This window comes from Xenia sp. Carnegie-2017, unplaced genomic scaffold, assembly GCF_021976095.1.
Source record: "Xenia sp. Carnegie-2017 unplaced genomic scaffold, XeniaSp_v1 HiC_scaffold_22, whole genome shotgun sequence".
Taxonomy (NCBI): domain Eukaryota; kingdom Metazoa; phylum Cnidaria; class Anthozoa; order Malacalcyonacea; family Xeniidae; genus Xenia; species Xenia sp. Carnegie-2017.
The window spans coordinates 8,429,081-8,501,169 of record NW_025813485.1 but is presented as its reverse complement, the minus strand read 5'-3'; the positions used below and the strand labels follow the sequence as shown (position 1 = coordinate 8,501,169).

At 32.1% G+C, this 72,089-nt stretch overlaps 4 protein-coding genes and 2 long non-coding RNA genes across 6 annotated transcripts in view; 5 read left to right on the top strand and 1 right to left on the bottom strand.

Moving 5' to 3' along the window:
• The first annotated feature begins 24,945 nt into the window (after nt 1–24,945).
• LOC124447312 lies at nt 24,946–31,079 on the top strand. Its single transcript, XM_046998209.1, has 6 exons — nt 24,946–25,181; nt 26,168–26,398; nt 27,472–27,792; nt 28,895–29,128; nt 29,726–30,052; nt 30,838–31,079. Exons 1-6 carry the CDS (start codon nt 24,983–24,985, stop codon nt 31,077–31,079), a joined length of 1,554 nt encoding a protein of 517 aa, XP_046854165.1. The 5' UTR covers nt 24,946–24,982.
• A 13,517-nt stretch (nt 31,080–44,596) lies between these two features.
• LOC124445535 lies at nt 44,597–46,587 on the bottom strand. The gene is made up of 4 exons (XM_046996262.1): nt 46,416–46,587; nt 45,874–46,106; nt 45,321–45,554; nt 44,597–45,049 (listed from the first exon to the last, which is right to left on the bottom strand). The coding sequence occupies exons 2-4, from the start codon at nt 46,100–46,102 to the stop codon at nt 44,724–44,726; spliced, it is 789 nt and encodes a 262-aa protein (XP_046852218.1). The 5' UTR covers nt 46,103–46,106; nt 46,416–46,587; the 3' UTR covers nt 44,597–44,723.
• A 1,024-nt stretch (nt 46,588–47,611) lies between these two features.
• Nucleotides 47,612–54,530, top strand: LOC124445542. Its single transcript, XR_006948188.1, has 3 exons — nt 47,612–48,056; nt 48,132–48,172; nt 53,101–54,530. It is a non-coding gene; the product is annotated as an uncharacterized LOC124445542 (long non-coding RNA).
• A 9,885-nt stretch (nt 54,531–64,415) lies between these two features.
• On the top strand, nt 64,416–70,613 carry LOC124445538. The gene is made up of 6 exons (XM_046996264.1): nt 64,416–64,574; nt 65,551–65,874; nt 66,830–67,060; nt 68,079–68,399; nt 69,502–69,735; nt 70,331–70,613. The coding sequence occupies exons 2-5, from the start codon at nt 65,658–65,660 to the stop codon at nt 69,630–69,632; spliced, it is 900 nt and encodes a 299-aa protein (XP_046852220.1). The 5' UTR covers nt 64,416–64,574; nt 65,551–65,657; the 3' UTR covers nt 69,633–69,735; nt 70,331–70,613.
• LOC124447311 lies at nt 70,194–71,564 on the top strand (the record flags this gene model as incomplete). The annotated part of the gene is made up of 3 exons (XM_046998208.1): nt 70,194–70,200; nt 70,331–70,657; nt 71,437–71,564. Coding segments are annotated over exons 1-3 (462 nt in total), but the record flags the coding sequence as incomplete, so codon positions are not given.
• A 5-nt stretch (nt 71,565–71,569) lies between these two features.
• LOC124445543 overlaps nt 71,570–72,089 on the top strand; it is a 2,494-nt gene continuing 1,974 nt past the window's right edge. The window contains exon 1 of the long non-coding RNA XR_006948189.1: nt 71,570–71,668. This is a non-coding gene — a long non-coding RNA (uncharacterized LOC124445543). The remainder of the gene's footprint in view (nt 71,669–72,089) is intronic.

The following is a 72,089-nucleotide window of genomic DNA, read 5'->3' as shown; positions in this document are numbered from 1 at the left end:
TCATTAATTTGAAGAAGTCTTTTTCAAAAGAATTTCTTGCATTAGTTCTTTTTTGAGTATTAAAGTCTATGTATTTTTTCAACCATGGAGATTGATTAAATTTCAATACTCGGTGGACTTTAGTTAACTTTAACCCAAGATCTAGGTATAATTGAAGATTTCTATAATGCAGTACATACTTGTATTTATTTTGTAATGTAGGTATTAATTTTGAAACTAAACCTGTTGATATATTGTAATTAGAAGCAATTGTCTTACAATATTTTGACAGCATGTGGCTGGTTACCTTAACTTTTTCTGAGGCCACAGGATAATCATTATGGAAATTATGTAATTCTTCAGGGTATTCTAAATCAACTTCTAAAATTAAACCTTTTTTGCTATCTGCTTGATATTCAGCAAGGTTTATGTTGTTAATCTGTTTCTCAGTTAACCATTTGAAACCACCAGTAGGCAAGTTTTGTGACATAGCCCATCCATATAAATTGTTTGCGTCAAGATACATTATATATTTTGAGGGTTTATTCTTATCAAATGTTTCCATATACTTGTTATTTGCTTTACCATATCGATTAGAAATATAAGAAACACCCCCTCTCATACCCTTTTCAATGAATTGAAACATGTTAATATCAGTCATTAGTTCTAATTTAATATCTGTCATCTTCAACATTGCATCCCAAGACAACCCAGGAGATGTGAAATAGTGGCATGGATCGAGTTTATAGTATTCTAAGCATGTTTTTCGAAAGTTTTCAAATACATCAGTTAATAACAAAACATCTGATTTCAGATACAGGTCGTGATACTCACCCATGTTTTTGAGATTGAATGTATTCCATACTTTTTGTGCATGCTTATAAGAATCATCTGATATATTCTCATCAGTAAGAATACTATAAAAGTCTTTTTTTGAAGGCAACCCCTCATTAAACTTTTCAAAGCTATCCATATAATCATATGGGTATATACCTTTTTTAGTCATTAAATTAAGTTTTTCACCTTTAAACTGCTTAGAGGTGTATTTAAACGATTCTTTAGGTAGGTTACTAACAAGCTTTTCTAAACTAGAGCTCATAAATTGAAAACTATCAATGAAGGTGAGATGGTTACCTAACATGAAAGCCATATACTTTTCCATGTTATTTGGTATAGCATTTATATTCATATGTGTTTCTTCACCTTTTTTGTTTTTATATGTATGGTTTTTAACAATAGATCCTATTTCTTGCATAATGAAATGTGAATCATACCCTCGAAGATTATGAAAAATTACTGGGATCTTTAATTTATCAGGGGCTATTCTAAGTTTTAAATTACAATCTTGATGTGCTGAGCCTCTATATTTTCCAGTGATATGGCAATGGTCTCGAACCTGAATGTCTTTGTTAGTATATTTTTTGTTACAGATATGACATTCATCAGCTTTTTTAAATTCTTCTTCATCATCAGAAGTCATTTTTAATGGTTTATTAAAGTAGGTTTTCATAATATTTTTACAATATTTAACTTCTTTTAACATAGCTTCCATAAATTTGTAAACAGCCTTTTCACCTCTATATTTGAATTTGTTTAGTAAATTGATCATCATAGCAACAAACAACTTTATACCCATAACCACAGTCAGTATGTTTTGATAGGCTTCTGTATATGAGTTACCATTATCTTGTTGGCAACCAGATATCTTTTCTGTAATAGCTTCAAAATCAGCGTATATAACAAATGGAACAGCTTGTTGTTTATGATAGTTGTTGAATTTCAGTATGTTATTATTTTTATCAGGCATTTTACTGATTGTGTACCATTTATTAATATACAGTTTTCTATATGGTTATTTAATATTTTTTCAGAACTAAAACATTGAAGGCAGCGCATACAAAAGTGTTTCCTTTCCTTATGCTTTGTATGATTATACATAAATGCATTAAAAATTTTTATTAGAATATAATGTTTGTTTTCATTATCAGTTATCAATAGTAGTTCAATATGGTCTTTAAACTCTTCTTTTGAAATGAATAATGGATATGGTTGTTTATCTTCATAACCGAAAACGTTAATGTTAATTCTGTTTTGCTTTTCGATTTTATTATAATGTTTAACAGTCACTGGAAATTCAATCCCAGAGTAGTCTAACTTGTTAATATATTCCTTATCAGATTTTTTAATTCTCTGTGGGGTCTTATTTTGTGGGTTAATATGTCTAATATGACACCATCTAAAGCATTCATTATCTCTATTTTTGATATTAATTAATCCTTTTTTACTATTTTTAAGTTCTTGTGGTAAATTAATATATGAAGACCCTTGTAATGGTTTATATTTAACAACATTAAGATAATGATTATCTATAGAGCGAATAACCCATCCAGAACCTTCTTGTGTAAATTTACCAATCTTTTTTAATATATTTTGTTTTGAAATTTGTAGTGATTCAGTAATATTTTCATTATTTGTAATTGTTAAAGCTGAGCTGTTAAAATAAGCAACTTTTGTTGAAACATCAACATCACCATTATATTTTATTTTAAATTTTTCAAATGTTACCTCAAGCGTTTCAACAAATTTTAATCCTTTCATTGTTGTTAATAATTCTTTAATATAATATGTAAGATACTTTCTAGTGTTCTGTAATTGTTTTAATGGATCTTCTTTGTTAATAATGCTTATTTCATATGACTTTGTAAAACCTTTAAGAGCATTGTGTATTTCTCTTATTTTAACTCTTGGTGTTGGTACTGGTTTTTTATTTTTATCTGATAGCATCTTCGTTTTATTCTCATATTCTTTAATCATCTCCTTCACATTCTTTCTTGGTTTTGGGACTGGTGTTAATACTTTGATTAATTCGTTTTTTCTAAGTTTATAATAACCTTCAACCTTTTTTTCTTTAGCAATAACTTTTAACTGAGATACATTCATTTGTTTGATATTGGATTGTGATAGTACTTTTTGTACTGGTTTGGAAATTGAAGTATTATTAACTTCAACCTTAGGCTTTTGATTTAATATTATATTAATTAAATCGTCTTTAGTTAACTTTTGAAGTTTATCTTTATTCATATTAGGCATACTATATAAAATACTCATGTCTTTAAGTACCTTATGTTTTGTTTTATCTTTATTCATATTAGGCATATTATATAATATAGGTTTGTCTTTAAGTACCTTTCGATTTAAATAATCTCTATTCATATATATATATATATATTTTATTTTATTTTTTAAACGCACTAATTTTAATTATAGAAATAAATCTATATTTAAAACTTTATAAAAATAATTAAATTAATCTATTTAACTTTTGAGTGTTTTTAAATATTTTGTAAATATTCTCTTAATTTAGCTTCAGTTTTTATTGTATTAGGTAACATACAGGGTCTTAGACCGACCTCCCATGGATTGAAACCCTTCTCGTGTACCCAGATTACTCTGTTTAATTTTTCTCTAATAATTGGGTCATTGAGAGCTTCTTTTGTTGTTGTATTATAATAATAGTGAAGTTCTTGTTTATGATCATTAGTTTTAAATATTAATAACCTTAAATGTTTATGATTTTCAACTAATTTTAATTGGCGTTTATTTGCTTTTGTAATTAGTGTATGTATAAATGTTGGGAGATCTTTACATTTTTCATAACCCGGTTGATCAGGATTATAATGTAATAATTTTGTTGGTAAAGAATCTATGTATATAAAAAAACTAAATTTAGAATATAAATCTTTATCAACCATTTGAAAATCCCAGCCAGCGCCGAAATACACTAGACTAAGAATTTCATTATTATTTTTTATATTTTCTATCATATATATTATGTATATATATTTCTTTAAGTATATTTAAACGCACCATAAAATTTTATAAAAACTATATTATTTTTAATTTTTTTGAATTTCTTAAATGTTTTCTAGTTCTAAGATGTAAAGTTTTATATGCTAAACTATATGTTTTATTACATGAATCACAATGCCATGGTTTTGACAACATATATGAAGTTCTATGTTGTTTAATTTGTTCTTTAGTATAAATTCTTGGTCTTCCTCGTATTGGTTTATCTGAACACATATATACTAATACTATATATTATATTTAAGTAATATAGTAATAATACCAGAAGCTGTGATATTATATAAAGTATATTCATAGAAACGAAATGATATAACATAACTATTCTCTGTACTAGTAATTGTATATTTAAAATGACATTTATCCCAGTAATAATATTTATTTAATAAATTATGAGTGATTTGAACAAATGTTGGGATATAATTATAACCACTACTATCTATTAAACTTGGTTTAAAACTATTACATAAAATGGGTTCTGTTTCTATATGTATAGAACAGAATATATGTAAAATTTTTATAATATTTTCTATATTACATTTATCTTTAGAAAAAGATAACCAGTCACAAGTATTTAATTCGTATATTTTTTCTCTTGTAATATTATAATTATTATCATCTTTATATTCAAGTTCATATTTTAATGATTTAATATACATGTTTTTATCTTTCATAATTTCATCTAATAAATCTAAATTAATTTCATGTCCTTTAAATTTATATACATCTGTGTTTTTTATAACTTTCACCATTCTATATAATTACTATATATATTATTTTTTTAAGGTGCGTTTATATTATCCTTTGTTTTATACAATGTTTTTTCAAAATCCTTCAAAACAACTTCTATATTAGAACTAGTTTTTTTACAACATAGAATAAAATTTCTAATCTTTTTTAATAGATCTTTAAGATTCATATATAATCATAAATGTTTTATTTCTTTAACTGGACCCAGTTGTTATAATAAGTACAGTTGATATTTTTATCCCACTCAAGGATTTTATATACTTTACCAAATAATCTATCATCAAAAACTCTTCTTGTCTTACTATTTTTCATATCTCTAACATGGTGTTTTAATGGTATACTTCTCCTACTAGCTAAACGTATTACATAATAGTTATACATACTAACATTTTTTTTATTAATTAATTTATGTTTAATCATAGTACTAACGATCTTTATAAAATCATTTGTCAATTTCTCAACATATTCAAAAGTTACACACAATCTAATTTTATTATAAAACCATTTTTTCCTTGAATGAACTGATCGTTGACACTTCCAAATCTCTGGTATCCATTCATTAACGACCTGATATGAGTGGACAGAACCACAGTGTATACAAACATTCATTTTATTGTTATCTGAAATAATTTCTTGATTTTCACAACATAAGTATGTCTTAGCAGATCTATTAATATAACTATCACATATCTTTTTATCACAAAAGCAACAATTTACGTAACCAAAAAACTCTTCTAACTCTTTATGAATCAATTTATTACAATACAAATACTAATACTATATATTTTATTTTTTAAGTAATTTTATATAATAAATATCCGGATATAATACCAAACCCAACCATTGTAATAGATTGATAATTTTTCATATTCTTAGATGGTTTGTAAAAGTCATTTAATTGTGGTTCTCTATGAAATTTTAATCCGTTGTAATGTATCGTTTTTACTTTTCTAAGCGCATCTAAAGCTTTGTTTGTAAGTTCTATATCATCATCAGCATATTGAAGTTCTTGTCTTAGCTGTTGAATTTTATCATGCTGCTTGACTTCATTTTCATAGAACTCCTCTTTAGCCTTAGATAGGTCCTCTAGAGCCTTATTGTGACGTTTAATTTCCTCTTCATAACCTTTTTTATCAAGTTTATGAAATAGCCATCCTGCTAGACTAAATCCTAGGCCATTAACAACAGCTCCAAAAGCTGTTCCAACCCCACTAGTAATAACACTTGTCATATATATTTATACAGATTTAAATGGATTTTCAGGAACCCATTTTTTATCCTGAGCATATTTAACTAGCATTGTTGATGTTGTAATAGCAATAGCTAGTTTTGTAAAATCTTTAATATTATCAGTATCTGTTAATTTTTGACCTAGTAGTTTTTTAGACGCCATAGAAAGACCTACAGCAGTTGTTGTCACAAGCACTGCATCAAAAGCTTCATTCATAAATTGTTTCTTAGTCATAGTATTACTCATATATAATACGAAATATTTTATTCAAATGAGTCTAAATTATATTGTTTATTTTTTTGTATTAAAACATGTTTTTCGCCAGTTGTTTCTTCTTTCGCTTTATCGATTGTTAATTTTTCCTGCCTCTTATCATTTTTCCTTGCATAATAGAGACTAGCAATAGCAGTTAATACTCCAATAGTTCCAAATAAAAATCCGTAATTAATATTCCAGCTATTATCTTCAATTTTCTTTTTATGTTCTAATTCAATCCTATCTCGCATCTTTTTTTCTTTAGAAGCTTTAGATATAGCAGCCAATCGTTTCCCAGCTTCGACTCTAATAGGGTCTTTCTCTTTCTTAACTGTAGTTATCTTTAGGTTTTCTTCAGACATGTTATATAATACTGTAGATTTTGTTCACAGGTAACTCACAGATAACTCACAGATAATCTTATAGATGACTCAGATCTTTATATTTTTTGTTATATTTACTCACCATATCATCTATAGGAGGGCAATTGCCTATTATAATATCATCGATAACTTTTATGTCTGATATAAATATCACTTCATCATAAGGTAATCCTCTTAAATATGATCTTATATCCATAAGTATTCTTTCATATGATCGATACGAAAATTGACACATTTCTAAGTTATTATTAATCTTACTCTTAACCATATAACCTTGAACTAAAGCACCTAGACCACTCAAGGTGGCTATAACTATCGGGTTTACGGTTATACTACCAGCAATAGCACCAGTTGAGACTAGAAAAATACTTCCCATGTTTAATGATAGTCTAATTTTCTTTAATTTATTATACTTCCATTTATAACAGGTATACATTTTGTGATAGTACAAATACAACTTTTCAGCTTTTCAAATTCCTCTTGACTCAACTCACTCGAAATATGATTAAAATCTAGAACTTTTTCATATTATATTATAAAACATATTTAACTAATATGAATGATGATAGCGTTGATATACCGAGTAAAGCAATCATATCTGTTTGATGGGGATTATTTACTATCATTTTGTATGTTTATGTACTACTGGTTTTTATGCACTTCATCTAGAGTATCTAGGTGTTGTGATGGTGCATTATCTTGATGTACTTTTTTAGGTTCTTCCTTTTTAACTCCATAATAATTTATTTTAGAATTAATACCGAATTTCATATTTTTATTAGCTAGTGTTAAAATATTATTATACCCATCAATCTTTTTATTCAATATGATCATACGGCTGGGTATTAAAATCATACCAGGGCTTATTGCCATATTTAAAACAACATTCGTGTCTTTTATAGCCTTTCTCATGTTAGATATCAATACAGTCGTATCATTCTGTACTATAGTATCATTTAGTAATTTCCTAAAAACTTTTTGAGTTTGAAGGCTCTTAGCACCATGATTAACAATTGACCATCTTGTATTTGCTTGAGATCCGAGAATTGTATAAACAAAGCTTTCAATGCTCTCTTGCAAAAGAACTTTTCCGACTGATGTAATACCTTCAGAATGATATGCAATGAAGCTACGATAATCAGTAGTCGAATATTGAAAATTAACATAATACCCATCATTGTTTTTATCAAATTTTAAAATACCTTTATAAGGGATATGCTTTTTCAATTCCGTAAAGTCATATTTGTCTAATAACGATGGATGCTTCATAAATTTTCGGATCTGATAATATAAATGGTATTTAACAAGGCTTTGTATAATTCTACTTTTATCAAAATTTAAATGATTAAGCGCAATACCATAAAAACTAGCAACATAAGCCCCACAAATCATAGCGTAGTACGCTTCTTTTTATAATTTAAATGATTTTTAATATTGTATCTTATACCAGTCGGCTGTTCTTTTTTACTTTTAATTTCACTTGTCCACGTAGCTGTTATAGGTGGTAAACTACTCATAAAATAATCATTCTCTGTGACATACAATCTGAAGTTACAGATATCAACATTTACCGGCCTTTGAAATGTAGGTTTTACAATAAACTTTGAGGACCATCGATGTAACATATGATCGAAATAGTCCTCAGAATGACCTTCATCCCCATTAGCAGCTGCTATGAGATTTGAAAACAAAGGCGTTTTAGTTGTTTCCAAATATATTTTTGGCCATGATGTATATGATACATGTTTTAAATCATCATCACCTAATTTTATAGCATTTTCTTCTATTTGCTTGTTTGACATATAATATAAGCTATGTTATATATGAAAAAGTTCACTGTTTTTATAGACGGAGATCGTAAAAAAATTGACTTACAAGAAAGTATAGTAACATCTAACTATTCATATTTATATATTAAAAAAGCTTATGTGTATTGGGAATATAAAAATATAAAATTAAATAATACTTTAGCTTTTACAATAGGCGCAACAAAATATAATATAGATGCTGGTTACTGGACTTTTAAAATGCTTAAAACGTTTCTTGAGTCTGTTAACGTAAAGCTTGAGATGGTAGAAAACAACGGAACTTGTAAAATAACTAATAATAATGACGAGGTATTAGTATTATCTGATACTCTTATTAAAATGTTAGGTTTTAATGATACCATAAAACTATTAAAAAGGTATCGTACAAAATGGTGTTTCTAGAGTGGATATAAACAGAGGATTAAAGTGTATGCAAATTTCTTCTAATATTGTAAATTCAAGTTATAATTATAACCTTGAAGGAAAAAAATTAATATAGCTTAAACTTTACCAGTAATAACAATTCAGTCGTTATTTGGCACTGTATACGAATACAATGATATTGAATCTAAAGTTACAATTATAAAAGGAGCCTTTAACGAGCTAATATTTAATATATTAGATCAAGATGGTAACCCTGTGAATGTAGGTAGTATTCTACTTGAATGTTATCTTGAGTAAGTTAAATGGATGAAGACATTAAAATTGAGCAAAGTTTAAGAGATATTTATTATGATCCGAAACAGGGTATCAATCAGCAGAACGGCTTTATCAGAAAGCATTAGAAGAAGGTATAGATGTTAGTAGAAAACAAGTTAAAGAATGGTTAATATCTCAAGATACATACACTAGATATAAACCTATTATTAGGAGACATAAATTCAGACAAACAAGGGTAAACTATCTTGGTGAACAAATACAAATGGATTTAGTTGATATGGGTTCTTATAAGTATAAAAACAATGGTTATTATTGGATATTAACAGCTATTGAAATATTAAGTAGATATGCATTTGCTATCCCTGTTTATAGGAAAGACACAAATAATATGACAAAAGCTGTTGCAAAACTATTAAGTCAATTTAAAGATAGATTTAATGATTACCCGAAACTAGCTCAATTTGATGATGGTAAAGAATTTTATAATGTAGGTGTCAAATCATTATTAGAGAAACATGGAATTAAGTACTTCTCTACTAAAAATGATAAAAGGCTGCGATTGTCGAACGATTCAACAGAACGCTTAAAACATCTATGTGGAAATATTTTTACAGTAAAGGAACATATAAATGGATTGATATATTGGATGATTTAGTATATAATTATAACAATACAAAACACAGTACAATCTTGATGAAGCCTAAAGATGTTAATAAAAATAATGAAGATGAAGTATGGAATACATTATACGGTCATGAAGTTGCTTATTTACCATTACCTAAGATTAAAATTGGTGATATGGTTAGAATATCAAAGTATAAATCTATATTTACGAAAGGTTATGAAGCAAATTTTACAGAAGAGCTTTTAAAGTGACTAAAGTTATTAGAGGAGATCCGAATTTATATGAGATAGAAGATTTAGAAGGAGAGCCTATAATTGGTAAATTTTATGAAGAGGAACTATCAGTTGTGAATAAGAAAGATGATGTTTATAGAGTTGAAAAGATATTAAAACGTAAGAAGGTTAAAGGTAAAAAGATGGTTTTAGTTAAATGGTTAGGTTATGATAATAAACATAACAGTTGGATTCCTGAAAGTGAAATACAAAATATAGAGTAATCTATATAATGGCAGAAGGAGGTTTTGATTATATTGAATTAGAAGATAAGAAGCAAGAAGATAATAACGATGATTGGCAAAATTTTCAATTTATTGATGATAACAATAATAATGAAGATGATAACGATTATAATGAATATTATGAAACATCATTTACTGATGATAATTTTGGTGTAACAATAAGAAAAAAGACAAATAAAACTAATAATCTTCCTGATGTTCCTACTTCCACTCCTGTTTATACAGATATTATTAGGCCTGACAATGAAGTTTCTTTTGCTGTTGAAAAGTTCATTACAAAAAATTATAAAAAAGAGTTTAGATTTAATCACTTAAAAGGTATGGCAGCTTATGAAGGTATAAATTTTAGATTAAATTTAGGTAAAACTGATTCAACAAATAATATTACATACAAACCATTAAATAAAAAAAATGAGCGAAGTGATAGTATAATTGTTTTAAAACGTAATAGTAATGGTATATTACAATACAATAAAGCAGAAAGTGCTAAAGAAGCTGTTAAACAATTTAAAAACGAAATTAAAAGAATTATTAATTTGCAAAATGAATTTATAAAAACTGAAGAGAGTATGCCTATGGTTGATTTAAATAATCAATATACAGAAAATTTCAATCAAATAACTAATGAAGAACTTAGAGAACATATAGGTGTGATGGTTACTTCTGAAACTATTGATAAAAGAACACGCCCGCAATTCATAAAAGCACAAATAAATCACTTTGTTGAAGAGCTAAACAAAACTCAAGTTAGAATAGATGAAATAGAAAATGAAAATGAAAATGGTATTAACAACAATATTGATGAATTAACTAATTTGCACGAAAGAGCCGAGGAATTAGAAATTATAATTAGAGAAGAAGAAGAACAATTAGAGAAAGAGGATGTACGAGAGGAACAGGAAGAAGACATTACTAGATTACAGCGGTTTAAACAATGGGTAAAAAAAAATATCCCAGAAATATCAGCTTTAGCTATATCTGTAGCTAGTATAATTACAACCATTGTTATTGCTGCAAGAAAAATAATCCTACAAGGGGCTCAAGCTACTAGTAAATTTTCTAAGGCTTTAGCAAATGTAGGTAAAAAATTATGGCCATTGTTAGGACCATTATTTAATATTATCGCTCAGACTATATCCTGGGGGGCTAAAGGTCTAGCATGGCTAGCTTCTAATCTATGGATTTTAGCTATTGCTGCTGCTTTGTTAATATATGATCAGTATAAACAAAGAAGAAAATAAAATATGTTTTAATATATATGAATAGATTATTACAAGAAGAGCTTTTACCTGGTTATAAAAAGACTGCTATGACAAAAATTAAAGGTAACCGTACTTTTTATAGTATAACCTTTAATCCTAATAGTCTTAAAGCGACTGAACAAGTTTATATTAATATTCCGAAATTGAAAGCAAATAGTTGCTTAGTGCCTTGTTCACTTAATCTATCGTTTGATCTTAAAATCAGTAATACAAAAAGTCACTTTATAAATAATCTCAGTCAGATTTTACAACATAGACTACAAATTAAAGTGGCTGGGGAAACCCTTTACGATTGTAGTGAACATAATGTTATAAGTGTATACAAAGACTTGTGGTTACCTAAAAGTGATCGACAAGGCCTTATTGAATATGGCATATGTAGTCAAAATCTAAGAAAACTTATTTCTAAGGATGATAGTGGTGCAACAAGTGGAAGTACAGAAAAAGTAGCAGACAAATTAATGTATGATATTTATGGTACAAGGCAGAAAATTAATATTGATAATATTATTCAAGACCATGGGTTGTATTGCCCTTACTATATGAATAATAACCCTCAATACATAATAACATTACCACCAAGTGATCAAGTCCTTATCCCCCAAAGCGGTCAAAATATAGGTAATTACGAATTAGAAAATATTCAGCTGGAATATGAAACTATTGAAAATCAAGAAATTGCAGATGAGGTTACAAATTTATATTCTCAAGGGAGGAGTCTATTTTATGAACATATAACCCTTTTAAAAAAGGAAAAATGGGATAAGTCAAGTACATTACAGAATATAAACGTAAATGTCCCTCGTAAAAGTATGAAAGGCATTGTACTACTATTCAAAGAAAATGCAGTTAGTGATAGCGAAAAATTTGAATTTCCATTAATTGATGAAGTTAAAGTGACAATAGAAGGCACCCCAAATTGCCTTTTCAACCAGGGCATGAATAAAACACTATTTTATGAAGAAGCAAGAAAATTTTTTGATAGAACTATTCCGATAGATTGCTTCATGACAATTGAAAAATTTTATAAGGATAAATTTGCATTAGTTATCGATCTACGCACCTTTCAAGAAAAAAATATTGCTGGTAACGGTAAAAAATCATTAATACTCAAAACGGCATTCTGCTCAAACATATACAAAGATTTAAACTGTTACATCTATGTTATTAGTGATGCTCTTGTTCAATTTGTTAATAATGATTTACAAAGTATTCAATACTAGAATAACCAGTAATATATAAATGAACACACCCTTTAATATGATTATTTTAGGCATGACTGCTTGCGGTAAAACCTTCTTTCTTTTAAGAATGTTAGAAAAAACTTTAATAGACATTTTGATTATATTATTTTATTATGTCCGACTTTATCGTATAATAAAACCTATCAAGAATGGAAATATATAAATGATTCTGATTTAATTAAGGTAGAATGTGACCAAGATCAGGTAGATATTGTTTTAAAATATGTTAGTGATGTATATAAAGGCACCAATAGTCTTATTATACTTGATGACTGTGCAAGTTGCTTAGATGTTAAAAATAGGACATCGAATTAATAAAATTAGGGTTTAGTGCTCGTCATTATGGGCTTTCTACTATTGTGATTACACAGCAATTGACTAGTATTTCTAAACCTTATCGTGAAAATATAAGTTATTTAGTTACATTTTATAATACAAACCGCAATGATATGAAAACCATATTTGATGATTATCTTTATGGTGTTGAAAAAGATGATATAGAAGAAATAACCAAAAAATTGAAAAATAATAAGTATGCACATTTAGAAATTCAACTTGTATACCCATACCAATGGAAAATTGTTATTCCGCAATAAATAATGTGTTAATATATATATATGCCAAAGCGTAAAGAACCTGAAACAATTGATGATATAATTAATGAGATTGATTCCGCAAATGATACTATCAAAGATGCAGTATGTGATGATAATATACAAGATAAACTGCACGAAAATTTTAATAAAAGAGATCAACTACTTAAACTAGCTGAAGATGGTGATTTAGACAAGTCAGTTGCTTACATTAAAAAAGCTAGTCAAAAAATTATTGATAAATTATACATTGAATATGAGAAAAAACGATTACAAAAAGCTAATGAGTTTTTAACTGATTTAGTTATATCAAAATTTTCAGATATATTAAAAGGGTTTGATGCTATTGAAGATCCCAAAGAATTAACAAAACAGCTTAAATCAGACGACCTTTTAAAACGAGATGTTTATAGTTTAGTAGAAAAAATATCACCCCTATTACCTTTTCTAGGTTTTTTATCTGGTGGTATAACAACCGTTAAACATGTTTACGAACATAAAAATAATAAACCGGATATAAAATCTGAGGAATAATATAAATGAGCTTATTTTATGGGCATGATAAAACAGATATTAATGTAAATATACAAGGACCTGTAGATAAAACACATCTATCAGATAACTACTATACTAAAACTCAAGCTGATGGTAAGTATGCTTTGATTTCTAATTTACTAAAATATTATACTAAAACACAAGCTGATAATAAATATGTTTTTGTTTCAAGATTAGCCAACTATTATACAAAGAATGAAACAAATGGTAAGTATGCTTTAAGTTCTAATTTAAATAAATATTACACAAAGAGTGAAACAGATGGTAAGTATGCTTTAAATTCTAATTTAACTAACTATTATACTAAAACACAAGCTGATGGTAAATTTAATGACTATTATACTAAAACACAAGCTGATGGTAAGTATGCTTTAAATTCTAATTTAACTAACTATTATACTAAAACACAAGCTGATGGTAAGTATGCTTTAAATTCTAATTTAACTAACTATTATACTAAAACACAAGCTGATGGTAAATTTAATGACTATTATACAAAGAATGAGATTGATAGCAGAGTAAATGGTAAAGTAGTACACCATAGCAATCAATTAAATTATAAAAATTTTAATAGCCGACAAGATACTATCAGAATTTATTTTAATAATGTTAAATTTATTGAATTTACACTTTTATTAATAAATCCGTCTGATAACTCTAAAACAATTGAATTAGATATGATGGCAGATAAGATTAAAAAAAAATTTATCATTAAACTAACAAATGATAATGAAAAAAAGATAGTTAATGCATTACTAGATTTATATCACGTATACTGTGTTGATGATGATTTAAACTATATTTATATTATTATTGAACCAACAAAATCTTCAGTTTCACTAAGTTATGACGAATGGAAAAGAAAATGGCTGGCAGCATTTAATGGATTAACCAAAATTCAAGTTTATTCACAACATCAATCTATATTATCTATGTCATTTAATGGTTTTTCACAAAATTTTAGGGCTACTATAGAAGATAATATTCTATCAACTAAAAAATTTGTAAATGATGAAATCGAAAAATTAAAAAAATTTATTAAAAATAACTATCAAGCTAAAACTTAAGATGAAGAATAATCCTCATGTTTGACTACATATCACATAACTGTTTGTAATAAGTAATTAATACAAAAGCGATATACAAAAGATTCAAAATCCTGAAACAATTAGTAAAAACACTTTTAACAAAATTATATAAAACATTGTTAAACATGTACATGTGACACACGCTTGACAGATATATTGTTTCCATAGTTTTTTAAAGAGCATCTATGACATTGTTCGCTCAAAATTTCAGGCTTAGTTGCCCGAAATTCTTCGCCCCTAACAACGATTTAAAAAGATGCTTTATTAACACTTGATTATTAACACTTGATTATTAACACTTGATTATTAACACTTGATTATTAACACTTGATTATTAACACTTGATTATTAAAGACTGTTTATAAAATTTAAACGCACCTATATATTTCAAAAACATATAGATTCCATATTTTTAAACTATAGATTATAGCCTCGAGATTTTTACCCCCCTTTGAAACAATGACTTTTTTTTACGCAGCTTTTTTTACATGACCTTTTGCTGAGGGACGCCTTTTGAACCATGGTCTTATTTTGCGCTGTTATAAAGATAGTTTTTACCCAAGGTTAAAAGTAGTAATATACATGGGGGATAAGAGAACACTTTGTGTTCTCGTACCCCCATGTATATTACTACTCATACTCGAACGAATTTCAATTTTACTTCAGGTCAAAGTTCCCTGGATGACTTGAGCTTTAATGTCGAAACATAAAAGGGTAAGCTTCAAGGGTAAAAATTATATAAGTAAAAAATACAACTTTGATTTAAACAGCAAAAATTGATAAATCATGCATTCCACATAGTTATATAAGTATAATGAGTAATTTGCCTGAAAAGTATCAAAATTTTGATATTTCTGAATTTGTAATTATGAAAAGTTCGATCTTGCAAAGTACTTTACTCACCCTTGAACTATTTGTATATTGCTGTGTTGCAGCTTACAATTGTGAGCGAATACTGAAATTACCCATGCCTTCGTATAATCACCTAATATGTACAAAGTATAAAAACTCACAATTTCTTTGAACCTCAAGAGAACACAAGTTATTGGGGTTTTACTGTACACACGAGTATTTTTTGTAGTTCTTGCATAATGAAATGTCTTTGCAATTTCAATTCCATGATTTCAAATGTCATGTCACGCGACTTGTGTCGCTATACACGCCAAACCGCTGAATTTAAGCTGTTGTTTTTATGATGCCATATATGATTAAGATTTTTAATGTTAACTTACGTGTGGAAAAATAAAAGACTTCCAGCTCATTTGGTGTAAATCTGTATGACCCAGGTAACAGGTTTCGTGTTTTGGAGTTACCAGCAGAATAGCCAGATGAGAGCTTATATCCATAGCCGAAGTTTGTGTATGAGCTGGAACTGGATCCGGTGTTGTTAGCAATATAGATATCAAAACCGTATCCAAATGTGGGTCCATAGTATCTATTTGTGTACATTGCGTATGCATTATTGGATGTATTTGATTTAAAAGGTGCCAGACCATCCTTGTTTTTAAAGGAGAAAATGAAAGAGTTTGCTGCTCGCATGTAACGACTGTTTCCTATAAAAAGACAGACATACAAAATTACATTTAAGATGGAGCATTTACGATGGAGCATAGGAATTCCTAGCACAGATATAACAATGCCATTTGTCAATTCTATATCTTCAATGATCGAATCTTGTAATTTTTAGTTGGAACTTTATGCCTCTTCATCGGCAAATCTCATATCTCTTTAATGTAAAGATAATCTATTTGTGATTTTGTCAATATTTTATTTTTAAAATGTTTCTTCAAAAACTCGACCACAAGAAGCCTCAGTAGGAAAAGAAGGCTTTGGACATTGTAAAATTAATGACAGGTCATATATAGACTATTAGTACATTTATAAAAATATGTTTTAGGTATAAGCTCATTAATATATTTAAACAGGTTAAAAATTAAGCTAGCTGTTTCATCAATGGCTAATCTTTCGGAAGTTTGATTTTTACTAAAGATTTTCATGAAATTTGCTATAGTTGGATCCTGGGTTAAAAACTAATAGCTATTTCCTTTGGCAATGCTGAATGACGAAAGAATATCTTTTTATAGCTTTGAAGTAAGATTTAAGACATGTAGAATCGTAGCTAAATCCAAAAGAGAAATGCCAGTAATACCAGTAATCTCGTTTGTAAAAAAATATTAACTAATAACTGTATTTCGTAGCCAGTTTTTGTTGGCAAACGTTTTCTTGCATTTATTAAGAACTGTACCTCATATTTTTCTCTTTATCTTAGAAGACCTTATATATATGTTTTTAGTTCTATTGTTTAATAAAAAAGCCAATTTTCAACCATCCAGTTGTTTTGATATTAAGAGCATCATGCAGATGGGGGGACATTCTTGATACAAAAATATGTTCTCCCACGATTTCTTAATTAGCTACCTAATTTGAATTATTTTTAATTCTCAAATTAGTCTTATTTCTTGTTTTAAGAATAAATTCTTAGCTATATGCTTTTAATTGAAAAATACTCGTATAAAGAATTCATTGTATAAAATTTTTAACGAGAAAAAGTTGTTTAAGATATTCTCATGAAAAATTCATTCTTCTTTATAAAATTTTTAATGATGTTCGAAAGATTGTCTCAAGTTACCTCCCCAAGATTGCGATGCAAATCCCCCAAACACATAAGATCCGCTTTTAATAATGACCAGTGTTGGTCCCTTTGAGTCACAACGACTGTGAAATGTGCTCCCACTCCAACCATTTACGGATGCTTTGTAACAGCGCTCAGTCAATTTGCCGTGTAAATTCGACGGCAACCATTCTTCAAGCTTTTCTACCCATTTCTTATTCTTTATAATACTTGAGTCCTGCAGGATTGCTAGAGATGAAAATGAAATTCCATATGAAACTTTTGAATGCTTTGTTATTGCTTTAAGTTAACTCTTCAGATATAAATCATTAAGAAAAACAAATTTAGCAATAAAGACTGTCTCGAAATTTTGCTTTACTATAGGAAGTGGCGTAAGTTTGAATTAGGCTGCCAGTAACTTTCCATAATGGGCTAACTCTTTTCCCTCCCCCAAAGCTCTAACAACATAAAAAATTTCCCGACTAATCGTTCATATAACAATATTTATTTATATAAAGACTTTGAGTGAGATATATTCAGTGCTTCCACTTGCCCAAATATAATAAACACTCATTTCATTCGCTTTATTTTCATGATTAACTCCGCAAGGTACTTCCATGGAAGTTAGTTGCTTTGGTGCCCAGTGTTGCCACGCCTTGGGATTTCTCCCAAGATCTTGGGATTTTCTGCTCAAGCTTGGGATCTTGGGAGTTTTTTTCGAAATATTGTAAAATCTTAGGATATTTTGTTTAAATATTTTATAGGTAATATTATCTCGTATTATGAATTTATAAATAAGTGTGACACGTCTTTTAAAAAAAGATGTACCTGGTGTATTTGTCTTTGGTTGCATTTGTCACTCCTTTGCTCTCTGCGCACACTATGCAAGTTGTTGCCTACCTTCATGGTTGGAAGCATTTGTGAAAAATGTCTGCTGTTATTTTTCCTGTAGCAGTCGGCGACAACACCAGTTCCGTCTCATACAAGATATTGTTGAAGCGCCTCGTCATAAAGTTCTCAAGCTTTCACAGACGAGATGGCTCTCCCGAGGCCAAGTTGTTGCCAGAATTTTAGAGCAATGGGATGCATTAAAACTTTTCTTTCAATCTGAGTCTCCATGTGATCGTGTAGACGGGGCAGTCAAGATCTATGAAACCATGACGACGAATGGAACCAAGCATATTATGGCATTCCTAACTTACATATTGTCAAAAGTGGACAGATTAAATGCTGAATTTCAGGCTCAAGATTTCAAGCTGCACACACTGTACAGTTCTATATCGGATGAGTATAGAAGCATTTTGGCCATGTTTATCCACGACAAAGTCGTACGAGAAACACCGTTGGACGAGATTGATCCAAATGACGTAAGCTGTACAAGCATCTCGACGATATTCATCTTGGAGGAAGATGTACAGTCCTGTTCACCCAACAGTCTTTGGGTAGCCAAGAACAACGTTTCAGAAACGATTGCCGTAACTTTCTCGTTGAGTTATGTGACCAAATAAAGAAGAGGTTTTCTTTCAAAAGTGATGGAGTTCTAGCTTTGCTATCAGCAGTCAACCCTTCAGAGGCATTATCCAGCAGGCGGTCATTAAACTCGATAGCGGTATTAGCACACCATTTTTCGTCTTTAGTGTCTGAAGATCAATTGGATGAACTTGATGATCAGTGGAGGCAATTGTTATATGCCACAGACTCTCTTAAAGGCATGACTAATTCCCCAACACAGTTTTGGGATGAGATCAGAGCTATTAAAGATGGTAACGGCAATAAAAAGTTTGAACTTTTGGGAAATTTTATGTGCAACCTGCTTGTTTTGCCTCACTCATCTGCCTGTGTCGAGAGAATTTTTTCCCAAGTTAACATGATAAAGACTCCTAAAACCAACCGCCTACATTGTTCAACTTTGAGGAACAGATTAATTATAAGACAAGCTATTGCTCGACAAGGTGCGCATTGCTACACGTGGGAGCCGTCTACGAAACTTGTAAAGACGTACAATTTGGTCATTGTCGGAGGAGTACTTTAAAAACATTGTCAGCGTCAGGAACAGGAAGAAAATGTGACTGATGTTTATGACATTGTAAACGAAGAGACTGTTGAGATAGGGTCTGGTTAGCACTTAGCATGTTGTCGATTTGGCTGTTTCAACGATTTTACCATCACCATGTTTGACTTTTTATGTACTGTTGCGTTTCACGAACTATATTTAATCATTTCAACACTTATATACATAAACTATCGATTTTTATGAAATTAAAATTAAAACAAAAATCAATTCATTCCAGTCCTTACATTATGCGTTCATTAGTGCGGCTAATCGTGTACCCATGACAAAGAGGTCCCCCAGAAACGATTGTGGGGGATCTTGGGATATTTTAAAGGATCTTGGGACTTTTTGCTCAAAATCTTGGGAATTTGTAAAATAGTGAGTGGCAACACTGGTCAAGCTCACTGTCTGAATTGAATGTTTGATCGTTTCATAGTAATTTTTATAAGCATAATAGAAACTAAACTACAATCAGATGGAATTTATGGAAATCTTTTACAAATTTATATATTGACATGAATGCTGCTTTCCAAACTGGGAATTTTTTCAACAGGGTGAAAAATTTATGGATGAATTGTAAATGCTTGGCAAAGACGATCTCGCGAGCGACATTTTAGTCATTGATGTTCAAAAGCAAGCCAACATTGTTTTGAGTTTTACCAGCAGAAATTTACATCCAAAATCGTAAGTAAAGGACAACTGAAGTGTATGCATGAATGTAATATATCAAAGTCAATTTATGCGAGTGTGTGATGCGATTTATGTTAATATGGCGTATGGTAAGCAGATTGATGCTTCTAAAATTGTTGTTGCCGAAGGACTTTTAGCTATGATTTCCTTAGTGCTTGGGAATCGTGACCGTTATAGGCAGCGAAATCCTACATTCCTGCAAATATATTTCAATGGACAAAAAATCTGTAGCCATAAGGCGCCATACTACTATTTACTTTATCATAAACAAATGTTTGGGGCTTTTCAGTTTATGATCATTGATCATTCAATCATTGGACAGTTATACTACATATTGTTTAAGATTTGAGAAAACTAACATTGATTACATGAGAAGCTGTTTACTATAACCTGTGATTTTGAGTCCTCTGATCCATGAAGCTTTTTATTTTGACAATTGGACAGTTATATTACATATTGTTTAAGATTTGAGAAAACTAACATTGATTACATGAGAAGCTGTTTACTATAACCTGTGATTTTGAGTCTTCTGATCCATGAAGCTTTTTATTTTGACAATTTTACTGGAATGGTATTAAACCTGAGTATTTCACATACATGAAATGTTGTCCCATGTCACATATTGTCCCCTTTTCTAACTGAACACCTCATGTAGAGATGTAAAGGTGTGTTAATCTACGGCTCATACCAGATGGTTTGCCATAAATTCCAAAGGGCTATTGATGTATGAAAAGCATTTTCTATAAAGTAAAAATGTCTTCCTATGTATGCAGATAAACCTTGAAATTTGGCAAAACAGCAAAGTATTTTTCATGATCACTAGGTAATTTTTCTGATGATCAGTATAATTTCTAAACTAAATTATTTCAGATTTACATTTAAACGAGCTTTGATCATATGAAAAGATATTTATCGTAACCAGTAAGCATGACACATGAACCAATTTTAACATTCATGTAATTATATAATTAAAGATATGTTGGTTACATTCTGTTTGTATTTGATAATACAATGCTACTAGTGATTGCTATATAGCACACCTTGCAGAAGATAATAGTCTAGTGAAATGCCTAATAAACATTTATGGCATTAAGCTGTCCTTAACTGCAAATTTTCACTCTGATAATTTTTGCTTAATCTTTGGCAGAAAAAAATTTTGAGTTTTTTCTCAAAAGGTGAATTTGCTGGCACTGATGTGGAGATGGGTAAAGGGTTACAATAAACTTGCATGATTTGAAGTCTGAGCTTTTCTCTATATATGAACTGTCACTTGTCGTACCAAATTTCTAATTTAACTCATTACATAGAGGTTTGAATGGGAGTCTCTAGGGGGGTCTATGCCTGACAACTTGGTAGAAATTTTTAAAGACTACATCTGTTTTTGAATAGCATTATTGTAAAATAAATTTTACATTCCTAGACATGCTAATGAGCCATATATTTGGCATGATAATGAGCCTAAATATTTGGCAAAACATTTAAGTATTGTTCACTTCATTTTTTTTTTGAAAAAAACGTAAGCAAGATGTGTTGTGTTTACGCAAAAACGATGCCCACAAAATACATTTTGTATTGCTCTAAAACGCTGAAAATGGCATTTTTAAGGCTCTGAAATTCAAAATTTCTCAGGGGAGAATGCCTCAGACCCCCCCAGGTGCGGAGCGCCTCTGGCGTTTTATGACTGATGTTTGAAAATTCCTAGATCCGCCCCTGCATAAAAATGCTTACAAAAGTTGCATAGTAGCATTTGATATAAGTGTTCAGTCTTAAATATGCAAATTTAAATGAGCGACTGTGAGTGTGCAGCCTGAAATATTTTATTTTGAAAATAACTTCGAACCTCATATAATTTACTTTTGATATTAGCTAACATTAACTTTGAGTTGTAGCTATATAACTTTCAATATCATTGAATGGGAAAGTTTGTTTCATCAATCTCGTAATATAGTTGCGAATTTAGGTACATCAAAATAAATGACTGCACCTTATTTTTGGTTTTATTTATATTTCCGAATACTTTTGAGGAAACTTCATTGGTAAAGTTTTATTTTTTAAAATCGATAACCAACAGTTTTGTGCTGAAGGTATTTTGAATTTAAAATTAATCATCTATAATGTATTTTGAGGAACGCTTGATCCGCTACAGTCGTGATACTTAACGTAGTATTTATTATCAAAGTGCAATTTAACCCGTGAATGTTGAATGTTGAATTTGAATAAACGTTAAATTTTATAATGTGCACAGGGAGAACTAGCTGCACGACACATTTTGCATCTTGTTGATGGTTACTAAAATTTCACCATGGCCATCAAAGTAAAGACTCGGCAATATTTTCCAACTATCATAAGCATTGTCGTCTCAGAAAATGACAGTGAACGTAAAATAACGAAAAATTTTAACACAAAGAATCTCGTCAAACCATATCATAGGTGTAGGAAAATCAGTATTTTTTGGGGGGAGGGGGGAAAGGAGGGTCATATTCTATTATGCATTTAATAATTCGTCGAAAACAATAGATGTCAAAGGAATTTAATACTGCATATCATAACTAAGAGCACTCTTTTCAATACACTGCTTATAATCAAAACACGATTTCAATGACGTTCTATTTCTCAATGTAATTTAGCATGACGAGCAAGTGGATATTTGTTGTGATCTTTTGTGTCCTAACAATTTCTACGAACATCGCTGACAGCATATGCTGCGATAGAGTTGAGGAATTGGTGCAATAAAAGAAAAAGGCCTTTGCATCTCTATGTGCATCAGGAAACAATCTCCCTCGGGGTTGCTGTGACGATATTAAGAAGGAAGTAAAGTTGTTTGAGGATGCATACCAGTTGTTATGTGTTAATTCATGTAAGTTGACAACCACAATATAAACATAATATGGGCTCATAATTACAGAAATAGATCAATTAATATAAAATGGATCTGAACACTAATGACTGCACAATAGTTCTGTATAAAAGCATGATATATGAACGTACAAAATGGAATGAAATTTTCAAATGTTTATTCCAATCTAAGCCACAGGGGCGTAAAGCTACCAGGTTTATTTAGAGAATGGAAGATGTGACACAATTGATTTGTTTATTAAAAGCTATGCGGTCAGCAAATATTAAACAGTAACATGAACACGTATGAATGAATGGGCCACAGTCACGTGCTCTTTGGCAATAAGTGTCAACAACTTAGATGATTTGTTTACAGTCCAAAAGTCAAGTTATGTTAATTTGAAACCATGCAATGTGCTATGCCTATGGCAATGTAAATTGATAAAATAATCTTTTAAGTTTTGTAAAAAAGAGCATTGCCAAGCTAATAATAAGTTTTCTTAATTGCTTTCATCCACAAACGTCAACTTGTATCAAATGACAGTTTCTTGATGTTTTATGTTTCTAAAACAGGTCGTACTTAAAGCTACCGGCTTAAAGCTAAGCTTACAAAAGGTTCATATATGATTTTATTGTCATTCCTAGCAAACATCCTGGGGAACTCGAGCATTCTAAAGAATAAGCCGCAATGGATAACTCAGCTTCAAAAATGGCTGCCATCGAACTTAAGAGGTCATAAGACGGTGCTCTGTTACAGAGCAACCGTGAATGGTTGGAGCTCAAACAAATTCCACAGTCGTTGTGACTCGAAGGGACCAACACTAGTCATTATCAAAAAAGGATCGTATGTGTTTGGGGGATTTGCATCGCAATCTTGGGGAGGTGGTAAGCTTGAGAAAATTAGACAACTGTATAATTGTAGCTGTGTTAAGCTAATAGTATAAACAAAACACAGAAAACTATTTTTATCTTGTAAATGACGTAATGGCAAGTAGAAAGGAATTTTAGACTTAATAGCTTATGCATGTATCTATGAATACAAATTGCTTGAAAACTTTTTCATTTCGGCTAACTCATGCATGTATGCCAATATTAACTAAGAAAAACTACGAAATGTTTACAATAGAAACGCATGAACAAAGATAAATCATCAAAAATTTTCGAGCTCCGACTATTGAAAAATTACAAGTAATCAACATTATCATTCACAAGTTAAACAATATCGGTTGAGATTGGTCAACTACCTGCAAATAATTCTCGAAATCTGTAAGTATGACGTCATGTCTACAAATAATAGTTTCTACAGTAAAACAATTATTGAATTTGACTTTCGCATTATATCAAGAAATATTAAACCTTGGTCAATGTTATAATTGTCAATGTCTTGCCACCTACAAAGTATTCAAAATTATCTGTAGGCGACGTAATTGCTCATGTGAAAATTGTAAACAAAAAGTATGATCTTGCTCAAGATTTGCAACTGTTTTACAAACTATTTTCGGTCAAATTATTGAAAATAAAGACGTAAAAATAAATGGAAAGGATTACACTGTCAGTCAGGAGAGTTTTTATTGAGTATTATGTGAAAAAAGATGAAAGCGAAATGCAAAAGTTTTCGCTTCATTGATTTTTCACTCAATTTACGAAATCCAGCATTATTTTCTGATGCTTTTGCAATCGGCTTATTGTTGGAATCGTTAAACAAATCTTGACAAAATCATAGATAGCCATACAACACGTTGACTTTCAAAAAGTCGTTGGATTTTTCCATGGAGAGAGATAAGCAGTATGAGCTATCTCTGTATAAGGAGCATCCAACTAAATTTTTATTGTGAAATTCTCTTTAATTATAGGAAGTAGTCGTTACATAAGGGCATCAAATTCCTTTATTTTCTCGTTCAAAAACAAGGATGGTCTAAAACCTTTCAAATCCACGATCTACAGATATCAGCAATACGCTATGTACGCAAATACATACTATGGACCAACATTTGGAGGTGGTCATGACATTTATATCGCCAACAATGCTGGGTCCTATTCCAATTCATACACAAACTTTGGTTACGTATACAAGCTCCCATCTGGCTATTCCTACGGAAGCACAAAAAGAAAAGAAGTTATTGGCTGGCTCGTACAGGTTTTCTCCAAACGAAGTAGAAGTTTTTTATTTTTCTACACGTAAGTCAGCATCAAAAATGCTACTTGAATTATAAATATATAGTTTTATTGACTTTACATAAGATAAAATCTGGTGGCTTGCTACATACAAGAATCTTGCAATGAAGGAAATATATCACAAGTGCATGACTTTTGCAATATATGATTTAGCTATATAGGAAAATAAGGAACGTGTATAAAAATATAAAAAGGAATGCAGTTCTCGAATCTGACCTCAAGCCTTACATTTTGCACTATCTGAACTACAGAAATATGGCTGTTAGAGGTGATGGAGAATGGTTTGTGTGCGTGTGTGTGTTTATAAGTGTGCGTGTAGGAGAGGTGTCAAACGGTTATGCTGTTTCATAGATGTCGAGCTTTCACTCATCGTCAAACTGTACCATATGCATGAACTTAAAGATAATTTTCATAAATAACTGTGCAGTGGTTATTAGCTTTTGGCAAAACTTTATATGTTTCTCTTCATACCCAGAAAGTCAACTTACGTCATGTTTAGAGCATGCTTAGCAATATGCGCTTATAATTTGCGGCATAACTGTATAGGAGCTCTGGGTGCAGAGCTGTAGGCACCTAAGCAATTACTTTCCATGGAAGTACCTTGCGGAGTTATTCATGAAAATAAAGTGAATGAAATGAGTGTTTATTTTATTTGGGCAAGTGGAAGCACTGAATATATCTCACTCAAAGTCTTTTATAAAGTAGTGCTCGTCTGAAAGTAAATTATATAAATAAATATTGTTATATTAACGATTAGTCGGGAAATTTTTTATGTTGTTAGAGCTTTGGAGGAGGGAAAAAGTTAGCCCATTATGGAAAGTTACTGGCAGCCTAATTCAAACTTACGCCACTTCCTATAGTAAAACAAAATTTCGAGACAGTCTTTATTGCTAAATTTGTTTTTCTTAATGATTTATATCTGAAGAGTTAACTTAAAGCAATAACAAAGCATTCAAAAGTTTCATATGGAATTTCATTTTCATCTCTAGCAATCCTGCAGGACTCAAGTATTATAAAGAATAAGAAATGGGTAGAAAAGCTTGAAGAATGGTTGCCGTCGAATTTACACGGCAAATTGACTGAGCGCTGTTACAAAGCATCCGTAAATGGTTGGAGTGGGAGCACATTTCACAGTCGTTGTGACTCAAAGGGACCAACACTGGTCATTATTAAAAGCGGATCTTATGTGTTTGGGGGATTTGCATCGCAATCTTGGGGAGGTAACTTGAGACAATCTTTCGAACATCATTAAAAAAATTTATAAAGAAGAATGAATTTTTCATGAGAATATCTTAAACAACTTTTTCTCGTTAAGAAATTTTTATACAATGAATTCTTTATACGAGTATTTTTCCAATTAAAAAGCATATAGCTAAGAATTTATTCTTAAAACAAGAAATAAGACTAATTTGAGAATTAAAAATAATTCAAATTAGGTAGCTAATAAAGAAATCGTGGGAGAACATATTTTTGTATCAAGAATGTTCCCCCATCTGCATGATGCTCTTAATATCAAAACAACTGAATGGTTGAAAATTGGCTTTTTTATTAAACAATAGAACTAAAAACATATATATAAGGTCTTCTAAGATAAAGAGAAAAATATGAGGTACAGTTCATAATAAATGCAAGAAAACGTTTGCCAACAAAAACTGGCTACGAAATACAGTTATTAGTTAATATTTTTTTACAAAGGAGATTACTGGCATTTCTCTTTTGGATTTAGCTACGATTCTACATGTCTTAAATCTTACTTCAAAGCTATAAAAAGACATTTCTTTTGTCATTAAGCATTGCCAAAGGACATAGCTATTAGTTTTTAACCCAGGATCCAACTATAGCAAATTTCATGAAAATCTTTAGTAAAAAAAAAACTTCGGAAAGATTAGCCCTTGATGAAACAGCTAGCTCAATTTTTAACCTGTTTATATATATTAATGAGCTTATACCTAAAACATATTTTTATAAATGTACTAATATTCTATATATGGCCTGTCATTAATTTTACAATGTCCAAAGCCTTTTTTTCCTACTGAGGCTTCTTGTGGTCGATTTTTTGAAGAAACATTTTAAAAATAAAATATTGACAAAATCACAAATAGATTATCTTTACATTAAAGAGATATGAGATTTGCCGATGAAGAGGCATAAAGTTCCAACTAAGAATTACAAGATTCGATCATTGAAAATATTGAATTGACAAATGGCATTGTTATATCTGTGCTCGGAATTCCTATGCTCCATCGCAAATGCTCCATCTTAAATGTAATTTTGTATGTCTGTTTATTTATAGGAAACAGTCGTTACATACGAGCAGCAAACTCTTTCATTTTCTCCTTTAAAAACAAGGATGGTCTGGCACCTTTTAAATCAAATACATCCAATAATGCATACGCAATGTACACAAATAGATACTATGGACCCATATTTGGATACGGTTTTGATATCTATATTGCTAACAACGCCGGATCCAGTTCCAGCTCATACACAAACTTCGGCTATGGATATAAGCTCCCATCTGGCTATTCTTCTGGTAACTCCAAAACACGAAACCTGTTACCTGGGTCATACAGATTTACACCAAATGAGCTGGAAGTCTATTCTTTTTCCACACGTAAGTTAACATTAAAAATCTTAATCATATATGGCATCATAAAAACAACAGCTTAAATTCAGTGGTTTGGCGTGTATAGCGACACAAGTCGCGTGACATGACATTTGAAATCATGGAATTGAAATTGCAAAGACATTTCATTATGCAAGAACTACAAAAAATACTCGTGTGTACAGTAAAACCCCAATAACTTGTGTTCTCTTGAGGTTCAAAGAAATTGTGAGTTTTTATACTTTGTACATATTAGATGATGATACAAAGGCATGGGTAATTTCAGTATTCGCTCACAATTGTAAGCTGCAACACAGCAATATACAAATAGTTCAAGGGTGAGTAAAGTACTTTGCAAGACCGAACTTTTCATAATTACAAATTCAGAAATATCAAAATTTTGATACTTTTCAGGCAAATTACTCATTATCAACTTATATAACTATGTGGAATGCATGATTTATCAATTTTTATTGTTTAAATCAAAGTTGTATTTTTTACTTATATAATTTTTACCCTTGAAGCTTACCCTTTTATGTTTCGACATTAAAGCTCAAGTCATCCAGGGAACTTTGACCTGAAGTAAAATTGAAATTCGTTCGAGTATGCACAGTCAAGTTAAAACGAGTAAATTGATATAAATTAAATAAAATCAAATCCAGCAGAGCACTGCATAAATTTACATTGAGCTCGCGAAGAGCTCATGTTATTGTGGTCCTATTGTATTACTTTATGAAATGGAATATACGTTTCAAATCTGACTTATCTAAATCTAATGTTTTTAGCTTACTCTAAAAAACAGTGAGGTAGCTATGACGTGTGTAATAAGTTAGATGAGGGATGTGGTTACACTGCGTTGTTTGGTAAATGCTGTTTTATCAGTAAATGCCAAACTGCAACATATATGCATGTATTGCATAAAGAAAAGATTCAGGGGTAAATAAATAGGCTAAATTCACATTTCTCTTGGCAAAACCAAAATTCTTTCTCTCCTTCAAAAGCTCTGGTAGAATTAAACGACCTTTTTATATTGCCTTATATTACATAAAGAGTTTGCTTAGTAAAGCATGCAATTCAAACGTTTCATATAAGATTTTATTTTCACGTCTAGCAATCCTACAGGACTCAAGCATTCTAAAGGACAAAAAGAGATGGATCGGAAAGCTTCAACAATGGCTGCCTTCGTACTTGAATGACAAAAAGACGGTGCGCTGTTACCAAGCAACGAAAAATGGATGGGGAGGGAGGACATTTCACAGTCGCTGTGACTCAAAAGGACCAACATTGGTTATTATTAAAAAGGGATCGTATGTGTTTGGGGCATTTGCATCAGAATCTTGGGGAGGTAAGGTCGAGTGACTTATATGACATTAATTGCATGTGAATACCTTTTGAATTCAGTGGTCATTCTAAGATAAAAAATGATGTGGCACGCAGAAAAAAATAGTTTTTATAATATAATGCAAATTTTGTAAGGGATAACACAGATATCATTTGCATGTTCGGTACCTTTTATTGGGAATCTATAGATATATACAGGCTTGGAACTTCCTCATGTCGGAATATTACAAATATATATGTAAGCAAACAATAGTTAAGCCAATCTTAGTGCTTATTTCAATATGATAACAATAAAAATATGACAAACTGATTGAATAAGGCTAAGTGGAGTTGTCTTATATCTGCACGTCTAAGATTTTACGTTGACGTTATATCTAAGAATTAATCCTCATCGAATTTTTCATATAGAAGTGAAATCTTAGCAAAAATTGTAAACAAATTATCTTGAATTTCAAAAGTAATTCATGGCAAGTTTTGTATAGCGGGTCATTGTTTCAGTCAAGAAGCATAAAGTTTGATTAGTGAAATAGAAAATATCAACATCATCTTCATATATGAAACTTTTAACTCAAGTGTTTTGTGTATTACTGTTAAATTACAGGAGGACGTTCTGGTTACATACAAGCACCAGAAGCTTTCATTTTCTCCTCTAAAAACAAAGATAATCTTGCACCCTTTAAATCCAATGTTACAAGATACAAACAATATTCAATGTACACATACAGCAGCTACGGACCAACATTTGGTGGTGGTCACGACATTTATATCGCCAACAATGCTGGGTCCTATTCCAATTCTTACACAAACTTTGGCTATACATACAAGCTCCCATCTGGCTATTCTTACGGGAGCACAAAAGCAAAGAACTTATTGGCTGGCTCGTACAAATTTATTCCAAACGAAGTGGAAGCATTTTATTTTTCGCCATGTAAGTTATAACACCAAATTTTAAAGAAAATATGGCATCATAATAATGATAATAATGTTTATTAGTTAACTACAATCGCGTGCGTCTTGGTATATATACCTACACCAAACTTATACCATGGAAATATATCGTAAAATTGGAACATCATGCAAAAGCCATCTTTACAAAACTATAAGAAATGATAAATGCATACATGAAGAAATAAAATGGGATATAATTTTCAAATCTGTCTTTCGTAGTCTAATTTTTTGCCGAATATAAAGGACAGGTGCACAGAATAAATAACTAATAAAAAAAAGTACAACTTGGAAGTTTTCGGTGCAACAGATAACTGCCAGAAGCAAGGTTCAAACCATGTTTTTGTGTGGTAAAGCGAGTGCATTTTAGAGTAAAAATATGGCCAAAACTGATTTATGAAGGTTAAAAATGCTTTTCTGGAATATAAGTGAACTATCTTTGTCACCAGTAATGTGATGTATTTTGAAGAAATTGTAAACACCTTTTAAACGATATTGTAAACACATTTAGCTAACGTAGAAAAAATTTGTGATACACTATATTAGGAATTTATATTAGGTAAAATATTCTACGGCTTCCTCGCAGATTTTAGAGGAACTTTGTTGTCTAACTGGAGGTGTTATACGTAACTTTTTGTATGTGTTAGCGACGTGTTTCAAACGAGGAATTTCACAAACCACGTTAATGTCTATATGAAAAAGAGATCCGTCAAAACAAGGGTGAAACGTTCAAAAATTTAACATAAAATTTCATTGTCACCCCTATAGTGATCCTGCAGAACTCAGTTATTCTGAAAAATAAACAAGAATGGATAGGAAAGCTTCAAAAATGGTTACCTTCGAATTTATATGGCAAAAAGACGAAGCGCTGTTACAAAGCAACATCGAATGGATGGAGAGCAAGTACATTCCACAGTTGTTGTGACTCAAAGGGACCAACACTGATCATTGTTAAATATGGAGGTTGTATTTTGGAGGATTTGCATCAAAGTCTTGTAAGCCCGCTCTAATTATAAATTGTTTGGAAACTTAAGCATGTATTTATAAAAACAAATCTATTGAAATCTTTTACACGCCGGCAGGCACGTAGTCAGAACGATAATTGGGGGGATGATATACCTATGTTTTAAAATAAGTGCATGAACTGTATTAGTTATAAAAAAATCAATGGGAGTTATCTTATGGACATGCATTCTACATTTCTTTCATCTTGTTTTAAAGTTATATAGCCCAATATTTCTTTTGTCATTTAGCAACACCAGAGTTATAAAAAAGTTAAATCTTCGTCAGGGTGGGATATCATGTTTTGAAAATCTTCGTCAAAACAACATCATATTACTCACATCAGCTATGCGAACCGGGTGTTACGGGTACATGCATGCATGTGCTTAACTTCCAGTATTCAACTTTGAATCATCCTCGAAAATTTTATTCGCCGATAGTACCAGTCTACCCGCAGTTTTTTTGCAACTTTGACCAGCACCAAACCATATTTTTATAGTTATAAATAGTTTGCATACGAGATGCAAATTGAAGTTATAAAAAAACTAACGAGTCCATTATTTACAAATTGCATAAAAATAATTTAATAATATAGCTAAATAAAAGAGTTTCTCAATTCTGTTAATTTTTGACTTGAGCGTCGCACGGTTCAACTGGCAAGTTATAACTATCGACCGGCTCGTAATTTTTTAATTCGTTCAAATAATTTTTTTACACCATTGCTTCCAAACACAAAGCCAAAAACAAGGTAGCTATAACCAGAAGTGTTGGCATTTTCGGAAATGTCTTCCAAATACAGAACTGTAGACTCGGTTTCTAAAGAAATCTACTTAAAATTTACGCTAGCCATTGTATCCATTTGCTTTTGTTTACAATAACTTAAATTTCCCGCCATTGAAATGATTTATTTCGATTGGCTCTATTTTGATTACCTTTTTGTTTGACTAACTAATCAGGTGCACTTTGTATAAGTAATAGCATGGTTTCGAGTGCAACTTGGGAAAAACATGGACGAGTAAGTTTTTCAAAGACTATCAAAAGTCCTAAGGACAATTCAATTTGAAGTCTTTGAAAAACTCACGAGTGCCTGTTTTTCAAATTGCACGAGAAACCATGCAATTCCTTATTAATCATATACATGAAAAAATTTCTCAATTCCGTTGATTTTTGACTTCAGCGTACGTACATTGCAGCCGGCGAGTTTAATCATTGATCAACCGGTTGGTATTTTTCAATTCCGTCGGATATTATTTTCACGGCACCATAACTTCTGCACACGCAGCTAGAGCAAGGTATCTACTTTTAGCAGTATTGTTATTTTCATCCAGAAACACTTTGCAAACGGTGAACTGTAAACTCCTTCGCTAAAGAAAATTCACTTTGCTAAAAAAAACTTAGCCAGTCGTTGTAATTGCTTTGTTTACAATAATTTAACTTTCCCGCTTTTGAAATGTTTTATTTTGATTGGCTCTTAGATCATTTTTTGTTTGACTAACCAGTCAGGAGCGCATTTTTCAAAAATAAATTGCACTGTATTTCCTTTTTTTGCACTGTGTTTCCTATTTTTGCACTGGTATTTACGATAAATTTCCCTCCTCTAAACCAATCAGAATTGAGAAATTTTTTCATGTATATCATTAGAAGACAAATCAGCACTGGTGTTTCGCTTTCTTTGCACTGGTGTTTCTCTGAAATTTTCATTGCTTCTAACCAATCAGAACTCAGAAATTTGTCATGCATAAATATATAATATCTTTTTGACTCACCAAAAAGGAATGGAAATTACTAACAAATAATCACTAAAGAAAGCAATAAGAATTTCTAATTGAAATGTAATTGTTTTATGTTGTTTATTTGTAGGAAGTAGCCGTTACATAAGAGCATCAGATTCTTTTATTTTTTCTCTTAAAAACCCGGCTGGTCTGGCCCCTTTCAAATCCTCAATATATAGATATCAACAATATGCAATGTACACAAGCAGCAGCTATGGACCCACGTTTGGAGGTGGTCATGATTTGAAAATCGGCAACAAGCCAGAACCAGCACAAGCTCGTACACAAACTTTGGTCATACGTACACGCTTCCATCAGGCTATTCGTACGCGAGCAAAAAAGCAAAGAAATTGTTGGGTGGCTCCTACCAATTTCGTCTAAACGAAATTGAAGTGTTCTATTTCTCCTCATAATAATCGGACCATTCACGAATAAAAATGTCATTAAGAAAGCATGGTTTCTCCTTTTTTGTTAAGTTAACCGAATTAGCTGTCGCATGTAGCAAATAATCTCATAGATAATAATTGTAATCATTCAATAACTATGCAAAGAAACCAATATTGTAATTTCCTTAAATGAGAATTGAAATACTTATTTTGCACTTATTAATTGCAACAAAACTTTTCTTTTCGACATACTTTTGTCTTGTAAGATTCCTCTATAGTTGATGATGACTTTAGGTCATTGTGTGTAAACTGCTATATAAGTTTAGGTTTTGAGATCTTCAGTTGCATCATAGTGCTAGTAAGGACATCTACCTGGAATGATAGTTTGTTTTAGTCAATTTTTGAAGAGCAGGATAACATCTTAACGCATCTGCAGCTAACAATTGGATTTCGTCTATCTGCTTTCTTCTATCAGCTTTCGTTTTATCTACCATCTTTTGCATACACACATTAATCGGCTAAGGTTGAGGAGAAAAATGGTATTTTTTAAGGGTATTTGAGATGTCACCGTACTATTCATTCATTATGGAGTTTATGCTATTGATAGAAGAACACACGGCTGCGATGAAAAGAAGGTTAGTAATGAGAAATACTTTGCATAAGGTTTATGATATCAATACACAGCTATAGGATGCATAAACAACTGCAATGTTTGAATTAATCACCTGAGTTTTCTAAATATATCATGCATACGCATACATTTAAATGGGATTCCGCCAGCTGCTTGTATGTAAAATAAACGTTAGTCTTGAAACATTTTTTGGCTGAAAAAGTCTTTGTCATTTAACCCTTTTACACATTTTACGTCTTTCTTTGCATTGTTCTCACTTCTCATAGTTGCTTTTGTCACTTAACACTACGAAAATTACATTTGAATATTGTGAACTGAAACTTATTATAAAAATCAAAGCCAAACTTGTAGCTGAAAAATAAATAGCCATTACAACCCTGAAACCAAACAATAATGAAAATGCAAAATCAAGGATCGCTTCACTGTACATTATTGTGTATATTTAATTAGACTTCTTTGCTGCAATATGTCATTTCATCATGTTTATTAGTAGTAGTAGTTTCGTATGGTAGTCACACCTCCATGTGTGTCTCATCAAGCCAGCTTGCGAAGTCATCATCTGCTTTATGCACTGTTGCGTAGCCGCCTTCAATGCGTGTGAACGGACATTGCAGGATGATATGGTCTATATTCTGGTTGGTGACGTTACATGATGGGCAAGTTGGTGAGTCTTTGTAGCCCCATCGGTATAGGCTGTTTGCTGTTCTGCCCTGTTTCGATCTAATTCGGTTACAAGTGCTCCATTGTTTACGAGTTAGTTTCCTGAAACCAAGGAGAGGGAGATTTGTGGGATCTTTAATTAGATCAGCACCCCTTGGTTTATTTTCGGACCATTGTTCCTTCCATGTATTGTTGAAATCAAACGATTCAATCTTGGAGTTATGAAAAGGTTTTCGTGATTTTTGTCTCGAAGTAGTTGGGGCAGACTGGATAATAGTTTTTAGTGCAGTGTCAATTTGTGTATTTTCAATGCGATGATGTTGTTTCTGTGTTGCTTCCTGTCTGCGTATGTTAGGTGGAGCTATAGCACTCATTACAGGTAGCCAAGGGGTTGGAGTTGATTTTAATGTTCCAGAAATTGCTCGCATTGTGTCATTTAGCAATGCATCTAACTTATTCATGTGTTTAGAGCGAGACCAAACTGGAGCACAATATTCTGCAACACTGTATGATGTTTATTAGTGATGAACGGCAATTGACTGGTTGCCATTATGAAAATCACATGCTTAATAGACATATGATGAGAATGTCCAAAAGATTTCAATTAAGTGGCTCTTACATATGTATTTTTATTATTCTGTGTATAATGATGAACAATAGATGTGACCACAATTATGTGACATTAAATGTAAGGAAGGCTGGAAGGGCATTTGGCAAATTAGAAAGGGTTAGACAGTTATTTGGTCATTTGATTTAAAATTTTGCACAAGGCACATACATTAACGTCCGCATTCTAAAACTCCACCCACACTGACACTCAATAAGTAGGGCTATAAAATCACTTCATAACTATTTGAAGACAGCAATTTCACTCAACTTATTACTTGATTTGAAATACCTAGGAGCAAATCTTGCCGTAAATGGAGAAATGACTTTGCGAAAGATTAGATAGTGTGTGATTTTTATGTCGCACTTAAAGTGCATATCTCACAATTTTTTTTATAGCACTTTCGTATTGCTTCTTCAAAAGTAATCTGAAACTTATATTACAATTTTTTCATGCGCTGCGTTGTTTTCGAATTATTATTGATCAAATATGAAATTTGACAGTAAAAGTTGATAATTGGCATAGGGCCTGGATCAAGTCTCTGTGACGTAACTTAAGGAACAAATCAAGGTCTTGTTATCGACAATTAGATGGCGGAGTTGAATTCTGATTCGGAAAGCTCTCATAGTTCGCAATGTGATTCGGAGTATGATTATATTCCCGGTTATGTCATCGAAGATGAAACAAGGAACATTAATGACCAGGAATATAATATAATAGATGAAAATCACGGAGAGTCCGAGTCCCATCTTTTCGCTGATGAACCAATGGCCGAACAAGAATGGCATGAAGACTACGTTGAAAAGTCAAATGAATATAAAAAGCAACTTGAAGTGCTACAAAAAAGACTTGATCACACTGTTGAGTTGAGTTCTTGGTGAGTAATAAAATTTGTAATTTCAATTCAACTTATGAAATGTATTTCAATTTAACTTATGAAATGTATTTCAATTCAGGTTTCTAAATATGAAATATATACATAAGCGTGCAATTTTCCATTCAGGATTTCCCTCGCATTTTTATTTACTTTTGGAAAACAAATTGTTAAAAGATGCTCGATTACAATTTTTAAATGTGATTTTCTTTATTGATCAGGTGCAAGTGTGGTTTTTGTCAAGTTACACTTCTTCAGAATCCTCTAGAGGCCTGGTGCTGCCAAGAACTAAAGTCGGTTCTGGCAGATCTGTCAACTATTCCATATTGTGTCACTCTACACCCAGGTTTCATACCAGTTTGTTTCGAAAAGTGGTCGCTAAAAATGGCTGCTAAGAAATACAAAACCAGAGAACAAAGACGATACAGAGAAACAGGATCTGAAAACATGTATGATAGCATATTATGTTATTTCCCAGTATTTAAGCATATTTTAGCAACTGAACCTTAAACATTACAACAAAGAATGATGATAAACTGTTAGGGAAGTTATCTTTAAATAATGCCTTCACAAACCTTCTAACAAATATTCCCTTGGTTTAATATCAGGGCCATGAAAACAACTTGAAAACAGTGGATTATCCAAATTGGTGTACTTGTCTACTATGTGACTCAGGAAAGATTTGAACTTTGCCCAAATTACTTTGCCATCACCATCATAAGTAGAACAAGCAAACAGCCGAATACTTAGTCGGTGTCCATTGAGCGCGTTTTCTTGCAATAAAATTCACCCAGATTTTACGTCTTCGCTTCGCTTCAGGACGCTCATCACCGTAAAATGGTATACGGTGAAGAGAAATTCCTTCCGCAGAATTTGCTCGGTTTGAACAGCCGAAAACTGCACATCTATCAGGCATTTTGATGCAGAGCCATAGTAGATTAAGTAGAAATTATAGCAAAAATCACACTTCACAAAATTCCTGTCCTTATGTTACGTCACATACTTCTCGATTCAGGCTCTCATCAAGCAAATTGAGCACGCAGCAATTTTTCTCCATTATTGTCTATTTTAAGAAAAGAAAACATTTATCTCATAAACGAAGCCGTCAAACAGAAAATTGTAAAATAACTTTTACAATGATTTTTTTACCTCAATCAGAAAATTCAAAAAAAAATGTGAGATAAGCACTTTAATGAGTGTGATTGAGTAAGCTTTTGGAATACGACATAAGTCTTGAAGTTTAATGTACACAATATCAAATATGTAATATTTTTGGAACTATGTTCGTTTACCTGTTTCATTTTTTAGTCATATACTACACAGGCTACCTACATGACGCATTTTTTATTTTAAGCTGGCTATACCGGTTACTAGCCCGGTACTTGACACTCATTATCAAGGACAGCGAGTGGCAAATGATTTGGTATAATTGTTTAGATTTTTATATGCATAGTTTATACTTGTCAAGAGGGTATAAAAAATTGCCAGGAAAGCTCAACCGATAGAATTGAGCACAAGCTCCTTTGGTCAATAAATGCTTGAAAAAGAGCAATTTTACGCATTGTATATTATATAGTTGTTGGTTAATATATCACAGAATAAATAATTAGTATAGGGTACAGCTAAGTTTACTTTGTCAACTTATACGAAAATAAGAAAGTCGAAAGGGTAAACGATCTAAACATAGAATGAAAACAATTGTATGTTTAATGCTGTAGCAAGTCAGCATATGTTTGGACATGCTTTCACACATTGTAAAGACCCTTGTCGGTGTGAGGAGTAAGTATGGATACAGTGATCATATTCGATGTTCGTTCTGCCAACTAAAAATGCATTTCAAAATTAGAAAGAACTAAAGAATTGAAAATGTTGTTTTGTTGTGGAACTGGTAGAAACTTTGTAAATTTTATATTTAAGTGTAAAATGACGAGCAAACATCATTAATTATGTTTGTTTGGAACTTTTCTGCCTGCTGGGAAGATGGAGTAAGACTGCCTACTGCCCCCAAGGTGTATGATCGGCCAATGTTATTCGACCTTTTCCGAAAGCACGTAGTAACATACACTGATTTAAATCAACAAGACGTCTATATCAAGCCTTCATGCTGGATGCTCATGTCAGAGCTTTGCTTTATTTTCTGTGTTAACGAATGGTTGCAAAATATTAAAACAAAATTCAGGGGAGTGCAATTTCTCATGTGGCAAACATTAGTTTCTTACACAAATCATGTTTCAACCCACCTTGTCTTTAGTGACAATCATGGGAGAAACAATCCAAGCCAAGGATTTTGATTGGTTCACAAAATTTGTACGATCTAGCGCCATGACTACAAATTATATATAATATATATATATATAATATAACCGTACGTCCTGTGTCCCAAGTGCAGGAGTCACCATTTTAATATGGTGATATCCGGGAGGGCACATTGTATATACACTTTGTATAATATATATATATATATATATATATATATATATATATAGGAAGTTTATAATTTATGATTTTCCGTATAAAACAGTGCTCGATGCCCGAGAGCAGAGCGTAAATATTAATAATAAGAAGAAAATACACAAAAACTACAATTTCATCCCGACAAGCCTGTTTCGTGATTGCTCACTCTTCAGGGGATTTAATCGAAACCCCATTAAATCCCTGAAGAGTGAGCAATCAAGAAAACTTGTCGGGATGAATTGTAGTTTTGTGTATTTTCTTCTTATTTAATATATATATATATATATATATATATATATATATATATACATAATACTATAAATAGAATACAAAACAAAACACAAACCGACAAAAATAAACAAGAAACCCGACGAAACAGTAAAAATCATAACATTACCATACATAAACGGAACATCAGAAATGACTGCCAGACCGCACACCTACACAAAAACTTAAATCATATTTTGCCACACATAAATACAAAACAACAATCCAAGATACAAACGACGCGATCTACATGATACCATGGAAAGACTGCTCAAAACAATACCTAGGACAAACATCAAAGAAAATCGAAACAAGACTCACAGAACACAAAAACGCCATAAAACGACGAGACCCAAACTCACTACCGGCATATATAACATACCCACGGAAATATAATCACACATTGGACTGGACAGAAACTAATGTACTCGAACGCGCACAAACAAAACACTTACGCGAATTCAAAGAAGCTTGGTACAGTAAAGACAACGACACAATAAACAGATATATTGACATACCCAGCATATATTAACAACTAAAGAAAAAAGACAAAAGAACTACAAATAACACCAAGATTACAACAACACACTCTAATGATATTAACACGAATCACATCCACAAACCCATGGCAACGCATTTCATCCCATCCAATCACATTAATCCACCCGCTAGTCCAATTAGACCGGTCTAAACGTCTAGAAGCTAAAAGCAACAGGAGATAGATAACTTCCTAATTCTGATGAAGGATATATTTATATATGTACGATCTACAATTACAAACATGTAACGATACTCCCGGGTTCAAACCATTTACTTTATGTATATATAGCTCACCTCTATAGGTTATCAGCACTCTGGTGACTCTACAATACAATCCATACAATGTGTAACCGTACATCCTGTGTCCCAAGTGCAGGGGTCACCATTGCACTATGGTGATAGTCGGTGTATATATATATATATATACAAAGTGTAGAAAGTTTTGTTTATTTGAATCTCCGTAAGTACAGTGCTCGATGCGTAAGAGCAGAGCATAAATGTATAAACAAAGTGTATATACAATGTGCCCTCCCTGCTATCACCATAATAAAATGGTGACTCCTGTATGATATGTAGTGATGTTGAAAAAAATCACGAAAACTACAGATTCATCCCGACAAGCCTGTTTTGTGATTTCTCAGTCTTCAGGGGATAATATTAAATGAATACAAAAGCATGTGTTTGATTATATATACAACAGGAAGTTTGGGTAAAAATTAAGTTAGAATTACATAATAAGTTAGGTGTACGATTACAAATTGGATAAAAGTGCCTTGTGTCTATGGTGACAAAGGAGATAAGTTCGTCGCTTTTGTTGAGTGATGATAGTTAATTTTTACCCTAACTTCCTCTTGTAATATAATCAAGCACATGCTTTTGTATTCATTTAATATTATCCTCTGAAGAATGAGAAATCATGAAACAGGCTTGTCGGGATGAAATTGTAGTTTTTATGTATTTTCTTCTTATTACAATATTTATTCTATGCTCTTACGCATCGAGCACTGTACTTACGGAGATTCAAATAAACAAAACTTCCTATATATATAGATATAAAAGATAAACGTTTCTCCGGATTTTTAAATGATTTTTATTGAGCTTTCGACTCGTTGCTTCGAGCCTTCATCAGAATGAGGATATTTATTTACACGTGCTTTTAGCTTGGAGACGTTTAGAGCGTCTAATTGGATTAGTGGGTGGATTAATGTGATTGGATGGTGTGAAATGCGTTGCCATGGGTTTTGGTGTGTTGTTAATATGGTTGGTGTTAATAATATTAGAGTGTAGTGTTTTAGTTTTAGTGTTGTTTGTAGTTTTTTTGTCCTTTTTCTTTAGTTGTGAGTATATGATGGGTATGTCGATATGTCTGTTTATTGTGTCGTTGTCTTCACTGTACCAAGCTTCTTTAAATTCGCGTGCGTGTTTAGTCTGTGCGCGTCCGAGTACTTTAGTTTCTGTCCAGTCGAATGTGTGGTTGTTTCCGTGGGTATGTTCTGCCGGTAGTGAGTTCGGATCTCGTCGTTTTATGGCGTTTTTGTGTTCTGTGAGTCTTGTTTCAATTTTCTTAGATGTTTGTCCTATGTATTGTTTTGAACAGTCTTTACATGGTATCATGTAGATCGCGTCAGTTGTATCATGAATTGTTGTTTTGTCTTTATGTTTGGTGAAACATGATTTGAGTTTTTGTAGGTTTGTGGGCGACGTTAATATTAAATGGTCGAAGAAGTCTGGCAGTCATTTCTGATGTTCCGTTTATGTATGGTAATGTGACGATTTTACTGTTTCGTCCGGTTTTTGTTGCTTTGCCGGTTTGTGTTTTGTTTTGTATTTTGTATATAGTTTTGTTTATGAAGTTTCTAGGGTAGTTGTTTTAATAAATGTGGAGTATAAGTAGTTGCGTTCTGTTTTTGGCTTCTTCCGTATTACAATGAGTGTTTATCCTGTTGAAAAGTGTTCGAATGCAGCTTATTTTGTGTTGTGTTGGATGATTGCTGTTGAAATCGAGTATTTGGTCTGTGTGGGGTGGTTTTACGGTATACTTGTGTGTTTAGTGTACCGTCATCTGTTCTGGTTAGTAGGATGTCGAGGAAGGTAAGTTGTTTGTCGTGTTCTTCGTCTTTAGTAAAGGTAATGTTCTTTGTGGTATTGTTTATGGTGTATAGGATTTGTTCAGTTTTGTCTTTCTTGACTATGGCAAAGATGTCGTCGACATATCTTTTCCATAGTCTGATGTTTGTGTTGTTTGTGACTGATTGTGTTTCGAGGTGTTGCATGACAGCTTCTGCGAGGAAGGTGGATAGTGGACAGATCAGAATACATCGACAAAGCCAAAACCCTCCTACAAGACACCACCACCTACGAACTTCTCCACACAGACCCCAGCAAAACGACCACCAACCGCATCAACCAGAAACTGAAACATTTAAAAGACAAAAAGAAACTAAACGAAAACGACTACAGAAGAATCCGACCCAATGACGCATCCACCGCCAAATTCTACGGACTACCAAAAATCCATAAAGAAAACAACCCACTTCGACCTATCGTATCGCTTCCAGGATCACCTACGTATGAACTTTCAAAATATCTTTATAACATTCTGTATCCATTAGTCAAAAATTCACCTCATACCATCAGAAATGCCACCACTTTCCTCGCCAGTATTGAAAACATTAAACTAAGACCAGACGAAATCATGATATCCTACGACGTGACATCACTCTTCACATCCATACCACTAGACATTGCCAAACAAATTACAAACGAACTACTCACAAACGACAAAACTTGGCAAGCTACAACACAACTAGACAAAAATGACATCCTAGACTTACTCAACCTTTGCCTCTCCACTGAATTCACCTTCCAAAACACATACTACAGACAAATTTCAGGCACACCAATGGGATCACCACTATCCACCTTCCTCGCAGAAGCTGTCATGCAACACCTCGAAACACAATCAGTCACAAACAACACAAACATCAGACTATGGAAAAGATATGTCGACGACATCTTTGCCATAGTCAAGAAAGACAAAACTGAACAAATCCTATACACCATAAACAATACCACAAAGAACATTACCTTTACTAAAGACGAAGAACACGACAAACAACTTACCTTCCTCGACATCCTACTAACCAGAACAGATGACGGTACACTAAACACACAAGTATACCGTAAAACCACCCACACAGACCAAATACTCGATTTCAACAGCAATCATCCAATACAACACAAAATAAGCTGCATTCGAACACTTTTCAACAGGATAAACACTCATTGTAATACGGAAGAAGCCAAAAAAACAGAACGCAACTACTTATACTCCACATTTATTAAAAACAACTACCCTAGAAACTTCATAAACAAAACTATATACAAAATACAAAACAAAACACAAACCGGCAAAAGCAACAAAAAACCGGACGAAACAGTAAAAATCGTCACATTACCATACATAAACGGAACATCAGAAATGACTGCCAGACTTCTTCGACCATTTAATATTAACGTCGCCCACAAACCTACACAAAAACTCAAATCATGTTTCACCAAACATAAAGACAAAACAACAATTCATGATACAACTGACGCGATCTACATGATACCATGTAAAGACTGTTCAAAACAATACATAAGACAAAGATCTAAGAAAATTGAAACAAGACTCACAGAACACAAAAACGCCATAAAACGACGAGATCCGAACTCACTACCGGCAGAACATACCCACGGAAACAACCACACATTCGACTGGACAGAAACTAAAGTACTCGGACGCGCACAGACTAAACACGCACGCGAATTTAAAGAAGCTTGGTACAGTGAAGACAACGACACAATAAACAGACATATCGACATACCCATCATATACTCACAACTAAAGAAAAAGGACAAAAAAACTACAAACAACACTAAAACTAAAACACTACACTCTAATATTATTAACACCAACCATATTAACAACACACCAAAACCCATGGCAACGCATTTCACACCATCCAATCACATTAATCCACCCACTAATCCAATTAGACGCTCTAAACGTCTCCAAGCTAAAAGCACGTGTAAATAAATATCCTCATTCTGATGAAGGCTCGAAGCAACGAGTCGAAAGCTCAATAAAAATCATTTAAAAATCCGGAGAAACGTTTATCTTTTATATATTCAATGCCTGGATTACAAATTTTCAAACTTATATATAGATATATATAAACGCCAATTGGTTCAACGAACATTGAAGTTTAATATTTCGTTATTAACTGTCTTATTGCAAAATAAATTTGGCTTAACAGCACTAACTAGAGGATGGGATAAACTTCCTTCCTCTTCAGATACATCACTCTCATTATATTAATAGAATAAAATTTATTGAAACAAAATGTACGGTCACAAAACCACAACTAGTGTAAATGGCAGTGAGTTTGAGAACTTGTGGAAGGAAATCTTTGAAGTATTGGTTGGTCGATCTGAATATTCAACAACCTAGCTGAAATAGTTGAATTGAAGAAGCTACTCTCAGTTGTGATGAGGTAAATTTTATTGAAATGTAAACAACAGTTTAACGAAGTAACTGCTAAAACCACAGAAGTTATAAAAGAAATAAAAATGACTTTAAAGTTATGAAAAAATGAAGTACAAGAAAGTTAAGAAAGCATGTCAACAAAAGTTGATATAGCAGAAATGAAACAAGAGATGTCAACAAAAGGTGATGCAGCAGAATGGAAACAAGAGATGTTAATAAAAGCTGATGTAGCAAAAATAAAACAAGAGATGTCAACAAAAGGTGATGCAGCAAAATGGAAACAAAAGATGTTAATAAAAGCTGATGTAGCAGAAATGAAACAAGAGATGTCAACAAAAGCTGATGTAGCAAAAATAAAACAAGAGATGTCAACAAAAGGTGATGCAGCAAAATGAAAACAAAAGATGTTAATAAAAGCTGATGTAGCAGAAATGAAACAAGAGATGTCAACAAAAGCTGATGTAGCAGAAATGAAACAAGAGATGGCAACAAAAGGTGATGTAGCTGGAGTAAAAGAAATTTTTTGCATGACACAGTCACAAATACTACCTACTGTTGCATGAACTCTTCGAAATCCCATAAATACATGGGTTCACGCTTTTAATTATGCCTTATTCAAGGTGTTAAGTCTTGCTACATCACTACTAATGGCAACAATAAAATAGGCCATAAAATTCTTGAGGAATGGTTGTGTTACCTATGTCTACAAATTTTGGTAGTACTAATCAAAATATTGAACATTAGCAATGAACATTTTATTTGTTTGTTTTCACCGCTGAATATAGAATGCAATAAACAGGATATATTGTTTCTTAATTTTATTGTTGACTTTTCTACCACAATATTTTATGAACGACAAGTAACAAAACTAGTGTTAAAAAGCTACTGAATACTCCTTTACATAAGTTTACAACAACCATAATGTTCCGTTCACGAAGAAAAGTAGTAAACTTCTACTTCGTTTACACTGAAGCGATAGGAGCCAGCCAATAAATTCTTTATTTTTGTGCTACCATAAGAATATCCGTTTGGAGCCTTGTACGAATAACCAAAGTTGGTGTACGAATAGGAATTGAGCCTCGCATTGTTGGCGATATAGATATCATGACCACCCCCAAATGTTGGTCCATAGTTAATGCTAGTGTACAATGCGAATTGTGGTCGTACTGTGGAGTATGTTTTAAATGGTGACAGACCATCTTTGTTTTTCAAGGAGAAAATGAATGAAGTTGATGTACGTATGTAGCGAGAACGTCCTGTAAAAGAGCAATGCTTTTTAAATTTTTATGTTCCAAAACAGTTCTTAGAGTAATTGGGTTAGTGTTCTGCTTTTAAACAGTTCTTTGCTTTAAGAACTATTAAGTTATTATTCATTAAAATTTAATTATCAAAACAGTATTTAGATTTGTCACCGAGACAAAGTGTCTATTTTGTCATTTAAAATTAAACCTTATTTGATGAAATGGACGAATGTAAATCAAATGCTGGAAAAAAGAGAGTGCAAATCTTGTTTCGTTCTAAGCTTACCTCCCCAAGATTTTGATGCAAATGCCCCAAACACATAGCTTCCTCTTTGCACTATCACCAGTGTTGGTCCTTTGTAGTCGCAGCGATTGTGGAAGGTTCTTGATGCCCATCCATTCACGGTTCCTTGGTAACAGCGCACCGTATTTTTCTTTGTCAAATTTGAAGGAAGCCATTTCCTAATTTGTATTATCCAATTGTATTTCCCTCTCAGAATTCTTGAATCGTATAGGGAGTCTGTAATAAAAGACAACTTAGAACAATTTTATTTCAGGCAACTTTTAGTTTTATAATGCGACCATCGTCAATTCAGACACATAAAAAAGTATTATTCATTATTTTGAAAAGAATTAGGTATAAAACTTGCTTTAGGTTCTTATTTTTGACATTGTTTTGGCATTTAACAGTTCATAAGTAAGTAAATACACACTTTAGGTTTTGAGGTATTCTAGGTTGGCAAGGAAAAAAACACGCGCGTCAAAAAACTTGTACTTTTCTAAGAATTGTTACAATATCCATTGTTTATACTTATTCAAACATTTTAATGATGCCATACCTGTTCTGTTTAGACACAATGTTGTGTATGACTCAACAAATGTTTTCACTTCTTTTCTGATATCTTCGCAGCAATAACGAGGAAGATTGTGTCCATTTCCACATAAAACTCTATATGCATTCTGTTTTCTCTTTACCAATTCTTTTATCTTTTCGCAGCAAATGCCATGGGCGACATGTGCAGGAATTGTTAGAATACAGAAGGTTATTACGAATATCCACTTGTTCATATCGCTACAGAAAGTTTAAATTGACTCGTAACAAAGTCAGTGATCATCACTCAGTATCATAATATGCATTCAGTTTACAAAACACTTGAAGCAAAAACCATGCAACACAGTTTGGATTAAGCTAAAATTTCATGTATAGTTTGGATGTACCAGCCAAATCAACAGAAATTGTGTCATGTGACTAAACGAGGAATTTGCCATATGCATCTTTGAAGTGTCAAATCATTATACAGTAAATAAAAAAGAACGGGAAAATATTCAGTTATTGATATAAAAATTTGGACAATTGAATCAGTTGTAAGTTTAAACCTACCTTATGATAACTGAAAATTTGTGCTTTTGAATGTCGTAGGCTCGAAATTTATAGCTCGACTATATGAAGCTAATTGCCTTTTATCCTGCCTTTGTCCGAATTGTTGATCCAAGAACTTGATTTGTCTACCGATGACTAGTCTGCAACAACTGTTTTAAGACTGCATCTTGAGAGTTTTTATAGCTATCGCAAAAATTTTCATACATAAAAGTAAACTTTTAAAACATAAAAGTATACTAAAAGAAAACTTTTTATGCTATAGATGCAACGGATGTAGTTTTTCTAACAAAAAAGTCTTTTCTTTCTGTGTTTCTTTCAAATATATGAAAAACATCCGTTGACGCAAAAAGAATCTTTTTCAGACTTATTGATGTAAGATGTAACAATATTTGAATGGTGTCTTTGTGTCATTATGAACAAAGTATGCTTATTCGTTAAATAATTAATTTTAAGAGTTCTGTATTGTGTAACCGAAAAGCTGAAAGTTAGCGACGTCAAGGCTAGTAGCCTGAGAACATGTAAGTGGTCTTATGCAAAAGAATACTTTCTCGATGTTATTGTGGGCACCATAATGTTTTATGATTCCCCAGAGTTTAGTAGCAATCCTAGAATGATTTATTTTACTTTTTGAAAATGTGTTTATTAAGTTTCACATACCATTGCATGAATGTAGTTATATTCTTCTTGTAAATTCTATCAAATTTCTTTGAGAATATGTTTTGACGCAAAATTGAAGCTTCAGTTCTTGAAGCTTAATTTAAAAGCCAATTGTTAACGATGAAACGTCCGTGGGAATTTCTGGAAATCCTCAATGACAAAAATATATTAACCCTAACACGGTTTTTAATATGCACACGAAAAACATGTGTCGCTATGTATATACTCTGATGATGGCTTTGGAATCAATGACAATAAAATTACGTAGTTTGTTGAATAGACGACTTATGTTTTTAAAACCAAAGGCGTTTCTTTAAATTCAATTTCACAAAATACAAAATATATTTCACAGGTAAAATAAAATTAGGTTATTGCTCTATTACTGCTCAAGTAAATACCTGTAACGAGTTGATGTTTTCAACTATGGTATTTGATTAAGATAGAAATTAGAATTTATTTATTTTGAATCAATAAACATTTTACTTCAATGTTACTCTATTGATGGGAAGATCTTTTTTACAGTTGCTCATATTGGCGTCTTTTCTTTCTTTTGGATGATGCTTTGTGAATCTATACCTACATAGACATGTTTTAATTTGAAAAGACTTTTGAATTTTACTGTGGAGTCATAAAATGTGCAACCGATGCTTCTGGAAAAAGACGTGTATATAAATGTTCTCAACAATTAAAAAAGAACTAGAAACTTAATGTATACATTAAAGACCCTCTCTATGCAAATTAAATTAGCCAATTTAAGTGTTTTTTCCTGTACTCATCCATCTATAAAAACTCTTACAGTTTTATAAAACCTTTTGTAATCTTTGAACTTTAAATCGAAAGTCGTATTTGACTTGGTAAACGCCATTGAAGTGGTTTGTAATATGTGTTGGTTAGTTGCAAGTTACAAAAATGACCTTTTTGCTTGGAATATATACAGCAAGCTATTTCACATAAATTACAACCAGCTTCTTTTTTGAATTGAAGGTACGTTTTGGCTGACTCCTTGCCTAAAAAATGGGATTACATACAAATTTTAAGTGCAATTCTTCAAAATGCTAGGTGAAAGAAAGGTCTTGAAGGATTTTCAAACGGAGTTATAAGTATGTAGTTTTTTTAAACATATGCAATTTTCAGTTTTAGTTTATGAGCCCATAATGTTTATGACAGATGGTGACAACTACCAAAAATGAGAATTGAATATTTAGCTACATAAACTTATAGGCTCGTGAGTATGTGCGGCCAATTAACCGTTATAGGTTAACTGTTGAAAAAAGTTTCCGAAGTCGTGCACTTCTGCTTGTAGACTCGATGATAGTTGACATAAACTTGATTCGTTACATGAAACTTGCGATTCAAACTTGTTTCAGATAACCGGGTTGAAATTTCAGCCCAGTGTTGACCGCAGCAATGGTACAAAAGTTACACCATGTAATCGTGTTTTACGCAGGGCTGAGTATTTAAGGATATGCAATATAACTGTCGTCGGCTAGACATGCTTTTTATGTTTTATTAGATTTGATTCCTGTTGATTTCTATTCTCGGGGATAAGATTTTCAATATAAATGCAATAAATTTCAACTCACTTAACGGGCTCAGTTCAGCTTAGGCTTCAAAAAAGCTCCATGTAATCAGCCCCTAGAATCATAGTTATAAACAGGAATAGCGACATGAAATTGAACATGGAGGGGGGGGGGAGGGTGTACGACAAATATAAAGTAAATTTACTGCGTCTTACTTTTTCTCAAGCTGGGTTAAAATATATATCGTTAGCAAAAAGGTTATACTGGGTGAAAAAGCGGAGGAGGGGAGAGGTTGCTCTAGCCCCCCTCCCATATCACGTTGTGCCTGATAAATACATGGAATATTCTTCAAATAAATGCTCATAGAAATAACTTGGAAATTTAAGCAAGCGCTAAAAACTTAAAAGAAATATGTATTCAAGATAGCTCAGCAAACAAATTATCGTAAGAGCAATTTTAGATTTTTTCCTGTGCTCATCCTCCTCAAAAAAGCTATCTTTTAAAAAACCTTTTGTTATCTTTCGCACTCTTCTATTTATTCTTCAAATTGCTATATGTTTTTACTTTTGGGTGATGTGATCCCTATTAAGACAACGTTAATTCATCAAATCTAAAAATGCTAAACATTTGAATATTTACGTTTTGTGCACAAATATTTGACAACAAAAATCTTCAAATTGTTGAAAATATTGCACATCAGGCGCAGTGAACTCTTATGTCATATTTGAAATAGGTAGCTATAAGAGTCGTTGAAATGATTTATAGGATATTTTAGGGAGTTTCGAAAAATTACCATGCAGCACAGTACAAAGATAACTTTCTCCCATGTCATAAGCATTCCTTAAACTTTACAAAAATTAGGTATTTGTCTAAATTCTTATTTCAATTGAAGGAAAGCTTTGGCGGACTCTTTGTCTACAAATTTGGGCATACAAACTTAAGTGCAAATTAGTAGAGATGTGTGCCAAAGGGGTTTTGAAAGGCTTTTTTAAACCAAATATATGAAAAACATCCGTTGACGTAAGACGAAACTTTTTTCAGACTTCTTCAAGTAAGATATAACAATATTTGAATGGTGTCTTTCTTGTGCTATCAATCAATTAAACTTGTTTGTTAAATGACGAATTTCAAGATGTCTGTATTTATAAGTAAATGTGTAACCGTAAAGTTGAAAGTTAGCTACGTCACGGACACCATATAAGTGGTCTTGTACAAAAGAATACTTAAAAGAAATATGTATTCAAGATAGCTCAGCAAACAAATCATCGTAAGAGCAATTTTAGATTTTTTCTTGTGCTCATCCTCCTCAAAAAAGCTATCTTTTAAAAAACCTTTTGTTATCTTTCGCACTCTTCTACTTATTCTTCAAATTGCTATATGTTTTTACTTTTGGGTGATGTGATCCCTATTAAGACAACGTTAATTCATCAAATCTAAAAATGCTAAACATTTGAATATTTACGTTTTGTGCACAAATATTTGACAACAAAAATCTTCAAATTGTTGAAAATATTGCACATCAGGCGCAGTGAACTCTTATGTCATATTTGAAATAGGTAGCTATAAGAGTCGTTGAAATGATTTATAGGATATTTTAGGGAGTTTCGAAAAATTACCATGCAGCACAGTACAAAGATAACTTTCTCCCATGTCATAAGCATTCCTTAAACTTTACAAAAATTAGGTATTTGTCTAAATTCTTATTTCAATTGAAGGAAAGCTTTGGCGGACTCTTTGTCTACAAATTTGGGCATACAAACTTAAGTGCAAATTAGTAGAGATGTGTGCCAAAGGGGTTTTGAAAGGCTTTTTTAAACCAAATATTTGAAAAACATCCGTTGACGTAAGACGAAACTTTTTTCAGACTTCTTCAAGTAAGATATAACAATATTTGAATGGTGTCTTTCTTGTGCTATCAATCAATTAAACTTGTTTGTTAAATGACGAATTTCAAGATGTCTGTATTTATAAGTAAATGTGTAACCGTAAAGTTGAAAGTTAGCTACGTCACGGACACCATATAAGTGGTCTTATACAAAAGAATACTTAAAAGAAATATGTATTCAAGATAGCTCAGCAAACAAATCATCGTAAGAGCAATTTTAGATTTTTTCTTGTGCTCATCCTCCTCAAAAAAGCTATCTTTTAAAAAACCTTTTGCTATCTTTCGCACTCTTCTACTTATTCTTCAAATTGCTATATGTTTTTACTTTTGGGTGATGTGATCCCTATTAAGACAACGTTAATTCATCAAATCTAAAAATGCTAAACATTTGAATATTTACGTTTTGTGCACAAATATTTGACAACAAAAATCTTCAAATTGTTGAAAATATTGCACATCAGGCGCAGTGAACTCTTATGTCATATTTGAAATAGGTAGCTATAAGAGTCGTTGAAATGATTTATAGGATATTTTAGGGAGTTTCGAAAAATTGCCATGCAGCACAGTACAAAGATAACTTTCTCCCATGTCATAAGCATTCCTTAAACTTTACAAAAATTAGGTATTTGTCTAAATTCTTATTTCAATTGAAGTAAAGCTTTGGCGGACTCTTTGTCTACAAATTTGGGCATACAAACTTAAGTGCAAATTAGTAGAGATGTGTGCCAAAGGGGTTTTGAAAGGCTTTTTTAAACCAAATATTTGAAAAACATCCGTTGACGTAAGACGAAACTTTTTTCAGACTTCTTCAAGTAAGATATAACAATATTTGAATGGTGTCTTTCTTGTGCTATCAATCAATTAAACTTGTTTGTTAAATGACGAATTTCAAGATGTCTGTATTTATAAGTAAATGTGTAACCGAAAAGTTGAAAGTTAGCTACGTCACGGACACCATATAAGTGGTCTTATACAAAAGAATACTTAAAAGAAATATGTATTCAAGATAGCTCAGCAAACAAATCATCGTAAGAGCAATTTTAGATTTTTCCTTGTGCTCATCCTCCTCAAAAAAGCTATCTTTTAAAAAACCTTTTGTTATCTTTCGCACTCTTCTACTTATTCTTCAAATTGCTATATGTTTTTACTTTTGGGTGATGGGATCCCTATTAAGACAACGTTAATTCATCAAATCTAAAATGCTAAACATTTGAATATTTACGTTTTGTGCACAAATATTTGACAACAAAAATCTTCAAATTGTGAAAAATCTTCAAATTATTGTAAATTAACCAATGGCAAAGAAACTGAACCTATAAACTTGTATGGGTTCTTTGCACAAATCGCTCGAACAAAACTTTTAAAAAAATATTTCTCGAACTTAGTGAGCTCTAAAGTCTTATTTTATATTGGTGAGAGCCATTTAAGTGGTTTATAAAATGTGTTGGTGAGTTGCAAATTACAAACATAATTTTTTCGCTTGGAATACATAGCCAGCTATATTTCACACGAATTACAGCCAAAATCTTTTTCGAATTATAGAAAATTTTTTGCTGACTCCTTTTGCCTGCAAAATTGGATTGCGCACAAATTTCAAGTGCAGTTGATTAAAACGATAGGTGAAAGAAAGTTTTTGAAAGGTTTTCAAGCAGAGGTTAAAGCGCAGAATAGAAAGTAAAATGCTGAATAGGCGGCAAAATATAGTCATAAGTATTTATAGCCACTTTCAACAAATAAATTGCACAGTTTTAGTTTTTGAACCTATATTTATGGCACTTAGTTACAATCACCAAAAATAAAAATTCACTATTCAAAGAGTCTTTGCACTCCAAGTTGAAATATTGAAAATTTTTAGTGTTTGACCGCCAGTATAAATATATAAAAAAGCTGGTACTAATGTCGTTTTTAACTTCACATTAGGAATTCTTCTGTTGTACTTTGTTAAAAAGTGGATGTTTTTGAACATCCAGTGTTTTCTTCAAGCGTCTTCCCAATATGACGTCCAATTCATATCAATGACATGTGCCTTTTGCAGTGGCGGATTAATAATCACGGGGCCTGTAGGCTAAGATAAAAATGTTTATTCCTCTGACTAAGTTCAGTATCTTCCCAACGCTGGCGCTCATCTCAGTTCCTTTGCTTTTGCTTTTCTTGGCTTGGGTTTGTAAATTATAACGTGAACAATAGGGAATAAATTTATAATTTAAACTGGGGAAACCCACTACTTTATAAATTTTGAATATCACGCATTTAAACCATAAATTGTACGGTTTTTAACAGCTTATAAATGGTCTGAAATAGGCACATTTAGCGAGTCTGGAATAGCAAATAGTAAAAACTAATTATGTCTAAATACAACGGGGCTCTCAAATCTCAATAACCCTGACCTGTAGGCTTCAGTCTACATAGCCTACTTGGTAATTTGTTACTGACTGTTTGGATAATTTTTAGCAAATATTTATGTTGTATTTGCTTTGCTCAAAGAAGTGTTCCTTGACTTATATTTCTTCATTTATACTTTAAAAAATCATATCATGATACATCAAACCACGTGTTAAAATTAGAAATAATACTGAGTGAACATTCTTGAAATGTAATCTAAGTTTTTACAACACACTTGTAGATTGTAGAAGTAAAATTCAACTGGCAGAAGAAGTTGTTGAACAGTTGTGCGTCGTTTGATGATGTATTTGTATATATGTTTGCTTGATAAAAATAATAAAAGACATCTCATTCATATATACCTTTTATCACACCGTAAAATTTCTTTACGATCTTTGAAATGTAAATTCCATAAGATAATTCCATTTCTCTACCTAAACAAACATACAAGACAGTGTAAACGCTGGTGTATTTTACATACAATTGTACAGATCTACATAAAGAACTAAAGTCGAAAAGGGAACTTAAGCTATTATTACAAACACAAGCTTGAAATTGATTTTGCAAACATAATTCATTCATATCATTGATGTATTCGAAATTGCCTACGGAATAGGTGCTGTTTTGGCTCTTTTAATAATCCAAATACTTTATTGATGAAAACAACGTACTACCGTCGCCGGAAGTGTTGCATTATATAAATTGCGTTAGGCAATTTGTGATATATACATAAAAAGGCAATGTAAATAACATCTTCATAAGCGTATTGTAATTTGATTTTGAAGTCAAGAAATTGGAAATCTTCTATGTATCTTATTATTAAAGTTAAAAACAAAGTGTCCTAAACATTGGTAATTTTGTGCGTCGTATTGATGATGGGAAAACATGGACAAGGGCTACCTAATAGTGCTCCTTCTATGACCTGCGTTTTAATAAGCTTTGGTCACCACAAGAATGGTGACCTTAATTGACAGAAGATAGACACTTCCACATACGAAATAAGAGTTGAAGTTGTCGACAGAGCCGTTCGTCTATTCATTGAAGGAACTATACAAGGATTTCTTATTCAAACCAGACAAAACAATTCAAGTCCGGCTTTGGGAGAATTTAAGCTACCTGAAGGATACAATTCAATCGCTCGATATCAAAACTGCACACACGAAAACGCTTTTATCAGAAGCGAATTTTCGTCGTATATTACAAATTCCGAAATTAGAATTAAACTTATTATATTGAGTAGAATTTACTAGGCCAAAGTATTTGTAAAATCTTTATTCGTCAAGCATTACGTACATTTATTAAGTTAATTAAGTTACACATTCCTATATGCAAGATATGTTGAAAACAATGAGTACAAAGACTATTGCGGGAACTTCGTGACGTTGTCATGCAGTATCTATGGAGTATCCAAGGTTAGGCAAAATAAATTATGGCCACTAATTTTGAATTTATAATATCCTAATAAAAATCCATTTGTTGTGAAATTCAAAAGTTAAAATCTTACCAATAGATAGACTGTAGTAATTTAGTTTGCTTAACGCTGGATACCTGCATTGACACACATCATTAAGTTTCCACGACTTAGCTTATACTATATCTTTGCGAGCATATACTACATCTTAGTGCAAGTTTGTTTTAACAAATTGTAGAATATATTTCTAGTAAGTTGTACTCACTCTTATATTCTTTAATTCTCCAGTACAAGCTTTCGCCTGCCGCACATACTATATCTATAACTTCCGAATTACATTTAATCACCTGGCTCATCTGGTATAACGTTTTAGTTCCTAAATCATGCGAGTATAACACATCAAAATCCTAACACAAAGATTAATCTCACATTTTTATAGCATCCAGTGGAAAATAATGGTAAAAATATCAGCGTGCAAGTCTATGCTACGCTTGCACAAACTCATGATGTATTTTGGGTGAAGCTGAAAGCAATCCAATCAATCTTCCAGTAAGCGCTTGAAAAATACTTTATGAGATTTTTCCTAATACACTTTGAGCTCAAACAGACACCCGAGTGACCACGTATGATATTATATGTGAACAGAAGAGTGATCACAGGCTGGAACAAATTATATATATATATTAATGTACTTTTTCATAGGATATTAAAAAGGGCTCTGGCATCACGGTTAGTATTATTTATTCAGTCTATAGCATATTATTTTTTACTCAAATTTACCCATATCTTTACGATTGATCCCTCTTTAAATGTTTGTTTGGATTCTTTATTTATTTTTTTGTATTCGAGAGTTAATAATTTTGTCTATCTTATTGTTCATCTTGCTGTTCATCTTGTTGTTCATCTATTTTGTTCATCTTGTTGTTCATCTTGTTGTTCATCTTGCTGTTTATCTCGTTGTTCATTTTATGGTTCATCTTGTTGTTCATCTTGTTGTTCATCTTGTTGTTCATTGATTCCTCTTGACGTTCATTGATTCGTTGACGGTTGATTCGTCGTGAAACTTTTGTATCTTTATGTATTTTTTCATATTCGAGAGTTAATGTTGCTCATCTTATTGTTCATCATGTTGTTCATCATATGTGAACACAAGTGTAATCACCAGCAGCAACCAACTAAATGCATTTTTTCATAAGGTATTAATAATGGTTACGGCGTCAAGGTTAGTATTATTTTATTCAGTCTATGGCATGTTATTTTTTACTCACATTTGACGATTGACTTGTCTTTGAAATTTGGTTTGGATTCTTTATGCGTTTTTTTTCTGTATTCGAGCGTCAGTCTTGTTCATCTTGTTTTTGTAGGTACTACCTCCCATTTTCCTATGGATAATAACCTCTCTTCTACTTTTCCTGTCTATGTGTCACTAAGACAAAGCTATCTTGAAAGAAATATTGAATACGTCGGTGCTCAGACAAGCGGAATTACAGTTATTTTTCAGCCAGAAATATATTTAATCAATTCATCTCTTTAACGAAAGTGCTATTCCATAGCTTTTGCACATTTAGCTAACAGCTGCTCTTTCACATACGCTCAATGTTGCTTTCGCACAAAATATGCAGTCAATTGTGCACTCAAAGATTCTATTTTACGTCACACCACACATATTAGATTGCAAATGTTTTGACTGTTTATATTGACCAGGCGATACACGTTTTACTATGTAAGAAGAAAAATTGAGCGATAATATATTTTTACAAAAATATGCATTTAAAAAGAGCAATGTACGCACCATGAATATTCGATTAGCAACATGAAACATCTCATGCTATATTTATTAAAAGTAAAACATTCTTCGTCTGCTGCCTGCTGGTGATTAAATAAATAAAAGTTTCTCAAACGTTTTTGGCAGTTAGAAGAAGATTATAAGAGTAATTTCATATATATTGATATATAGATTTTTTTACTGATCATTTATACAAATTTAGACTTTGTTGAAAGGGCAATGGATCTATCTCATGATCAATGCAATAAATACCAATAATTTGACAACTTCACCTACTACCTATAACTCGACAGCAAAACAACAACCTAAGATATTTGGCGGTTGTCAGGTTATATGTATATTGACTAGTTTTTTGTGCACTAGCCGATTAGGTACAACTAGCCGAATATACAAAACCAAAACTATATCAACAATGTTTAAATGCAATCATGGATTATACTTCACCTACTACCTATAACTCGACAGCAAAACAACAACCTAAGATATTTGGCGGTCGTCAGGTTATATGTATATTGACTAGTTTTTTTGTGCACTAGCCGATTATGTACAACTAGCCGAATATACAAAACCAAAACTATATCAACAATGTTTAAATGCAACATCGTCACTGACATCATAATTTAGTTCTCAGAGATAATGACACATGCAGTTGGAGAAGCATTCATTATCTTTACACAAATTGGCTGCAATCAAATACCAAAATAATCAACTGAAAAATTCCTTCATTCCTTAAAGGAAGACTTGCTATTAGTTGTGAATGGGCTGAGTTTATTAATCATTCGAACTGATATCACGCAGTGATAGCCATATAAAACAGAATATCAAATTATAGTCATTTGCAGTCATTCAGTTATAGTAAGCTGACAAATTTTTGGTTGGCGGATGTAAATTTTAGAAGCGTAGTTTTATGTCCATTTATAATTATCAGAGAATAGACTATTGATAACAATGATAAGTACACAATATCTGTTATTAAATCCTTCTACGTTAAATGGCATATTGAAGGTATAGCAAAATATACATGTAACGACGCTGCACCCGTTGACAAAGAGTATAAATTCAGAAAACTTTTTCTATCTGATATTAAAGTTTGAATTGTATTCAGATTTTTGCCAACAACAAGCAACCTTAGTAAAACAGCAATATAAGAACTTCATGAAGCAAACGATCACTGTTGAAATGCGCGTCATTTAGCAATGGTATAGCTATACTAACGCCGAAAACAATAAACGTCACAGAAAACTTTGGTTGACTATTATTAAATTGCATTATATTCATATTTTACCAATCATGTACAAAAATTTTAGCATTTGTTTGCAATGGGTCTATCTTAAAGTTCTAGGTTCATTATTTCTACAAGAGCAACTCGTTTATCCTGCATGCATGCATGATACTCGCCTTGTGTTAACAGCCTAATACCTTTCGCGAAACAAAAACATAAGATCCGTAACAGGAGATAGTTATATTTTAATTGATTATCAGTCAATGCACGTTTTGATAACTAACCAGTCAAACAAATACAAAACAAAAACTATGTCGAAAAATGTAGAAATGCGTCATATATTTTAGACTTTGATTGTCCCCGACATCATGATCTTCACACAACATAACACCACACGCAGCAAAGAAATGCATTGATTGTTTTACATACAATGGCTGTCATTAAAGATCATAATAGCTATCATTAAAAAAATTCTTTTATTACTTAGAGTGTAAAACTTGCTATTTTGTGAGTGGGCAGAGTTAATTTCTCATTCAAACTAATAGCTATCATGTGGTGAAAGCTAGACAGAATAGTGAATTATAATTATAATATCAAAAGGAAGTTGAAAAATATGTTGAAAATATTTTTCACGGATTTATGAGCTTGGTATACGTAACCTGAGTTTTTCTGCCACTTCAAATTCCCTTTAAAGATTTTATTTCATGTAAATTCACAGCAGCGTAGAAAGTAGCTAATTATTTTTTGCTGTGTGAAGTAAATTTGAAGAGTGGTTGCATCTACACGTTCATGGTTTTAAATCATCAGAGAATGAACACCTTCTAAGTATACAACTTCTGATATTTTCCCAGGTTACCTGACATGCATCTACGGTAGCTATATATACCGGCGCCAACAAACATTAACTTCTAATTAATCTAACTAAAATCTGCTTCCATTATCCAGATATATTATTACAAATTATGAACAAAATTTCAGCAGTGATTGAAACTGCAGGCAAACTAACACGTCTTGCTGATAAAAGTCGAAAGCGACGGTTTTTGACAAAAAACAGCTTTATCAGAAGAACAGTGTGCGAAGATGTGCCCGTGATCGCTATATTTTACTTGGATGTTCAATGCACCTGCTGATAAGTTACAAACTGGCAAACAAATACAAAAGAAAAACTATTTGAAGAATGTCAAAATGCGTTCATTTAATCTAGACGCGTAGTTCCTTCGTCATATGTCATTCTTTAGTTCTCAAACCAAATAACACATGCAATATGAAAATACATTCATTTTTGTATGCAATAGTTGTCATCATATAAAAGGTTTGAACCAGGGAGTATCGTTACAATCAGTTGTCATCAAATTAGAATTATAACAGTCAATGGGAAAAAGTCCCTGTTTTATCTAACTGAGAATTTCTATATCTTTCAAAGTGCATCGATTTGCTTTCTCAAAATTGATGTTTAGCTTAAAGTGAAAGTAATTCAAATTATCTGGAAATAGATATTTATGTTTGGACAAAGAAGTTGAAAATTGGTTAGCAAATCAAAATGATTTACTGCAGCTTTGTTTGCAACAGTTAAAATCAGCCATTTTGTACTCTCCCCGACTTTTACTGCAAATTATGCATTCAATTTTCGAATCTACTTAAGAGACGAGAAACTCGTTTCAGAAAGGAAACTCGTATTAAAAAGTTAGTCCTATTCTGAAGGTATATGTGGGTAATTGGCTGAGAGTAATGCAAGCTGAGGTCTGATAATGTGCGTGCTTCGTTTTCTTTCGTGCGCTAATTTTTGAATGACCATCTAAATTCATCCTTTGATCGTATTATTTTCGTTAACTGGTCTTCTTTATCCGTCTTGATGCGAATTTAAGACACGTTTCCCGTTTTGACTAGATTCTGCTCAAAACTTTAACGTGTATTAAATTAACGTGGATAGAAATTCATATTTACACTGTCAGAAATATGTTCCACTTGAAAATCATTGGAAGCAAAAAATAGTCTTTCAGGCATGTTTAAAATTATCATGACAGCAATTTCAATTTCCGCGTGTTTGGATTGGATGGCCTGATCCAACTACGGGCATCGGTCAATCAAAGTGCACGTTTTTTTTGTTGTTTTATAATGAATTTTTACGAATTATGTACAAAATTTTTCAGTTGCTGAAAGTGTAACTAATATCTAAATGTCATTGCTCATGGTAGGGTCTACGCTTCTTGCCAACAACACCCCACTAATGGCTTAGTCGACGGAATCTTGGCTACAACAAACAACTTTGCTGAAACAGTAGCTAATACACGAAACATTGCAGGTGATCCTCAATTTAGTTGGTTTTAAATGCACATGCTGATATGTTCAAATTAGTTTACAATAATTGCAAATTAAAAACTATGTTAAGAATTTTTAAAGGCGTCTTTAGTCTTTGATATTGTCACCGAAATCATTCTTCGGCGATGAAAAAAAGTTACACATGCCGCTACAGTAATAATATCAGTTATTTTTATGCAGAATTGTCATTAAAGAATTCAAAAGAATCATTTGTGAAAACCTCTCATTCATTAAAATCCTAATAGCCATCAAAGTGAGTGGGTTGATTTGATTTTTTTTTCTCGTGAATTCATATCTTGCAGGGAAAGATACGGAAATCGAAAGCAATGTTATTATAATTGCACAAGGAAATTGAGAAATCGACTACAAAATTAAGATTTTCGTCAGTTTTGATATTTGGTAAAGTGCATCACTGCAACTTTTGTAATAATTGATCAATGCTCTATAATGTACACTGAGTTTTGCTGCAGAAGCTTAGAGCATATGCCATCAAGAATGCATACAAAGGTATGCGATTTCTCGCCACCGTATAAAACATATATATTTAATATTCCATACTGTTTTCTGTCAAGCCAAGAGATACATTTTGCTGAAAAGAAAACAGAAATGTATCGAGTGATTAGGAAAAGCAAGTCTGTTAACAATTCTTTTTTCCTTAAATGTGGAATATATAAGTAGTTTTGAGTCTAATGAAAACTTATTACATATAAAGGATTGTAAAGAAGTAAGTGATTCCCTATTTATCTCGCTATGTCATCTTGTTTGTGTAACATGCCAGTGTATCCACCTGCCTCAAAATCGACTACAAGGGCACTTTGAAAGTGAATTTTATACAGTATTGACTGATTCTTACAAAATCATGTAGAACGTGTGAGTATATTTGTTAAAAGTTTCGCAATGCTGTAGGTAACGTTGTTCTCAAACTCCTGCAGCCAATGCGCCCAACTCATACAGAATCATGGATCGTACACGATAGATGTCGCGAAGTCGAAAAAAGAATGTTTTCATTAAATAGTAATCTAAGAAGTTCAGCTGATATTTAATGTTCTAATGGCAATGCACATGCCGATAAGAAGCACTTGCCTTAAAGCCAGTTTAAGCAATGTCATGCAGTTAAAACAACGACGACCAAATGGAAATTCATATTTATTTCTTGCAAAAGAATGTCGAACAATTTAAAGTTAAAAAGCTTAACACTTTGTCACTCGTTAGCAACACTATTCTGGGTAAGAGCAGTACTGCTGCACTTAACATGATTTATCGATGCTGCTTCATTTTTCCTTGTTTTTGTTCTTGTCCTCTGGAATGTTGGTTGTGCAAGATTATATTTTAAAACTATGTCATGCAGTGAATGGAACATCAACTGAATAACAAATTATGATTTGGGAAAGGAAATTCCAAAGTACTCGCTAATTGTTTATTGATTTCGGTAGAAACAAAAACCATGCAAATGAATTTGAAAACATCCTCTGATGTATTTCGAAACAAAGTGCGATAAATAAATACTATGCAGTCACAACATTTCATTTATTGCCTACCATCCAGACTGAGGTGAACACACATCAATTTTTTGTGAAATTACCATAGTCATTGGATATCTATAAAAGAAAGGTACTTGAAATAAAACTATTGATTTTCCTTGTCTTTGATGCTTCTTTTACGTGATATAGCGGTATGAAATTTGGTTGTTTCATGATATTTTATAGAAATAGCTATCTTTTGTTTGTAACATGTAGCAAGCGGAAAATGTTCCAGCCCTGTAACTTCAAAGAGTAAAAGGATAAATTTAAGTATGAAGTGCAACCCATAATTAAAGATATTTCAAACAGAATTTAAGCCATTTGATAAACAAAAATATGGTAGATCCAATTTTCTTCGTCTGATGCTTATTATACTTTACTTTCAATACTATTTTGCTACATCATTATATATAGAGTTATAAATGTAAATATTTAGCATAATGTTTCGAAAGGAGCTGTGCCGATATTATCATTGCAATCATAAAAGCTTAGACTATACTTGCTGGCTTTTGATATGACATAGATTTTCTTAGGAGGGTCTTAAATTTTCGGTGCGTGGGTAAATTCCTAAAAACTTTTGAAAAATTTTGTTTCTTAGAAAATTAGCTGTTTCCTCTGACATACCAGGTTCCTTTTCATTCCTGGACTGCGTGGCTTTTATAATTGGAACTGGTGTCATTTCGACATTCATACAGTTGAATGGCAGCGATGTCAAAGTCAATCAATCTACTTTAGTGTTTACTTTCTTATCAAAAATTTCTTTACTCATTTCTTTGCTGAGCTTTCATAAAATTCAAATGGACTCTCACTCTGTACACACGCCCCCTCCCCAAATAATCAACCAAAGAAAATTTTTTGGAATCACATGGCCAACAATTTACGTTCAATCTATACGTTACAAAAAGAGAAATTTAATGCGTTGTGCATAGTTCGTTCTTCTTTATGATATAACTGAGATATGATTGTTGCGTAGTAACTACTACTAGCGTACAGATAAGTTTACTTTAAAGAAGTATTCAGGAGAATACGGCAAGTTTGAACGTTGTAGCTATGTCGTATCTATGATAGCTAAAGTGGATGACTAAAGAATTACAATCTTTTGCAGTGCATGGCAAGGGAAGCCCAATCTTCACTTCTATACTATGCTGAACTTTTACTTCATTGTGTGAAAATAATTGCCATCTATTGTTTTTCCAGTGATTGAACATAAAAAATTCACACTGTAGCCTTTGCTTCGCTACTGATATTCTGTTAACTTTATTTTTGATCAATATATTTTGTTGACTCATTCATATATACCTTTTATTGTACTATACAATTTCATCTCCATCTTAAAAATATTAATTTAAACATAGAATCCTGCACCTTTACTGGTTCTCCTTCCTTGGTAAGTAATATCTTATTTGTCTCAGACTTCTTGTAATTCATAGCGCCTCAAAGTTCACACAGTGTAAAGACCCCTGTGACGGTGTTAGAAGAAAACATCAATAGACGACAGTGACCATCATGTTTGATGTTAGTTTTACAAATTTGAAACGTATGAAATGAGTTGTGTTATTTAATACTCCGCAGAAACTATGTAAATTGCGTATTTAGGTGTGAAAATGACATAGTAACATGAAAATCTGAACGCACACCTCCTGTAGCTTTAATAATTAAATATACAATTTCTTCCAAGCTTATGCGAGCCTATATCATTTACATAAAAATGCTTACAATAGTTGCATAGTAGCATTTGATAAAAGTGTTCAGTCTTAAATATGCAAATTTAAATGAGCGACTGTGAGTGTGCAGCCTGAAATATTTTGTTCTGAAGGTATTTTGAATTTAAAATTAATCACCTATAATGTATTTTGAGGAACGCTTGATCCGCTACAGTCGTGATACTTAACGTAGTATTTATCATCAAAGTGCAATTTAACCCGTGAATGGTTGAATGTTGACTTTGAATAAACGTTAAATTTTATGTACACAGGAAGAGCTAGCTGCACGACACATTTTGCATCTTGTTGATGGTTACTAAAATTTCACTATGTCAATCAAAGTAAAGACTCGGCAATATTTTTTAACTAAATAAACATTGTTGTCTCAGAAAATGACAGTGAACGTAAAATAACGAAAGATTTTACCACAAAGAATCTCGCCAAACCATATCATAGGTGTAGGAAAATTAGTATTTTTTGGGGGGGAGGGGGGAACGGAGGGCCATATTAGGCATGTTATAATTCATCGAAAACAGTAGATGTCAAAGGAATTTAATACTGCTTATCATAACTAAGAGCACTCTTTTTCTATGCCAATGCACTACTTATCGTTAAAACACAATTTCAATGAAGTTCAATTTCTCGCTATAATTTAGCATGACGAGCAAGTGGATATTTGTTGTGATCTTTTGCGTCCTAACAATTTCCACGAACATCGCTGACAGCATATGCTGCAATAGAATTAAGGAATTGGTGCAAAAAAAGAAAAACGCCTTTGCAACTCTTTGTGCATCAGGAAACAATCTCCCTCGGGGTTGCTGTGACGATATTAAGAAGGAAGTAAAGTCGTTTGAGGATGCATACCAGTTGTTATGTGTTAATTCATGTAAGTTTACAACCACAATATGAACATAATATGGGCTCATATTTACAGAAATAGATCAATTAATATAAAATGGATCTGAACACTAATGACTGCACAATAGTTCTGTATAAAAGCATGATATATGAACGTACAAAATGGAATGAAATTTTTAAATGCTAATTCCAATCTAAGCTACAGGGGCGTAAAGCTACCAGGTTTATTTAAAGAATGGAAGATGTGACACAATTAACTTGTTTATTAAAAGCTATGCGGTCAGCAAATATTAAACAGTAACATGAACACGTATTGTTTTGAGAAAAAAAATCATGAATGAATGGGCCACAGTCACGTGCTCTTTGGCAATAAGTGCCAACAACTTAGATGATTTGTTTACAGTCCAAAAGTCAAGCTATGTTAATTTGAAACCATGCAATGTGCTATGCCATGGCAATGTAAATTGATGAAACAATATTTTAAGTTTTGTAAAAAGAGCAGGTAATAAGAAGTTTTCTTAATTGCTTTCCAAAACGCAAACTTGTATCAAATGACAGTTTCTTGATGTTTTATGTTTCTAAAACAGGCCATACTTAAAGCTAGCGGCTTAAAGCTAAGCTTACAAAAGGTTCATATATGATTTTATTGTCATTCCTAGCAAACATCCTGGGGAACTCGAGCATTCTAAAGAATAAGCAGCAATGGATAACTCAGCTTCAAAAGTGGCTGCCATCGAACTTAAGAGGTCATAAGACGGTGCTCTGTTACAGAGCAACCGTGAATGGTTGGAGCTCAAACAAATTCCACAGTCGTTGTGACTCGAAGGGACCAGCACTAGTCATTATCAAAAAAGGATCGTATGTGTTTGGGGGATTTGCATCGCAATCTTGGGGAGGTGGTAAGCTTGAGAAAATTAGACAACTGTATAATTGTAGCTGTGTTAAGCTAATAGTATAAACAAAACACAGAAAACTATTTTTATCTTGTAAATGACGTATTGGCAAGTAGAAAGGAATTTTAGACTTAATAGCTTATGCATGTATCTATGAATACAAATTGCATGAAAACTTTTTTATTTCGGCCAACACATGCATGTATGCCAATATTAACTAAGAAAAACTACGAAATGTTTACAATAGAAAGGCATGAACAAAGATTAATCATCAAAAATTATCGAGCTCCGACTATTGAGAAAAATTACAAGCAATTAACATTATCTTTCACAAGTTAAACAATATCGGTTATGATTGGTCAACTACCTGCAAATAATTCTCGATATCTGTAAGTAAGACGTCATGTCTACAAATAATAGTTTCTACAATAAAACAATTATTGAATTTGACCTTCGCATTATATCATGAATTATTCAAACCTTGGTCAATGTTATAGTTGTCAATGTCTTGCCACCTACAAAGTATTGAAAATTATCTGTAGGCGTCGTAATTGTTTATGTGAAAATTGTAAACTAAAAAGTATGATCTTGCTCGAGATTTGCAAACGTTTTACAAACTATTTTTGCTCATATTATTGAATATAAAGACGTAAAAACAATTGAAAGGATTGCACTGTCAGTCAGGAGAGTTTTTGATGAGTATTATCGGAAAAAAGACAAAAGCGAAATGCAAAAGTTTTGGCTTGATTGATTTTTCACTCAATATACGATATCCAGCATTATTTTCTGATGCTTTTGCAATCGGCTTATTGTTGGAATCGTTAAACAAATCTTGACAAAATCACAAATAACCATATAACACGTTGACTTTCAATAAGTCGTTGGATTTTTCTATGGAGAGAGAAATAAGCAATATGAGCTATCTCTGTATAAGGAGCATCCAACTAAATTGTTGTTATGAAATTCTCTTTAATTATAGGAAGTGGTCGTTACATAAGAGCACCAAATTCCTTTATTTTCTCGTTCAAAAACAAGGATGGTCTAAAACCTTTCAAATCCACGATCTATAGATATCAGCAATACGCAATGTACACAAATACATACTATGGACCAACATTTGGAGGTGGTCATGACATTTATATCGCCAACAATGCTGGGTCCTATTCCAATTCAAACACAAACTTTCGTTACGTATACAAGCTCCCATCTGGCTATTCCTACGGAAGCACAAAAGCAAAGAACTTATTGGCTGGCTCGTACAGGTTTTCTCCAAACGAAGTAGAAGTTTTTTATTTTTCTGCACGTAAGTTAGCAACAAAAATTTTATTTAAATTATATATATATAGTTTTATTGAGTTTAAATAAGATAAAATATGGTGGCTTGATACATACAAGAATCTTGCAATGCAGGAAATATATCACAAGGGCATGACTTTTGCAATATATGACCTAGCTATATAGGAAAATAAGGAACGTGTATAAAAATATAAAAAGGAATGCATTTCTCGAATCTGACTTCAAGCCTTACATTTTGCACTATCTAAACTACAGAAATATGGCTGTTAGAGGTGATGAAGGATGGTTTGTGTGCATGTGTGTGTTTATAAGTGTTCGTGTAGGAGAGTTGTCAAACTGTTATGCTATTTCATAGATGTCGAGCTTTCACTCATCGTCAAACTGTACCATATGCATGAACTTAAAGATAATTTTCATAAATAACTGTGCAGTGGCTATTAGCTTTTGGCAAAACTTCATATGTTTCTCTTCCTAGCCAGAAAGTCAACTTACGTCATGTTTAGAGCATGCTTAGCAATAGCGCTTACAATTAGCGGCGTAACTGTAGAGGAGCTCTGCGTGTCAGAGCTGTAGGCACCAAAGCAACTAACTTCCATGGAAGTACCTTGCGGAGTTAATCATGAAAATAAAGCGAATGAAATGAGTGTTTATTATCTTGGGGCAAGCGGAAGCACTGAATATATCTCACTCAAAGTCTTTATATAAACAAATATTGTTATATTAACGATTAGTCGGGAATTTTTTATGTTGTTAGAGCTTTGGAGGAGAGAAAAAGTTAGCCCATTATGGAAAGTTACTGGCAGCCTAATTCAAACTTACGCCACTTCCTATAGTAAAACAAAATTTCGAGACAGACTTTATTGCTAAATTTGTTTTTCTTAATGATTTATATTTGAAGAGTTCACTTAAAGCAATAACAAAGCATTCAAAAGTTTCATATGGAATTTCATTTTCATCTCTAGCAATCCTGCAGGACTCAAGTATTATAAAGAACAAGAAATGGGTAGAAAAGCTTGAAGAATGGTTGCCGTCGAATTTACACGGCAAATTGACTGAGCGCTGTTACAAAGCATCCGTGAATGGTTGGACTGGGAGCACATTTCACAGTCGTTGTGACTCAAAGGGACCAACACTGGTCATTATTAAAAGCGGATCTTATGTGTTTGGGGGATTTGCATCGCAATCTTGGGGAGGTAACTTGAGACAATCTTTCGAACATCATTAAAAAAAATTTTATAAAGAAGAATGAATTTTTCATGAGAATATCTTAAACAACATTTTCTCGTTAAGAAATTTTTATACAATGAATTCTTTATACAAGTATTTTTCCAATTAAAAAGCATATAGCTAAGAATTTATTCTTAAAACAAGAAATAAGACTAATTTGAGAATTAAAAATAATTCAAATTAGGTAGCTAATTAAGAAATCGTGGGAGAACATATTTTTGTATCAAGAATGTTCCCCCATCTGCATGATGCTCTTATCAAAACAACTGGATGGTTGAAAATTGGCTTTTTTATTAGACAATAGAACTAAAAACATATATATAAGGTCTTCTAAGATAAAGAGAAAAATATGAGGTACAGTTCTTAATAAATGCAAGAAAACGTTTGCCAACAAAAACTGGCTACTAAATACAGTTATTAGTTAATATTTTTTTACAAAGGAGATTACTGGCATTTCTCTTTTGGATTTAGCTACGATTCTACATGTCTTAAATCTTACTTCAAAGCTATAAAAAGACATTTCTTTTGTCATTAAGCATTGCCAAAGGACATAGCTATTAGTTTTTAACCCAGGATCCAACTATAGCAAATTTCATGAAAATCTTTAGTAAAAAACAAACTTCGGAAAGATTAGCCCTTGATGAAACAGCTAGCTCAATTTTTAACCTGTTTATATATATTAATGAGCTTATACCTAAAACATATTTTTATAAATGTACTAATATTCTATATATGGCCTGTCATTAATTTTACAATGTCCAAAGCCTTTTTTTCCTACTGAGGCTTCTTGTGGTCGATTTTTACATTAAAGAGATATGAGATTTGCCGATGAAGAGCCATAAAGTTCCAACTAAGAATTACAAGATTCGATCATTGAAAATATAGAATTGACAAATGGCATTGTTATATCTGTGCTAGGAATTCCTATGCTCCATCGTAAATGCTCCATCTTAAATGTAATTTTGTATGTCTGTCTTTTTATAGGAAACAGTCGTTACATGCGAGCAGCAAACTCTTTCATTTTCTCCTTTAAAAACAAGGATGGTCTGGCACCTTTTAAATCAAATACATCCAATAATGCATACGCAATGTACACAAATAGATACTATGGACCCATATTTGGATACGGTTTTGATATCTATATTGCTAACAACGCCGGATCCAGTTCCAGCTCATACACAAACTTCGGCTATGGATATAAGCTCCCATCTGGCTATTCTGCTGGTAACTCCAAAACACGAAACCTGTTACCTGGGTCATACAGATTTACACCAAATGAGCTGGAAGTCTATTATTTTTCCACACGTAAGTTAACATTAAAAATCTTAATCATATATGGCGTCATAAAAACAACAGCTTAAATTCAGCAGTTTGGCGTGTATAGCGACACAAGTCGCGTGACATGACATTTGAAATCATGGAATTGAAATTGCAAAGACATTTCATTATGCAAGAACTACAAAAAATACTCGTGTGTACAGTAAAACCCCAATAACTTGTGTTCTCTTGAGGTTCAAGGAAATTGTGAGTTGTTATACTTTGTATATATTACGTGATTATACGAAAGCATGGGTAATTTCAGTATTCGCTCACAATTGTAAGCTGCAACACAGCAATATACAAATAGTTCAAGGGTTAGTAAAGTACTTTGCAAGACCGAACTTTTCATAATTACAAATTCAGAAATATCAAAATTTTGATACTTTTCAGGCAAATTACTCATTATCAACTTATATAACTATGTGGAATGCATGATTTATCAATTTTTGCTGTTTAAATCAAAGTTGTATTTTTTACTTATATAATTTTCACCCTTGAAGCTTACCCTTTTATGTTTCGAGATTAAAGCTCAAGTCATCCAGGGAAATTTGACCTGAAGTAAAATTGAAATTCGTTCGAGTATGCACGTTCGAGTTAAAAGGAGTAAATTGATATAAATTAAATAAAATCAAATCCAGCAGCGCACTGCATAAATTTACATTGAGCTCGCGAAGAGCTCATGTTATTGTGGTCCTATTGTATTACTTTATGAAATGGAATATACGTTTCAAATCTGACTTATCTAAATCTAATGTTTTTAGCTTACTCTAAAAAACAGTGAGGTAGCTATGACGTGTGTAATAAGTTAGATGAGGGATGTGGTTACACTGCGTTGTTTGGTAAATGCGGTTTTATCAGTAAATGCCAAACTGCAACATATATGCATGTATTGCATAAAGAAAAGATGCAGGGGTAAATAAATAGGCTAAATTCACATTTCTCTTGGCAAAACCAAAATTCTTTCTCTCCTTCAAATGCTCTTGTAGAATTAAACGACCTTTTTATTTTGCCTTTTATTACATAAAGAGTTTGCTTAGTAAAGCATGCAATTCAAACGTTTCATATAAGATTTTATTTTCACGTCTAGCAATCCTACAGGACTCAAGCATTCTAAAGGACAAAAAGAGATGGATCGGAAAGCTTCAACAATGGCTGCCTTCGTACTTGAATGACAAAAAGACGGTGCGCTGTTACCAAGCAACGAAAAATGGATGGTGAGGGAGGACATTTCACAGTCGCTGTGACTCAAAAGGACCAACATTGGTTATTATTAAAAAGGGATCGTATGTGTTTGGGGCATTTGCATCAGAATCTTGGGGAGGTAAGGTCGAGTGACTTATATGACATTAATTGCATGTGAATACCTTTTGAATTCAGTGGTCATTCTAAGATAAAAATGATGTGGCACGCAGAAGAAAATAGTTTTTATAATATAATGCAAATTTTGTAAGGGATAACACAGATATCATTTGCATGTTCGGTACCTTTATTGGGAATCTATAGATATATACAGGCTTGGAACTTCCTCATGTCGGAATATTACAAATATATATGTAAGCAAACAATAGTTAAGCCAATCTTAGTGCTTATTTCAATATGATAACAATAAAAATATGACAAACTGATTGAATAAGGCTAAGTGGAGTTGTCTTATATCTGCACGTCTAAGATATTACGTTGACGTTATATCTAAGAATTAATCCTCATCGAATTTTTCATATAGAAGTGAAATCTTAGCAAAAATTGTAAACAAATTATCTTGAATTTCAAAAGTAATTCATGGCAAGTTTTGTATAGCGGGTCATTGTTTCAGTCAAAAAGCATAAAGTTTGATTAGTGAAATAGAAAATATCAACATCATCTTCATATATGAAACTTTTAACTCAAATGTTTTGTGTATTACTGTTAAATTACAGGAGGACGTTCTGGTTACATACAAGCACCAGAAGCTTTCATTTTCTCCTTTAAAAACAAAGATAATCTTGCACCCTTTAAATCCAATGTTACAAGATACAAACAATATTCAATGTACACATACAGCAGCTACGGACCAACATTTGGTGGTGGTCACGACATTTATATCGCCAACAATGCTGGGTCCTATTCCAATTCTTACACAAACTTTGGTTATACATACAAGTTCCCATCTGGCTATTCTTACGGGAGCACAAAAGCAAAGAACTTATTGGCTGGCTCGTACAAATTTATTCCAAACGAAGTGGAAGCATTTTATTTTTCGCCATGTAAGTTATAACACCATATTTTAAACAAAATATGGCATCATAATAATGATAATAATGTTTATTAGTTAACTACAATCGCGTGCGTCTTGGTATATATACCTACACCAAACTTAAACCATGGAAATATATCGTAAAATTGGAACATCATGCAAAAGCCATCTTTACAAAACTATAAGAAATGATAAATGGATACATGAAGAAATAAAATGGGATATAATTTTCAAATCTGTCTTTCGTAGTCTAATTTTTTGCCAAATATAAAGGACAGGTGCACAGAATAAATAACTAATAAAAAAAGTACAACTTGGAAGTTTTCGGTGCAACAGATAACTGCCAGAAGCAAGGTTCAAACCATGTTTTTTTGTGGTAAAGCGAGTGCATTTTAGAGTAAAAATATGGCTAAAACTGATTTATGAAGGTTAAAAATGCTTTTCTGGAATATAAGTGAACTATCTTTGTCACCAGTAATGTGATGTATTTTGAAGAAATTGTAAACACCTTTTAAACGATATTGTAAACACATTTAGCTAACGTAGAAAAATGATACACTATATTAGGAATTTATATTAGGTAAAATATTCTACGGCCTCCTCGCAGATTTTAGAGGAACTTTGTTGTCTAACTGGAGGTGTTATACGTAACTTTTTGTATGTCTTAGCGACGTGTTTCGAAGGAGTAATTTCACAAACCACCTTAATGTCTATATGAAAAAGAGATCCGTCAAAACAAGGGCGAAACGTTCAAAAATTTAACATAAAATTTCATTGTCACCCCTATAGTGATCCTGCAGAACTCAGTTATTCTGAAAAATAAACAAGAATGGATAGGAAAGCTTCAAAAATGGTTACCTTCGAATTTATATGGCAAAAAGACGAAGCGCTGTTACAAAGCAACATCGAATGGATGGAGCAAGTACATTCCACAGTTGTTGTGACTCAAAGGGACCAACACTGGTCATTGTTAAATATGGAGGTTGTATTTTTAGAGGATTTGCATCAAAGTCTTGGGGAGGTAAGCCCGCTCTAATTCTAAATTGTTTTCAAACTTAAGCATGTATTTATAAAAACAAATCTATTGAAATCTTTTACACGCCGGCAGGAACGTAGTCAGAACGAACGATAATTGGGGGGATGATATACCTATGTTTTAAAATAAGTGCATGAACTGTATTAGTTATAAAAAAATCAATGGGAGTTATCTTATGGACATGCATTCTACATTTCTTTGATCTTGTTTTAAAGTTATATAGCCCAATATTTCTTTTGTCATTTAGCAACACCAGAGTTATAAAAAAGTTAAATCTTCGTCAGGGTGGGATATCATGTTTTGAAAATCTTCGTCAAAACAACATCATATTACTCACATCAGCTATGCGAACCGGGTGTTACGGGTACATGCATGCATGTGCTTAACTTCCAGTATTCAACTTTGA

What these genes read in the sequence shown, in the direction of transcription:
- LOC124447312 (XM_046998209.1), top strand. Translation starts at nt 24,983, where the DNA reads ATGGACCAACATTTGGAGGTGGTCATGACATTTATATCGCCAACAATG. An exon ending in TGCATCGCAATCTTGGGGAG is followed by an intron (nt 26,399 to 27,471) that starts GTAACTTGAGAC and finishes GTTTATTTATAG; the next exon opens with GAAACAGTCGTTACATACGA. An exon ending in AGTCTATTCTTTTTCCACAC is followed by an intron (nt 27,793 to 28,894) that starts GTAAGTTAACAT and finishes TTTCACGTCTAG; the next exon opens with CAATCCTACAGGACTCAAGC.
- LOC124445535 (XM_046996262.1), bottom strand. Translation starts at nt 46,102, where the DNA reads ATGAACAAGTGGATATTCGTAATAACCTTCTGTATTCTAACAATTCCT. An exon ending in ATTGTGTCTAAACAGAACAG is followed by an intron (nt 45,555 to 45,873) that starts GTATGGCATCAT and finishes CTTTTATTACAG; the next exon opens with ACTCCCTATACGATTCAAGA. An exon ending in TGCATCAAAATCTTGGGGAG is followed by an intron (nt 45,050 to 45,320) that starts GTAAGCTTAGAA and finishes GCTCTTTTACAG; the next exon opens with GACGTTCTCGCTACATACGT.
- LOC124445538 (XM_046996264.1), top strand. Translation starts at nt 65,658, where the DNA reads ATGTACACAAATACATACTATGGACCAACATTTGGAGGTGGTCATGAC. An exon ending in TGCATCGCAATCTTGGGGAG is followed by an intron (nt 67,061 to 68,078) that starts GTAACTTGAGAC and finishes GTCTTTTTATAG; the next exon opens with GAAACAGTCGTTACATGCGA. An exon ending in AGTCTATTATTTTTCCACAC is followed by an intron (nt 68,400 to 69,501) that starts GTAAGTTAACAT and finishes TTTCACGTCTAG; the next exon opens with CAATCCTACAGGACTCAAGC.